At 40.7% G+C, this 67,557-nt stretch overlaps 1 protein-coding gene across 1 annotated transcript; it reads left to right on the top strand.

The window, feature by feature from the left end:
* The first annotated feature begins 24,373 nt into the window (after positions 1-24,373).
* On the top strand, positions 24,374-59,869 carry LOC138847796 (vomeronasal type-2 receptor 116-like). The gene is made up of 6 exons (XM_070067601.1): positions 24,374-24,534; positions 27,799-28,090; positions 29,877-30,683; positions 41,751-42,011; positions 43,419-43,542; positions 58,901-59,869. Exons 1-6 carry the CDS (start codon positions 24,374-24,376, stop codon positions 59,812-59,814), a joined length of 2,559 nt encoding a protein of 852 aa, XP_069923702.1. The 3' UTR covers positions 59,815-59,869.
* The last annotated feature ends 7,688 nt before the right edge of the window (positions 59,870-67,557 follow it).

A 67,557-nucleotide genomic window follows, 5' to 3' on the forward strand; every position in this document is an offset into this window, starting at 1 on the left:
CGGACAGAAGATCAACAAGGAAACAGCAGATTTAATTGACACTATTGCCCAAATGGATCTAACAGATATCTACAGAACTTTCAACCCTACATCTACAGACTTCACATTCTTCTCAGCAGCGCATGGAACCTTCTCTAGGATTGATCACATACTAGGACATAAAGCAAATCTCAGCAAATTTAAAAGAATTAGAATCATACCATGCAGCTTCTCAGACCACAGCGGGATGAAGCTGGAAATTAGCAACTCAGGAAACCCCAGAAAGTATGCAAACACATGGAGACTGAACAACATGCTCCTGAATGAACACTGGGTCATTCAAGAAATCAAAAGAGAAATCAAAAACTTTCTGGAAGTAAATGAAGACAACAACACAACATATCAAAACTTATGGGATACAGCAAAAGCAGTATTGAGAGGCAAATTTATAGCAATAGGTGCCTATATCAAGAAATTGGAAAGGTACCAAATAAATGAGCTTTCAGTGCACCTCAAGGACCTAGAAAAACTGCAGCAAACCAAACCCAAATCTAGTAGGAGAAGAGAAATAATTAAAACCAGAGAAGAAATTAACAGGATTGAATCCAAAAAAACATTACAAAAAATCAGCCAAGCGAGAAGCTGGTTTTTTGAAAAAATAAACAAAATTGACACCCCATTGGCCCAACTAACTAAAAAAAGAAGAGAAAAGACCCAAATCAATAAAATCAGAGATGAAAAAGGAAACGTAACAACAGACACCACAGAAATAAAAAGAATCATCAGAAATTACTACAAGGACCTGTATGCCAGCAAACAGGAAAACCTATCAGAAATGGATAGATTCCTGGACACATGCAATCTACCAAAATTGAACCATGAAGACATCGAAAACCTAAATAGACCCATAACTGAAACAGAAATTGAAACAGTAATAAAGGCCCTCCCAACAAAGAAAAGCCCAGGACCAGATGGATTCACTGCTGAATTCTACCAGACATTTAAAGAAGAACTAATCCCATTTCTTCTCAAACTATTCAGAACAATCGAAGAAGAGGGAATCCTCCCAAATTCTTTCTATGAAGCCAGCATCACCTTAATCCCTAAGCCAGAGAAAGATGCAGCACTGAAAGAAAATTACAGACCAATATCCCTGATGAACATAGATGCAAAAATCCTCAATAAAATTCTGGCCAATAGAATACAACAACACATCAGGAAAATCATCCACCCAGACCAAGTGGGATTCATCCCTGGTATGCAGGGATGGTTCAACATTCGCAAATCAATCAATGTGATTCACCACATTAACAGACTGCAGAAGAAAAACCATATGATTATCTCAATTGATGCCGAGAAAGCATTTGATAAAATTCAACACCCTTTCATGATGAAAACTCTAAGCAAATTGGGTATAGAAGGAACATTCCTCAATATAATCAAAGCAATTTATAAAAAACCCACAGCCAGCATCCTACTGAATGGGGAAAAGTTGGAAGCATTTCCACTGAAATCTGGCACCAGGCAGGGATGCCCACTCTCACCACTGCTATTTAACATAGTTCTGGAAGTTTTAGCCAGAGCCATCAGACAAGAAAAAGAAATCAAAGGAATACAAATCAAGAAGGAAGAAGTCAAACTATCCCTCTTTGCAGACGATATGATTCTGTACTTAGAGGATCCAAAGAACTCTACTAAGAGACTATTGGAACTCATAGAGGAGTTTGGCAAAGTGGCAGGATATAAAATCAATGCACAAAAATCAACAGCCTTTGTATACACAAGCAATGCCATGACTGAGAAAGAGCTGCTAAGGTCAATCCCATTCACAATAGCTACAAAAACAATCAAATACCTTGGAATAAACTTAACCAAGGACGTTAAAGATCTCTACGATGAAAATTACAAAACCTTAAAGAAAGAAATAGAAGAGGATACCAAAAAATGGAAAAATCTTCCATGCTCATGGATTGGAAGAATCAACATCATCAAAATGTCCATTCTCCCAAAAGCAATTTATAGATTCAATGCAATCCCAATCAAGATACCAAAGACATTCTTCGCAGATCTAGAAAAAATGATGCTGAAATTCATATGGAGGCACAAGAGACCTCGAATAGCTAAAGCAATCTTGTACAACAAAAACAAAGCCGGAGGCATCACAATACCAGACTTCAGGACATACTACAGGGCAGTTGTAATCAAAACAGCATGGTACTGGTACAGAAACAGATGGATAGACCAATGGAACAGAATTGAAACACCAGAAATCAACCCAAACATCTACAGCCAACTTATATTTGATCAAGGATCTAAAACTAATCCCTGGAGCAAGGACAGTCTATTCAATAAATGGTGCTGGGAAAACTGGATTTCCACGTGCAGAATCATGAAGCAAGACCCCTACCTTACACCTTACACAAAAATCCACTCAACGTGGATTAAAGACCTAAATCTTCGTCCTGACACCATTAAGTTATTAGAGAACATTGGAGAAACCCTTCAAGATATTGGCACAGGCAAAGAATTTCTGGAAAAGACCCGGGAGGCACAGACAGTCAAAGCCAAAATCAACTATTGGGATTGCATCAAATTGAGAAGTTTCTGTACTGCAAAAGAAACAGTCAGGAGAGTGAAGAGACAACCGACAGAATGGGAAAAAATTTTTTATATTGGGCCGGCGCCGTGGCTCAATAGGCTAATCCTCCACCTTGCGGCGCCGGCACACCGGGTTCTAGTCCCGGCTGGGGCGCCGGATTCTGTCCCGGTTGCCCCTCTTCCAGGCCAGCTCTCTGCTATGGCCAGGGAGTGCAGTGGAGGATGGCCCAGGTGCTTGGGCCCTGCACCCCATGGGAGACCAGGAAAAGCACCTGGCTCCTGGCTCCTGCCATCGGATCAGCGCGGTGCGCCGGCTGCAGCGGCGGCCATTGGAGGGTGAACCAACGGCAAAAGGAAGACCTTTCTCTCTGTCTCTCTCTCTCACTGTCCACTCTGCCTGTCAAAAAAAAATGTTTTTTATATTTATATTTTATTTTATTTAATGAACATAAATTTCCAAAGTACAGTTTATGGATTACAATAGCTTCTCCCCCATAACTTCCCTCCCACCCACTTGAGAGAGATTTTCTATCCTGCCCAGTAAGGATTTATGTAGCTCAAGCATTTGTTTTTGAGAATTTCTAAATGTTTTTATGATAAATTTTTTGAAACCCATATCTTGCATCCCTTCTATCTCATCATCTTCATAATCTTGAATTGGAGTGTCATGTTCATTTGGGGGCACCATAATGTCTTCATTGTTCTTGTTTCCTCAGTTTCTGTGTTTGTTGGTTGGCATTGTGGAGATACTCTTTGGTTTCTTCGTTTTTTTTTCCTTGCTGTGGTGGCTTTTCTCGTTATACTTTGACTCTAGATTAAGCAGACTGTCTGCTTTTTGTGGATCTTTGGAGGCCTGTGATGGGTGTGGCCAAAGAGCTCTGTTCAGTTCTTCAGGGTTAAGGGTGTATCAAAGGTGACACACCCAGGTTTGGTGTGGTAAATCTTTCTTCCTCTCTCTCTCTCTCTCTCTCTCTCTCTTTCACTTTTTATCCAGAAGAGAAGTAATTCCTCACAGCTGAGCTATTCTCCTTGAAGGCAGTCAGTGTCTGAGCACTGGCCCCAGCTGGTATAACAATCATCTGCTTTGTCCCAAGAACCACACAAAGAATCTGTGCAGTCCTCAGTGTAAGCTCAGATTCCCCTGCAATCTCCCACTGGGTTGCCAAGGTTACCAAGTTTGTGCATCTCCCACTGAGTTCTCACATCTCAGGCACTCCATGAGTTCTCTCACACACCCTCAGTTCATAAGCTCCACACATTCACTAGATTGTAACCTCCTGTTATTTCTCCCCACCAGAGTCAGGTTTTTTGTTTGGCTGAGGGTAGTTGCAGCCCTGAAGTTGGGCAGCTGTTACATATGTCCAAAATGGCACCTGCTGTTTGTTTTGCTCACCTTTGTAAAGTTATTGGAGAGAGAGAATCGTGTCCATACCGGTCTCCCCCTTTTTTTCCCTCTGTAGTTAGCCTGGTGAACTTCCCCCAAGGGACTTCAAGCCTCGTACCCTCTAGGCTCTTCCTGCTGCTTTCCCCCCAGTGTCCCAGGCTACTGAGGTTTTGCCTTACCTTCCTTTCAAGTGCTGGTGCATAGACTAGGCTGCTGGGTACCCGAGTCATGGGCGCCTATGCCCTCCACATAGGTCCACCGTGTCCCACTAGTTCCAGACATGTTTCCTTTGCAGTTTTTTCCCCTAACTCTTCCTTGAAACTACAGTATCTCCACTTTTATTAAACTATCTTTTCCCGGACTATCAGTGCGCTCCCTACCTCTTCCACCATCTTTGAGCACCTCCAAGAAATATTTTTTCATAATGCTATGTTCTTAATTTGGGTGTTGGTTATGAGTGTGTTCAAATGAACAGAACTCATTTATCTGTAGATTTATGTGCAATTCTTAGCATATATAGCATTTTAAAATGCTTTTATCATGTCCCATAGCAAGAAGTGTATTTTAAAATGTTCCATATCAAATCCTCCTCACACAGATAACAATTACAGATATATCTATGCCCAGTGTGTTGTGAAAGAATCCACTTTCCGTTGTACCTGATCATGCTAATTTCAACATGAAAACATGGTCATGTGTTACTGCAGTAAAAATACCTGAGGATACGAACAGATGTTCAATAAATGTCCTGTTCTGGTAGATGTTACCTGCCATGGAAGAATCCTAGGTTGAGCTGCATCTGCTGGAGATCCCTTTTCTATTTGCTCTGAAAGCATCTTATGGAGGGCATGGGCCACTGCATACACAGCATTGTAGATGAAATAGCTGGAGTCAGATATGGTCAGCATGTCAATGTGTCCTGGGAAAAACTCAAAGGAAGCATTTGGTGGGCAGACTCCAATTGTTCCACAAAATGACCCATGTGGTAATCAGTGAAAAGCATGAAGCCATGGTTGACTGAGGAAGAAACCTTCTGGGTAGTGGGAAGGGTCCACTGTCTTGACAAAATGGTTGAGGCCAGGGATTTCTTCCTTGTGGTGTGAAAATGAGAAGCCTCCATGAAAAGAGTGCAGCATGTTGTGTGTCTCCTTCACAACAATCTCCCACTGTGCAGCCAAGATCCATACCTTCCCCAGGGTTAAATAGAATTCACTTAGAAATTCCATGATATGGAGGCTCCATACATCACCATATAGAATGCGCACATTTGCTGATGAAATTCAAAGCCCTGCTGGGGAGGATATTTCCGTTTCTTCATACTTTGACTTAGTGTCTGGGAGCTTTATTATATTGGCCATGCAGTCACCTTTGTTTATCATCTCGGTTTCAATATCCTGTAGGAACTGCTCTCCTTTCATATCATTAGATACGTAGATCACCACCCAAATCCAGCCAAAATGTAGCAGCAAGGAGAGCATTCCACAGTCCAGAGAGCTGTCACTGGTGGCCCTCTGATAGAGTGATGGTAACTTTTTTCTATCACTTAGCATGGGATCAAAAGGACCATATGTGATCTGAATGGAAAGAAAACCACCATGATCTGACTTTTGTGGGATATGAGTTTTCTGTTTTGACAAGTGAGAATGAAAAGTGATTTCCAGAGTGGACATGACTAAGTTCTATCATCTAGGTTCAGAGAAGACCAAGCTTCAATGCCTATTGCTTTAGGAGGAGAAGTGTAAATCTTTATTCATAGAATGAAAGTATGTAAGATATCCAAGTATCTTCATTTCCAGTTGTGGGGAGAAGGCGGCATGGATTTTGGATGCAGCATCACCAGGACATTGGTCTTCCCACCTCTCACCCCATATCACATGTGGAGAACAGCTCCCACTGCAACTGGTATTAGATGTTACCTCAGGGACAAACAACTGTTTCATGTGTTGATCTCTTAATACTTTGAATTTCATTTGTTTTCAGAGCATAACCTAAATTGTTTTGAAGAATACAATCACCTACCATCTCTGAGTTTTTTTTTTTAACTTTTATTTAATGAATATAGATTTCCAAAGTACGGCTTATGGATTACAATGGCTTCCCCCCCATACTGTCCCTCCCACCCACAACACTCCCCTTTCCCACTCCCTCTCCCCTTCCATTCACATCAAGATTCATTTTTGGCCGGCGCCGCGGCTCACTAGGCTAATCCTCCGCCTAGCGGCGCCGGCACACCGGGTTCTAGTCCCGGTTGGGGCGCCGGATTCTGTCCCGGTTGCCCCTCTTCCAGGCCAGCCCTCTGCTATGGCCAGGGAGTGCAGTGGAGGATGGCCCAGGTGCTTGGGCCCTGCACCCCATGGGAGACCAGGAAAAGCACCTGGCTCCTGGCTCCTGCCATCGGATCAGCGCGGTGCGCCGGCCGCAGCGCGCCGGCCGTGGCGGCCATTGGAGGGTGAACCAACGGCAAAGGAAGACCTTTCTCTCTGTCTCTCTCTCTCACTGTACACTCTGCCTGTCAAAAATAAAAAAAAAAGATTCATTTTTGATTCTCTTTATCTACAGAAGATCAGCTTAGTATACCTTAAGTAAGGATTTCAACAGTTTGCTCCCACACAGAAACATAAAGTGAAAAATAATAAATGATTTTTTAAATGATGATGAAATCAGATCAGACCTATTGTCATGTTTCATCCCAGTGAGAGTCAAGTTGGGAATTGATAATTTCTTTTTTTTTCTTTTTTTTTTTTACAGAAGATCAGTTTAGTGTACATTAAGTAAAGATTTCAATTGTTTGCACCCCCATAGAAACACAAAGTGAAATATACTGTTTGAGTACTCGTTATAGCATTAAATCTCAATGTACAGCACATTAAGGGCAGAGATCCTACATGAGGAGTAAGTGCACAGTGACTCCTGTTGTTGACTTAACAAATTGACACTCCTGTTTATGGCATCAGTAATCTTCCTATGCTCCAGTCATGAGATTCCAAGGCTATGGAAGCCTTTTGAGTTCTCCGACTCTTATCTTGTTTTAGACAAGTTCATAGTCAAAGTGGAAGTTCTCTCCTCCCTTCAGAGAAAGGTACCTCCTTCTTTGAAGACCTGTTCTTTCCACTGGGATCTCACTCACAGAGATCTTTCATTTAGGTCTTTTTTTTTTTTTTTGCCTGAGTGTCTTGGCTTTCCATGCCTGAAATACTCTCATGGGCTTTTCAGCCAGATCGGAATGCCTTTAGGGCTGATTCTGAGGCCAGAGTGCTACAGAGTGCTATTTAGGACATCTGCCATTCTATGAGTCTGCTGAGTATCTCGCTTCCCATGTTGGACCACTCTCCCCTTTTTTATTTTATCAGTTAATATGAGCAGGTACTAGACTTGTTTATGTGCTCCCTTTGACTCTTAGTCCTTTCATTATGATCAATTGTGAACTGAAATTGATCACTTGGAATAGTGAGATGGCATTGGTACATGCCACCTTGATGGGATTGGATTGGAGTCCCCTGGTATGTTTCTAACTCTACCATTTGGGGCAAGTCAGCTTGAGCATGTCCCAAATTGTACATCTCTTCCCTCTCTTATTCCCACTCTTATGTTTAACAGGGATCACATTTCAGTTAAATTTCAACACTTAAGAATAACTGTGTGATAATTACAGAATTAAACCAGTCATATTAAGTAGAACAGACAAAAAAACTACTAAGAGGGATAATGTATTAAGTTGTTCATTAACAGTCAGGGCTATGCTGATCAAGTCACCATTTCTCATAGTGTCCATTTCACTTCAACAGGTTTCCTTTTTGGTGTTCAGTCAGTTGTCACCGATCAGGGAGAACATATGGTATTTGTCCCTTTGGGACTGGCTTATTTCACTCAGCATGATGTGTTCCAGATTCCTCCATTTTGTTGCAACTGACTGGATTTCGTTGTTTCTTACTGTGGTATAGTATTCTGCAGAGCACATATCCCATAATTTCTTTATCCAGTCTACCGTTGATGGGCATTTAGGTTGGTTCCAGGTCTTGGCTATTGTGAATTGTGCTGCAATGAACATTAGGGTGCAGACAGCTTTTTTGTTTGCCAATTTCATTTCCTTTGGGTAAATTCCAAGGAGTGGGATGGCTGGGTCGAACGGTAGGGTTATATTCAGGTTTCTGAGGAATCTCCAGACTGATTTCCATAGTGGCTTGGCCAGTTTGCATTCCCACCAACAGTGGGTTAGTGTCCCTTTTTCCCCACATCCTCGCCAGCATCTGTTGTTGGTAGATTTGTGTATGTGAGCCATTCTAACCGGGGTGAGGTGAAACCTCATTGTGGTTTTGATTTGCATTTCCCTGATGTCTAGTGATCTTGAACATTTTTTCATGTGCCTGTTGGCCATTTGGATTTCCTCTTTTGAACGATGTCTATTGAGGTCCTTTGCCCATCTCTTAAGTGGGTTGTTGGTTTTGTTTTTGTTGAGTTTCTTGATTTCTTTGTAGATTCTGGTTATTAATCCTTTATCTGTTGCATAGTTTGCGAATATTTTTTCCCATTCCGTTGGTTGTCTCTTCACTCTCCTGACTGTTTCTTTTGCAGTACAGAAACTTCTCAATTTTATGCAATCCCTATAGTTGATAGTTGATTTTGGCTTTGACTGCCTGTGCCTCCCGGGTCTTTTCCAGAAACTCTTTGCCTGTGCCAATATCTTGAAGGGTTTCTCCAATGTTCTCTAATAACTTGATGGTGTCAGGTCGTAGATTTAGGTCTTTAATCCATGTTGAGTGGATTTTTGTGTAAGGTGTAAGGAAGGAGTCTTGCTTCATGCTTCTGCATGTGGAAATCCAGTTTTCCTAGCAGCATTTATTGAATAGACTGTCCTTGCTCCAGGAATTGGTTTTAGATCCTTGATCAAATGTGAGTTGGCTGTAGATGTTTGGGTTGATTTCTGGTGTTTCAATTCTGTTCCATTGGTCTATCCATCTATTTCTGTACCAGTACCATGCTGTTTTGATAACAATTGCCCTGTAGTATGTCCTGAAATCTGGTATTGTGATGCCTCCAGCTTTGTTTTTGTTGTACAAGATTGCTTTAGCTATTCGAGGTCTCTTGTGCCTCCATATGAATTTCAGCATCATTTTTTCTAGATCTGAGAAGAATGTCTTTGGTATCCTGATTGGAATTGCATTGAACCTATAAATTGCTTTTGGGAGAATGGACATTTTGATGATGTTGATTCTTCCAATCCATGAGCATGGAAGATTTTTCCATTTTTTGGTATCCTCTTCTATTTCTTTCTTTAAGATTTTGTAATTCTAAATAAAGGGGAGAGTGATCCAACATGGGAAGTGAGATACTCAGCAGACTCATAGAATGGCGGATGTCCTAAATAGCACTCTGGCCTCAGAATCAGCCCTAAAGGCACTCGGATCTGGCTGAAAAGCCCATGAGAGTATTTCAGGCATGGAAAGCCAAGGCACTCTGGCAAAAAGATCTCTGTGAGTGAGATCCCAGTGGAAAGAACAGGTCTTCAAAGAGGGAGGTGCCTTTCTCTGAAGGGAGGAGAGAACCTCCACTTTGACTATGACCTTGTCTAAACAAGATAAGAGTCGGAGAACTCAAGGGGCTTCCATAGCCTTGGAAACTCATGACTGGTGCATAGGGAGATTATTGATGCCATAAACAGGAGTGTCAATTTGTAAAGTCAACAACAGGAGTCACTGTGCACTTACTCCTCATGTAGGATCTCTGTCCTTAATGTGCTGTACACTGAGGCTTAATGCTGTAACGAGTACTCAAACAGTATATTTCACTTTGTGTTTCTATGGGGGTGCAACGATTGAAATCTTTACTTAATGTACACTAAACTGATCTTCTGTAAAAAAAAAAAAAAGAAATTATCAATTCCCAACTTGACTCTCACTGGGATTAAACATGACAATAGGTCTGATCTGATTTCATCATCATTTAAAAAAAATCATCTATTATTTTTCACTTTATGTTTCTGTGTGGGAGCAAACTGTTGAAATCCTTACTTAAGGTATACTAAGCTGATCTTCTGTATTAAGATAATCAAAAATGAATCTTGATGTGAATGGAAGGGGAGAGGGAGTGGGAAAGGGGAGGGTTGTGGGTGGGAGGGACGGTATGGGGGGGAAAGCCATTGTAACCCATGAATCATACTTTGGAAATTTATATTCATTAAATAAAAGATAAAAAAAAAGATTTTGTAATTCCCATCATAGAGATCTTTAACATCCTTGGTTAAGTTTATTCCAAGGTATTTGATTGTTTTTGTAGCTATTGTGAATGGGATTGATCTTATCAGTTCTTTCTCTGCCGTGGCATTGCTTGTGTATACAAAGGCTGTTGATTTTTGTGCATTGATTTTATATCCTGCTACTTTGCCAAACTCCTCTGTGGGTTCCAATAATCTCTTAGTAGAGTTCTTTGGATCCTCTAAGTAAAGAATCATATCGTCTGCAAAGAGGGATAGTTTGACTTCTTCCTTCTCAATTTGTATTACATTTATTTCTTTTTCTTGTCTGATGGCTCTGGCTAAAACTTCCAGAACTATGTTAAATAGCAGTGGTGAGAGTGGGTATCCCTGTCTGGTGCCCGATCTCAGTGGAAATGCTTCCAACTTTTCCCCATTCAATAGGATGCTGGCTGTGGGCTTTTCATAAATTGCTTTGATTATATTGAGGAATGTTCCTTCTATACCCAATTTGCTTAGAGTTTTCATCATGAAAGGGTGTTGAATCTTATCGAATGCTTTCTCTGCATCTATTGAGATAATCATATGAGTTAGATAGTGAGAGAGAGAGACAGAGAGAAATGTCTTCCTTTCGTTTGTTCACCCCCCAAATGGCTGCTATGGCCAGCGTGCTGCACTGATCTGAAGCCAGCAACCAGGTGCTTCCTGCTGGTCTCCCATGCGGGTGCAGAGCCCAAGCACTTGGACCATCCTCCACCATCCTTCACTGCCTTCCCTGGCTACAGCAGAGAGCAGGGCTGGAAGAGGAGCAACGAGGACAAGCTGGTGCCCCAACTGAGACTAGAACCAGAGTACTGGTGCTGCAGGAAGAGTATTAAGCTAGTGAGCGGTGGCACAGGCCTTCTTGTTTTTTTTTTTTTTACAGGCAGAGCGGATAGCAGGAGAGAGAGAGAGAGAGAGAGAGAGAGAGAGAGAGAGAGAGAAAGGTCTTCCTTTGCCGTTGGTTCACCCTCCAATGGCCGCCATGGCTGGCGCACTGCGGCCAGTGCATCACGCCATTCCAAAGCTGGGAGCCAGGTGCTTCTCCTGGTCTCCCATGTGGGTGCATGTCCCAAGTACTTGGGCCATCCTCCACTGCACTCCTGGGCCATAGCAGAGAGCTGGCCTGGAAGAGGGGCAACTGGGACAGAATCTGGCACCCCAACCGGGACTAGAACCCAGTGTGATGGTGCTGCAAGGTGGAGGATTAGCTTATTCAGCCACAGCACCGGCTCTTTCTTGTTTTTGTTTCCTTGGTTTCTGTATTTGTTGTTTGGCTTTTTAGAGTTATTCTTCATTTCTTCTTCTTTTTTTTTCTTGTTGTGGTGGCTTTTCTCATTTTAGTATGACTCTAGATTAAGTGGACTGTCTACTTTTGTTGAATTTCTAGAGGCTTGTGTTGGGTGCGGCTAGAATGCTGTATTCAATTCTTCAGGGTTAAGGGTGTGCCAGTGGTGATGCACCCAGGTTTGGTATGGTAAATCTTCTCTCTCTCTCTCTCTCTCTCTCTCTCTCTCTCTCTCTCTCTCTCTCTTTCTCTCTCTTTTCTGAAGGGAAATAATTCTGCTCAGCTGAGGTCTTTTCCTTAATGCAATTAGTGCCTGAGCGCTAGCCCCAGTGGGTAGTTTATTCATCTGCTCTGTCTCAAGGACCACACATAGGATCTGTGCAGTCCTCAGTGTAAGCTCAGATTCCCCTGCAATGTTTCCCACTGGGTTGCCAAGGTTTCCAAGTTTTTGGCATCTCCCACTGAGAATACTCACGTCTCAGGCACACTGTAAGTTCTCCCACACCCCGTGCTTTTTTTTTTTCACAGTCCCAGTTCATAAGCTCCACACATTCACTAGGTCTTTTTTTACAGATTTAGACAGAGAGAGAGAGAGAGAGAGAGAGAGAGAAAGAAAGGTCTTCCTTTCCAATGGTTCACCCCCAAAATGGCCACTAAGGTTGGCGTGCTGTGCCGATCTGAAGCCAGGAGCCATTTTCCTCCTCCTTGTCTCCTATGCAGGTGCAGGGCCCAAGCACTAGGGCCATCCTCCCCTGCCTTCCTGGGCCACAGCAGAGAGCTTAACTGGAAGAGGAACAACAGGGACAAAATCCAGAGCTGCAACTGGGACTAGAACCTGGGGCACCAGCGTCACAAGTTGGTGATCAGCCAAGTGTGCCAGAGTGCCAGCCACATTCACTAGGTCTTAACCTCGTGTTATTTCTCCCCACCAGAGTCAGGTTTTTCTGCTTGGCTGAGGGCAGTAACAACCCTGAGTTGATGCAGCTGTTATGTATGTCCAAAATGGCGCCTGCTGTATTTTGTTTTACCCCACCTTTATAAGGTGAGTGGAGAGAGAGAATTGTGTCCATACTGGTCCCTTTTCTTTCCTTTCCTTTCCTTTCCTTTCCTTTCCTTTCCTTTCCTTTCCTTTCCTTTCCTTTCCTTTCCTTTCCTTTCCTTTCCTTTCCTTTTCTCTTTCTCTCCTCTAGTTAGGCTGGTGAACTTTTCCCCATGGGGCTTCAAGCCTCGTTCCCTCTAAGCTCTTCCTTTCGCTTTTCCACCAGTGTCTAAGGCTACTGCGGTTTTGCCTCACTTCCCTTTCCAGCACTGGTGTGTAGACTTGGCAGCTGGGATCTTGAACTGTGGGCATCTGTGCCCTCTATGTATGTCCACCATGTCCCACTAGTTCCACAAGAGTTTCCTCTGAAGTTTATTCCCTAACTCTCCCCTGAGACTACAGTATCTCCACTTCTATTAAACTATCTTTTCCCGGATTATCAGTGCACACCCTCCCTATTCCGCCATCTTGGAGCTCCTCCCAAAATTGTTTTACTAAACATAGTTGGTTCTCAAAAACTTATCAACGGTTAAGTTTTTAAATTAAACAATTTTTAACTTATTTTTGTTTTTATAAAGAGAACAAATGTTATATATACACATTTTAAAAAAGATTATTTATTTGAAAAGAGGAGTTACAGAGAGGCAGAGGCAGAGAGAGAGAGAGATCCATCTGCTGGTTCACTCCCCAGATGGTCACAATCGCTGGAGCTGAGCTGATATGAAGGCAAGAGCCAGGAGCTTCTTCCAAGTCTTCCATGTGGGACAAGAGTGCTGGATTGGAAATGGAGCAGTTGGGACTCAAACTGGCACCCATTTGGGATGCCAGCACTGCAGGCAATGGCTATACCCACTATGCCACAATGCTGACCCCCACATATGTGGTTTTAAGAGATAATGGGGGCCCGGTGCTGTGGCCATTGGATTACTTGGGGAATGAACCAGCAGAATGGAAGAACTCTCTCTTTCTCTGACAGTACCTCTTTCTGTAATTCTTTCAAATCGATAAAAAGAATTCTTTAAAAAAAGAGCTTAATGATGCTTCCCACTCTACCCTCCCTCCCAGCCTCCTTCTCCTTGAAAGGCAGAGTGATACAGAGTGATGGAGAGACAGGGAGAATAAGAGATCTTTTATCTGCTGGATCACTCCCCAAATGGCAGCAGTGGCTGAGGATGGGTTAGGCTAAAGGCTGATATCTGGAACTCTGGTTCTCCCACATGGTGGCATGGGCCCAAGTACTTGGGTCATCTTCTACCGCCTTCCCAGGTTATTAGTAAGAAGGTGAATGATATAAGAGCAGCTGTGACACAAACCATTGCTCCGATATGGGATGCTGTTATGTCAGATGGTGGCTTAAGTGGCTGTACCACAAATCCAGGTCCAATAAGGAATGGTTCAACAAATGTTGAAAGTATGAATGGATTGAAACAGCTAACAAAAATAGGGACTAATTCTAAGGGAAGAAAAAAATGAATTTTTAATGAGAAAAATAGAACATTAAATCTTTGAGAAACAACATGCGATAATTATTTTTAAATCCATGAACTCATATTTTTGGTTAAGGTATTTAGAAAAAGTTGAGGATGTTTAAGTATTAAAGCTGAAATGATAATTGTTTATTACTGAGATAAACATGTAAGAAAACTGAATGAACAGCTTAATATCTATGACAATAAATTAGAAGTCATGAATCAAATGCTTATTTTTTCCAGGAAAACATGATTGAACACTACTACTTTCCTAAGATTTGATATATTCGAGAATTGTCGCTCCCCCTCTTCGTGGAGGAACGACACAGGACCCTGCGCTGTTCTTTCGTCTGCTCGGCCCTCCCCGGGTTTGCTGCTGGTTCTTCCCGGGTTGGCTATTATCCCTTCCACCTCCGTGGAAGGGCGGTTCCCCCTGGCCACATTCCCCACTTCCGCAGGGGAGCGGCACACCGCCGGCCAGTTCTCTCGGGGGCTGCACGGGTTCCCTTAGATGTTCCCCATAGATGTTCCTGGTGCATGCCGTCTCTCTCCTCCTTTATAGTCCTCCTCCGCCAATCCCAACTCAGCTGCCCACATGCTGAGTACGCTGCTCTCCTCCAATCAGTAGCAAGTCCTACAGTTTATTGGTTGAACTGGAGGCAGCTGTGCAGAAGCTGTTTACTTCTCTCCCAGCGCCATATTGTGGGAGAGCAGATGCATAGAATAAGTCTTAATTCCAGCAACTCAGTCCAGTCCGGTTTGCTCCCCACAAGAATAAATTGTGCAAACGGTCCACACCAAATGCCTCAGGTAGCTGAAGAGGCTTAACTTTTGTTTGGCTAGCTGAATAAACCTTAACTTTGATTATTCAAATTCTGCTTAGCAGAAAAATGAGAGTCCATGGTGGAAGCATCAAGATTTTCTAAGTACTCATGGAGGTTAATGCGTATACTCCTAATTCGTGTCCCTGGAGGATATCTTGCTATCTCATCAATTCATTGATGTGTCATGCATTTATAGGACCTTAGAAAAGACAAATCAATCTGGTTAACAGCTGTATCACTCAGCATAATGTCACCTCACCCCACTCACCCTGCAAACCTCTCTCAGTGATTTGGACACTGTTACATAACAGTGAAAGAAGAGCTGTTCCAAGATCTTCCACTACGCTGGTAACCTCAGTCACCCCAGCTTCATGAGCAAGTGCAGGAGGACCACTGAATGACAGCCTGGGTCTGACAGTACTTCAGGATATTGTTAAGGAGCTAGCTCCCTAAATTACATGATCTGACTCCTCTCTCAAATGCTGCTCCTGTCTTTAGGTAGTTGCAGAAGAACTTCTGATAATTTCTGGTGTTTCATTTTGCCATCCTCAGGATCAGTGGATCCGTGAGAACCTCCATCTATTCCCTAGTCTGTCCTTGGGTTTCCAAATCTATAGTGCCTTGTCCAGTGATAAGTTCCCCTTGTGGAATACTCTGTATCGGTGGTCTGGAAAGCATTGAGTTATCGTCAACTACAGCTGCCAGGCACAAGACAAATCTGTTACCATAATAGCTGGAACCACAGTAGCATTTTCTGCTGAAATAGGAACCCATTTGGATCTCTTCAAAAGCCCACAGGTAAATGTGTTGTGAATTCTGGAGAAATTTTTGATTCTACCCAAAACCATTCTCTCATATCTGATGAGAGGGAAGTATGGATGTAGACTACACAATTTCCATGGTTTGAAACATATCCCAAGGAATTTTCCTGGGTTGTGAGATTTTTGATAGTGGTCATGAGAAGGAAGATGTAATCAGCACTGGATGTGCAGAACCTCCCACAATATTCCTGTCTAGAGCCAGTGTGTACTTCCCCTAAACACTGAGAATGTTGGCTGCTGACTGTTCACATCTCTGTATGAAAGTAGTGTCCATAATAGAGGGACTATCCTGTAGCAGGAAATGTCTACCTGAGGAGTCATTCAGTGGCTATTGACTCTCAGATGTGGGTACAGAAATACCTGGATAGCTTCTTTCCATTTGGGGCCACATTGAGGTTCATCCCATTTTGGGAGATCCCAAAGAAGTGTTTGGGGCTCAGTCACAGATTGGAATCCATCTACTCCTCTGCCTAATCCTGCCTTACATCCAAGCGATCATATCTCTTTACAGCTCTCTCAGTGAATTTTCCACAGAGTGACAGAGAGATGTGGTTGGGTGAGGGAGAGGGCTTCCATCTGATGGTTCACTCCCCAATTGCCTGAAATAGCTAGTACTGCACTGATGGGACACCAGGAGCCAGGAGCTTCTCCTGGGTCTCCAAAGCAGGAGCCCAAAGACTTGGGCCATCTTCTGTTGCTTTCCCAGGCCATAGCAGAGAGCTGGATCAGAAGTTGGGCAGCCAGGACTAAAACCAGTGCCCACATGGGATTCCGGTATGCAGGTGGTGGCTTTACCCACTATGCCACAGTGCCAGCAACTGAATTCTTTTTTTAAGCATTTATTTATTTATTTGAAAGTTAGAGTTACACAGAGATGGAGAGGAAGAGAGGGAGAGGGAGAGGGGCAGGGGGAGGGGGAGGCAGAGTGAGAGAGGGAGAGGGAGAGGGAGAGGGAGAGGGAGAGGGAGAGGGAGAGGGAGAGGGAGAGGGAGAGGGAGAGGGAGAGGGAGGTCTTCCATCCACTGGTTCACTCTAAAACTGGCTGCAATGATCAGAGCTGAGATGATCTGAAGCCAGGATCCAGAGCTTCCTCCAGGTTTCCCACACAGGTGCAGGGGCCCAAGCACTTGGGCCATCTTCTACTGCTTTCCTGGGTCAGAACAGAGAGCTGGATCAGAAGTGGAACAGCTGGGACTTGGAACTGGTGCCCATAAGGGATTCTGGCACTGCAGGTGGTGGCTTTAACTGCTATGCTATAGCGCTGCCCCCCACCCACACCAACCAGTGTTTTAATATAATCAGTCTAATCAGGATAGGGTTAATCTTTCCACTTGCAAGCCTTCACAAGGACTGAATGGATATCTCGAAGACTGAGTAGAAATCCTGTGATGAGCTTGATGTCTGGCTTACCAGAGATCAAGTAGTGTTTTATGATAGTTGTATAGGATATCCTGCTATGTCCTCCTCATGATAAAGTCAAGCCATCAAGTAAGTTTCCCAGAGCTGTGCTGACATCTGAGATACCCTGTGATCAGACAGACAACCAGCTTCCTCACCTTTCTTAGCAGCCCAACTCCTTTGCAGCCTCCTTAAAGACCTCAGAACCTCCTTACTGTGCAGGATGGTAGTTCTTGAGACTCAGAAGTCTACTACCTCCTAATCTGTTGATAGGTTAAACTGTGCCTTTCTTTTACCCACAAACCTTGTCCTCATCATTTTGATATACCACCAGGAACAAGGACCTAGTTTTCAGTAATGCCACTACTTCAAATCCTCTGTTAAAAGACCAAGTTTTCAGTAATGCCACTATTTTAAATCCTGTTAAAAGTTCTTGAAGGAGGGAGCCAAGATGGCGGAATAGTGAGGGCGCGCACCGATAGTCCGGGAAAATTTAGTGTAATAAAAGCGGAGTTACGGTAGCCTCAGAAAAAAGATCAGGAAAAAATTGCAGAGGAAACTCTTCTGGAGCTATTCGCTGTGACTCAAAGGACCTACTGGGAGAGCAGGGTCGCCCACCACATGGTAGCCTAACCACGGGAGCCGCAGAGTCTGAGCGCCAGTGCGGGAAGGGGAGTCTATGTGACAAAGACACCAGCGGGGAGAGGAGGGACGCCCAGGGCTCCGAGTCCACACATTGGCCCTGGAAGCGGAGGTGAGCTCAGTAACTGGAGATATTGGCGGGGAAACGGCATACAGAATTTTAGAGAGACGCGGGTTTTGAAGCTGGAAAGTCCAACAGACTGACTATAGGAGAGAAGGAAAAATAAATAAATAAATAAATAAATAAATAAATAAAAAGGTGGGGGCATACTGGTACAGACAAGACACAAAGAGCTGGGATATACATAATAAAAGGGGAGAGTTAAGGCTACAATTCAGTAGCCTAGGCAACCCAGTGGGAGTCCGCAGGAGAAACCTAGCCTGCACAGATTCTTTGGGTAGAACCAAGGATCGGAAGCTACATACCATCCATTCTGCTCAGCCTTGCAGTATTACTTAACTCCTGAACAAAAAATAAAATAAAATAAAATAAAATAAATAAATAAGTGAATAAATAAATAAATAGAGATTTACCACACATAACCTGAGGGTGCAACCTTTGCACACCTGTAACCCTGAAGAACCAAGCAGAGCTCTCAGGCCACACCCATCTCAAGCCTCCAAGCCTCCTCCAACAGCAGGCAGTCCACTTAACACGGACATAGTATAATAATAATAATAAAAAACCTCACAGTGAGGGAAACAGAATTAACCATGCAAACAATAAACACAGAAATCAAGGGAACAAGATCAACCATGACATTATGATGCCTCCAAATAAACAAAACACCCCAAGCCAAGATTATGAAGATGATGAGATAGAAGAAATGCAAGATACGGATTTCAAAAAATTTATGATAAGAACATTTAGAAGTTTTCAAAAGCAAATCCTTGAACTACAGAAATCCTTATTGGACAGGATTGAAAATCTCTTTCGTGAAAATGAAATTTTAAGAAAGAATCAAAATGAAACACAGAAACTAGTAGAGCAGGAAAGTGTGATAGTGAAGAGAAATCAAAATGAAATGAAGGCCTCAATAGATCAAATGACAAACACATTAGAGAGCCTTAAAAACAGAATGGGTGAAGCAGAAGAGAGAATATCGGACTTAGAAGACAGAGAACAGGAAAACATACAGTCAAACCAAAGAAAAGAAGAGGAAATTAGAAAACTAAAAAATATTGTTGGGAATCTACAGGTTATAATTAAAAAACCCAACATTCGGGTTCTAGGAGTTCCTGAAGGCATGGAGAGAGAGAAAGGATTAGAAGGCCTTTTTAGTGAGATACTAGCAGAGAACTTTCCGGGTCTGGAGAAAGACAGAGACATCCTAGTACAGGAAGCTCATAGAACCCCCAATAAACATGACCAAAAGAGATCCTCACCACGACACGTTGTAATTAAACTCACCACAGTGAAACATAAAGAAAAGATCCTAAAATGTGCAAGAGAGAAACGTCAGATTACTCTCAGAGGATCTCCAATCAGACACACAGCAGACTTCTCATCAGAAACACTACAGGCTAGGAGGGAATGGCAAGACATAGCACAGGTGCTAAGAGAGAAAAATTGCCAGCCCAGAATATTATATCATGCTAAGCTCTCATTTGTGAATGAAGGTGAAATCAAGACCTTTCACAGCAAACAGAAGTTGAAAGACTTTGTGGCCACTCGTCCGGCCCTGCAAAAGATACTTAAAGATGTGCTACACTCAGAAACACAGAAACACGGCCATCAATATGAAAGAAGGGAAAGGAATAAAAACCACCAGTAAAAGAGCATGGGAAGCTCAAAGCATATACTAGAAAATATCTCTTGGAAAATGGCAGGGCAAAGTCACTATGTATCAATAGTCACATTAAACGTGAATGGCGTGAACTGTCCAGTTAAAAGACAGACTGGCTGACTGGATTAAGGAACAACACCCAACTATTTGTTGCCTACAAGAAACACATCTCTCTAACAAAGATGCCTGCAGACTGAAAGTGAAAGGTTGGAAAAAGATATTCCATGCCAACAAAAACAAAAAAAAAGCAGGTGTAGCCATCTTAATATCAGACAAAATAAACTTTAATACAAAAATTGTTAAGAGAGACAAAGAGGGGCACTATATAATGATTAAGGGTTCAATTCAACAGGCAGATACAACTATTATAAATGTATATGCACCTAATTACAGGGCACCGGTCTATTTAAAAGATATGTTAAGGGACTTAAAGGGAGACTTAGATTCCAATACAATAGTACTGGGGGACTTCAATACTCCACTCTCAGAAATAGACAGATCAATAGGAAAGAAGATCAACAAGGAAACAGTAGATTTAATCGACACTGTAGCCCAAATGGATCTAACAGATATTGACAGAACTTTCAATCCTACATCTAAAGACTTTACATTCTTCTCAGCAGTGCATGGAACCTTCTCTAGGATTGATCACATACTAGGCCATAAAGCAAGTCTCAGCAAATTTAAAAGAATTAGAATCATACTCTGCAGCTTCTCAGACCACAGTGGAATGAAGCTGGAAATTAGCAACTCAGGAAACCCCAGAAAGTATGTAAACACATGGAGACTGAACAAATGCTCCTGAATGAACACTGGGTCATTCAAGAAATCAAAAGATAAATCAGACACTTTCTGGAAGTAAATGAGGATAACAACACAACATATCAAAACTTATGGGATACCTCAAAAGCAGTATTGAGAGGCAAGTTTATAGCAATAGGGGCTTATATCAAGAAATTGGAAAGGTACCAAATAAATGAGCTTTCAGCGCACCTCAAGGACCTAGAAAAACTGCAGCAAACCAGACCCAAATCTAGTAGGAGAAGAGAAATAATGAAAATCAGAGAAGAAATTAACAGGATTGAATAAAAAAAATTATAAAAAATCAGCCAAGCGAAGAGCTGGTTTTTTGAAAAAATAAACAAAATTGACACCCCATTGGCCCAATTAACTAAAAAAAGAAGAGAAAAGACCCAAATCAATAAAATCAGAGATGAAAAAGGAAACATAACAACAGACTCCCCAGAAATAAAAAGAATCATCAGAAATTACTACAAGGACTTGTATGCCAGCAAACAAGAAAATCTATCAGAAATGGATAGATTCCTCCCTTTGACTCTTAGTCCTTTCATTATGATCAATTGTGAAATGAAATTGAACACTTGGACTAGTGAGATGGCATTGGTACATGCCACCTTGATGGGATTGAATTGGAGTCCCCTGGTATGTTTCCAACTCTACCATTCTACCATATCTACTGAATATGACTGGTTTAATTCTGTAATTAATACACAGTTATTCTTAAGTGTTGAAATTTAACTGAAATGTGATCCCTGTTAAACATAAGAGTGGGAATAAGAGTGGGAAGAGATGTACAATTTGGGACATGCTCAAGCTGACTTGCCCCAAATGGTAGAGTTAGAAACATATGAGGGGACTCCAATTTAATCCCATCAAGGTAGCATGTACCAATGCCATCTCACTAGTCCAAGTGATCAATTTCAGTTCACAATTGATCATAATGAAAGGACTAAGAGTCAAAGGGAGCACATAAACAAGTCCAGTACCTGCTAATACTAACCGATAGAATAAATAAAGGGGAGAGTGATCGAACATGGGAAGCGAGATACTCAGCAGACTCATAGAATGGCGGATGTTCTAAACAGCACTCTGGCCTCAGAATCAGCCCTAAAGGCATTCCCATCTGACTGAAAAGCCCATGAGAGTATTTCAGGCATGGAAAGCCAAGACACTCAGGCAAAAAAAAAAAAAAAAAAAAAAAAAAAAAACCTAAATGAAAGATCTCTGTGAGTGTGATCCCAGTGGAAAGAACAGGGCCATCAAAGAAGGAGGTACCTTTCTCTGAAGGGAGGAGAGAACCTCCACTTTGACTATGACCTTGTCTAAACAAGATAAGAGTCGGAGAACTCAAAAGGCTTCCATAGCCTTGGAAACTCATGACTGGAGCATGGGGAGATCACTGAGGCCATAGACAGGAGTGTCAATTTGTAAAGTCAACAACAGGAGTCACTGTGCACTTACTCCTCATGTAGGATCTCTGTCCTTAGCGTGCTGTACATTGAGACTTAATGCTATAACAAGTACTCAAGCAGTATATTTCACTTTGTGTTTCTATGGGGGTGCAAACTGTTGAAAGCTTTAGTTAATGTCTACTAAACTGATCTTCTGTAAAAAAAAAAAAAGAAGAAGAAGAAATTATCAATTCCCAACTTGACTCTCACTGGGATTAAACATGACAATAGGTCTGATCTGATTTCATCATCATTTAAAAAATCATCTATTATTTTTCACTTTATATTTCTGTGTGGGAGCAAACTGTTGAAATCTTTACTTAATGTATGCTAAACTGCTCTTCTGTAGATAAAGAGAATTGAAAATGAATCTTGATGTGAATGGAAGGGGAGAGGGAGTGGGAGAGGGGAGGGTTGTGGGTGGGAGGGACGTTATGGGGGGAAGCCATTGTAATCCATAAGCTGTACTTTGGAAATTCATATTCATTAAATAAATGTTAAAAAAAGTTCTTGAAGGAAATCTAGAAAATGTGATATCTTTTCACACCTAATTATTCCTATACCTTCCTGACCTAATGAACATTTGTTCCCTCTGACTTTTGTTGCATGGCACCGTTATTCCATCAGTTACTTATACTTCAGGTGTTTATTGAGTAAGCACTTTTTGTTCCACTTCATGAGCAGGTGAGTGAGTCTTGTGGAATGGAGATCTGGTCTATTGTTGAAGGCCATGGGGCTGCCACTGCATTTCTCACAGTGAAGAATAACAATCATCAAGGGCACAAGCATGATGAAGAAGCTATAGATAGGGGCCAGCACTTCAGTGCAGTGCGTAAAGCTGCCGGTGGCATCCCATATGGGTGTTGGTTTGAGTCCTGGCTGCTCCACTTCCAATCCAGCTCTCTGCAGTAGAAGATGGCCCAAGAGCTTGGGCCCCTGAACTCACATTGGAGATCCAGAAGAAGCTCCTGGCTCCAGGCTTTGGATTGGCACAGCTTCAACTATTGTGGCCAGTTGGGGAGTGAACCAGCGGATGGAAGACTTGTCTCTCTGCCTCTGCTTTTCTTTCTGTGTTACTCTAACTTCCAAATAAAGAAAAAAATCTTAAAGAAAGAAGCTAGATAGTAACTGAGGAAGGAAGTGAAATATCTGTAAACTGAAAACTGTAAAATCTTGAGATAAATTTTAGAACACAGAAATAAATAGAAAGAAATCCCATGTTCATGGCCTGGAAGGACTAATCGTGTTAAAATGTACATAATACTGAAAGCCATAAAGTGATGTAGTGCAATCCTTACAAAATTCTTATGTCATTTTTCACAGAAGTAGAAAAGAACCAAGGTTGCCAGGCTGGGAGTTTAGAGACCCAGGGAGATATTGGTCAAAGGAATCAGAATTTCAGTTAGGCAAGACCAGTGAGTTCAAGTGCTGTCTTGCACGTCGTCATAGGAAAACAGGGACACCATTTTGTCCACTTGCAAAGTGCTTAGTCAGTAGACTTTAAGTGCAGTCAACATATACAGATGAGAAGCATGTGAAGTAAAATACACAGTAAAGACTTGAATGGAGCTAACTGCAATGTATATAGATATCAAATTGAATCATTTCCTTGGAAGCAAAATCAATGAAATTTAAAGTAATCCATTGAAAACATGCAAGGAAATTCTGTTGAGAATGTTTTCTCTGAAAAGTGAGGGAAAATATGTGTGATGAGGAAGTCAGTGTTTGGAGCAGAGCATAGTTCCTTTCATTTGTCACATGGAAACCATGTAATGCTGACGGGGCTTCCAGAATTTTGAATGGGGAGAGCATCAGTGAAGTGGGAAACTGGATTAATAGTGTGCAGGTGTACATATGGGAGTGAACTTGTACCCTTTTCTGGATATGCCTACACATTTACAATCACAAAGCCCATTTTTTCCCAGCAGAGTTCTGTAGACTTGAGAGTAATATTAGTTAGACACAGCAATGAAGAGACTGGGTGGGGAGCACAGAGTCATCAGTGATGAATATCAGCCCTTGACTTCTATCCTGCAGATATGTGGAATGATGCAACTGGATGTTTTGTTGATCCCAGCACCAACTCTTTCAGAACTAGCCAAACACACCAAGAAGGGCACTGGACTAACAGCCATTTGTGCACTGCCCAGTCATTCAGTGGTCCCCAGTGCCTTGTTGGGCCATGATGAAATCACACAAGGAGGAAAGGAATGAGAGTCCAAAACATGTTTTTCAAATGTGTTTTCCCCCAGAATGGAGGGTGACAGGTGCAGGGCCCCAGGGCAGGGTGATCCCTTGAGTTTCTGTATGAGACACAGTGAAGCAATGAAAAGGCCGAGCTCCAAGTGCTGTGCTGATCACAGGGACACTAAGGGCAATGTCTCACTGAGTGTCTCACTTCCTTAGAAATGACTGCCTGTAGTTGCTAGATGTGCCCCTTTCTGACTCACTAGATTGGCACACAGCAATACTGGGAATCAGCTGCGCCCTGCACAGGGAGCAATTCTCTACAGGTTTTTGAGCCAGCCACCACCTGCCAACTCCTTGTTCCCTTCTCTCAACTGACATTTTGGGCTTCATCTCTGCATTGTGATAACCCTGGCAAGATGTTGTCTATGAGCCTTCTGTGCCTACTCCTGCACACTATACACACTTCACAGGGCATGACTTACAGCCAATGCCGTCATTACTTTAAGCCAAGTATCAACCAAGATGGAGACCTGATCCTGGGTGGATTTTTCCCTCTCTACTACCCAGAACCAGAAACTGAAAAGCTCCAGATGTCTTTTATATATCCTCCCAAGCATAGAACTGTTGTGTCTTGGTAAGTTCAAGATTGTATGCATGTATTAAGTGTGGTTATGATTGAATGTGAGTGTATATTACTGTGTTTAATCCTTTCTGAGAATTCTGGAAGGTATGCAAAAAGTGGCAGAAATTCCAATAAAGAAGGGCACAGATTCCTTCCTTTCTTGTTCCTTCCATGTCTTCCTGTTCATTTTTCTATTTGCTTCTTAGTTCTTCAAGGACAGAGCAGTGACATTAATATCTATGTGCCCAATCCATTTTCTTGGATATCTCAGAAGCAGCCCTGGGCATCTTGGAATGAGTCATAATGTGGGGACTCCAGATCCCATCCTACCTGCTTGCATGGAGTGAGCACAGGTGTCCTGAGACACTGAGACCCTGGTCTGGGGTCAGTGTTAGGATTAAGGGGTCACTCTGAGTGTCAGTGCTGACAAGAGCATAGTCAAAATGCAACCGAGAGTGAGTCCATGTGTGTCTGAGATGTGCCACCATAACAGACGGTGTCTAACCACATGTCAATAACTGAGCCCCAACAGACTGCAGGCATCAAGTCCCTGAAAGTCATAAGGAGAAAGGGGTTTATCTTCTCCAATTCTGTCACTTGGATCCTGAAGGTTCTTCTCCAGGAACCACACAGAAACCACATTAATTCTGGGCTTGACACACCTGAGCAGCATGTGTTTTAGTAACTGTTAACATTAATGTATGGTGAGGATTAGAAACAGACATCCTGTCTCTGCACCCTTGGTGGTGGTGGCAGTGGAGTGTGCTTCTGACTCACTGCAGAGAACCATATGCTCATGTGTTCAGAAGAGGGTGAGGCGGAGAGATGTTGGTTTAAATGGTGTGTGTTGGTGCTTGTCAGTGCCTTTTGGAATTTAATGCTTATCAGTTCAGCAGGTTGCCAAGCACTGGGGGCAACTGATAATGTGGCTGGTGACCTTTGAGGCACAGTGTTAGTGTGTGCTCTCTCCTAGTCTGTGTTTTCACAGTGTTCTGTCCCTTCTCAATGTTTCATTGATTTTGTCTGTTCTTAATTTGTATATTCTTAGCCAAGATGCCTAATGGGACATTTATGGTAAACATTTTAAGCATGTGAATCTTCTGGTTGTGTGGCAGCTACGGATTGTACTCTATCTGATATAGGGAGATAGGATGTGATTATCTGAAGGTGAGTTAATCTCTCATCTCATGGATGCTGTGTGGGAGACAGGGAGGACCTGCCTTGTGGTAATCTTAGGGTGAAAGCTTTAGATCATGCCATGGAGATGAGGTTAGGCTTTTCTCTCTGCCTTCTCTTCCCCAGGTAGAAAAGTGTCTGGCCACTCTATTTTGTGCAGACCTGCCAGCCCTCTTGTGCTTGTCACAGTCTAAAATTGGATATGCTTCAATCCCCTTGATGGGCTCAGATGATTGATGCTTTCTGGAGTTTGACTTCAAGCTCCAGCTTCAATACAGGGAAATAACTTCCCTACAGCTGATGGAAGATATGTTGTTATTTGCCTGACTGATGGGAATTATTTTATGTGCATATCCCATACTTGTTTGCCCAGTATTTGGCCTTTGACTTGGCATTCATTTTGTGTGACTGTAATACTCTAATGATAATTTTTATTTAATAAACTGTATATTTTTCTGAGATGATAGGATGCATCATTGAATAATGAGATAAAGTTTTTATCAAGATTCTTTAAAATAGTTCCCAAATCATTGCTGATAAAACTGCAGATGTTCATCACCCGCTTACAAATCCCCACACTCCTTTTCAGTGTCTCCACATCCTTCATTCTTTCTCTCCTGCATACCACTCATTTGTCTTGTGTCTGTAAGGATCAGCCTGTTATGGACACTTCATGTGAATTGATTCATATCCTTTGTGGTCTTTTGTGATGACATCTTGCAGTGCACCATGTTTTCCTGTTTTATCCATGCTGTGGCTTGCAGCAATATTTAGTATACTTTTCTCAACATTGTCTTCAGGGACAAAAGAATTAAGCTAGCCAACTTTAAGCTGATAGCAAGTGCTATAAATATCCTGGGGTGAATGCGTTATGCCCTTTGAAATGAAATATTATACTACAAAGGCCAATGTATAAAAGAAAAAAGTTTATTCAATGGTTTTAATGTATCAGTTAAATAAATAGAGCTAAGCTATGGACACATGCCAGGAACACAATTTATTTCTCAGGTCAACTTCATTGTTAACAAGAAAGTCCTCTGTATGATCTGAAAACCTCATGGGATTATATGTGTATAGAATGGTGATTTTTACCTATCAGATACAATTAAATTTCAAACTCCACATATAAGAATAACATGTACAACACTGTGTGACATAATAGAGAAATACCTTTCAACTATAAGCAAAGCACTGCCAATTACAAACTGTATGAATATATATTGTAATATTGAGGAAAAGGACAAATTCTTAGTTATGCCCCAAATAGAAACATATCCAAGTACAAAGGACTAAAGGAATGACTGGATAAATATATTGAGTCCCGTGTAACTTATTACCAGAAAGGAATTTTCTTAGCATTCAAATTATGGAAGAAATGTAAGAAATTAGAAAAATCCAGAATTCCAAAGGAATGCATAGTGAGATAACAGAACATATACCCTTTTAGGTACATGAAACAGGAAAGCTCTTCTTAAATTCTAAGAAATCAAATTTTCACTTAAGTTATTTAGAAAAATGGAGAGAATATGCAAATATAAAATATGAAATGATAATTCAATACAGAGAAAAATGAAAAGCAAGTGAACATCTCCAATTATCCAACAGAGTTTATGAATAAATTCTTATGTTTGAAAGAAAACAAGAAGTTAAAGCTGACTTGAACAGAGTGAAATATTGTATTAGGAAATTATAGCAAGGACAGGGGTCAAATGGCTCAGATGGACCTAGCTGAAGAGGAGAATGTTCTAAAATTTGGGACAACTGATGAGTCAGGTGGTATTCAGCCTACTCCAGAAATTACTGAAAACAGAAATGCTTGCTCCTGGGTGTTGTCCTTAAGTTGGGACACATCAAGGCTTTCCTAAAGGGTTCCTGAAGGTGAGTGTGAGAACAGACATGGTTGATTTCAGAGGAGTTCAAGGGCCATTCCACAATCTTCTAGAGCACTTGGAACTTCACTCACACCTCCTCCTTTTGCTAGAGCTGAGGCACCACTGAGTGGAAGCCTGAGTCTGATCATTGCTGCCTCAGGGCATGGCATTGTTGTTGCTCTGAATTCCGTAGTCTCACCCTTCTCCCTGATGCTGCTCCTCTCTTTAGGTGGCTGTGGAAGAACTACCAATATGTGCTGGCCTTCCGCTTTGCCATCCAGGAGATCAATAAAAACCCCCAGCTACTCCCCAACCTGACCCTCGGTTTCAAATTCTACAATGCCTTTGCCAGTGAACAGTACACCTTATTGAGCATAGTGTATTGGTTGTTTGGGGCCACTATGCCTTTACCTAACTACACCTGCCATACACAAGGCAGACATGTTGCCATCATTGCTGGAACCACATCAGCATTGTCTGTTGAATTTGGAACGCTTTTGGAGCTCTACAAAACCCCACAGGTAATGAGTTGTGAATCTGGAGAACAATAGTTGAATCTCCTCCAACACTATTCTCTCACCTCTGAAGAAAGGGAAATGGGGCATCTCCCTGTGGTCTAAGACTGACCCCATGGGAATTCCTGGGGTGATTAATAGTGGAGGGAGAAGAAACAAAAGGAAGTAGCAGGGAATGCTGAGAGCCTCCCCCAGATGACTGTCTAGGGCCTGTGTATCCATCCCCCACCAGCTGGAGACATTGGCAAATACAGCTCCATACTGCATCAGACATGTCCACAGCACACAGAGGTATCCTGTCCTAGTGCAGCACTGTCTCGGGAGGGATCCAGAGACCAAGCAATATTAGATGTCAAGATATAAAGACTTGCACATATGGTTTCTGTTTGGGCAAATCTGATGGCTATGTGAGTTCAAAGATTTCCAAGGCGGTTTTTAAGATGATTGATTTATTTGAAAGCATTAGGGATTGGGAAAGTTACACCCCCCACCCCCCAACATGGAGAGGGAGAGAGAGAGCGGAAGGGAGAGAGAGAATGGGAGAGAGAGAGCTTCTATTCACAGGTTTACTCCATAAATGCCCACAATAGCCATATATGAGTCAGGCAGAAGCCAGGAGCTAGGAACTGAATGCAGATCTCCCACTTAAGTGGCTATGGTCAAGCACTTGTGTCATGTTCTGCTGCCTTTTCAGGCATGTTTGCAGGAAGGTGGATAAGAAGTGGTGTAGCCAAGCCTTGAACTGGATGGAGTTCTGAAATGGGATGCTGGTGTTACAAGTTGGAACTTAACTCATCTGACCCAAACTGGCTACACCCAGAATGTTGAGGCTCAATTCAAGTTAGACTGGAATTCACCTAATCCCTGTGCCCAATCATCCTTTTTTCACAGGCACACAAATCGATTTCTTTGCAGCATTCCTAGTGATAATTGTGCTTACTAGTCCTCATGTCTTGCTGTTTTTATTTGAGGGCCAGAGAAATACACACATAGACACACACACACACACACACACACACACAACAGATGGACAGAATTCCCATCTGCTGGTTCACTCACCAATACCTCCCATGATGTTGGACTTAATCTGCCACAGCAGAAGCATAGAGCCAGGAATGAAACCCCATATGAATGTAATAAATTAAATTACTTGAGCTATAATTATTGTCTCCCAGAGTCTGCACTAGCAACTTAGAGATACTTCACCAGGGACCTGCTACACAAGCAAAAATCAGGACGTGTATCTGCCAAACATGGGCCACCTGGTGATCAGAGGATTCTGGTTTGGAAAAATTATTTTGCCCCAAATCAAAGAGGGTTGGTGATTGTATCCTTGGAGACAACGCAGGATTCCTGTGGTAATCAGTGCACTCCAGATACAAAGAGATCAACACAGTAGAGATTTCTGTCTCAGAGTTATCTACAATGGTGGCTGCTGGAGGAGGTGGCTCTGCTCCACCAGTCATCCTGGGAAAGGATGGGGAAAGACCACTGGCTGGGTGAAGTAGCATCCAAAGTTCCTTCTTCTCAGTCCCCACTGCAGCACAGGAAGAGCATACAGAAACTGACAGATTTTCTTTAAGTGTACATTTATTAACCTAAAGCAATGGACATGTGAAGCATGGTCTTCTCTGTGGCCAAGATAGCAGGATTTGTCCATTCCTGCCATGCACTTTGTCTTTACTCAGTAGCATACTGCAGAAGGAATCCCTTGTTTAGAATTTTTTTCACTCACTTCCGAGAAACAACCCAAATCCCACAAAAGTTTGATCGTGTTTTTCTTTGCTTTTAGCTCACCTATGGCCCTTTTGATCCCATGCTAAATGATAAGGACCAGTTTCCCTCACTCTATCAGATGGCCAGCAGTGACAGCTCTTTGGGCCATGGAATGATCTCCTTGTTGCTGCATTTTGGCTGGACTTGGGTGGCGCTCTTTGTGTCTGATGACATGAAGGGAGAGCAGTTCCTTCAGTACTTTGAGGCAGCGATGCTCAAGAAAGGAATCTGTGTGGCCTTTACAGTGAAGCTCCCTGTCACAAAGAAGTTGTATGCGGATAGTGATCTCACTTTCATGAGTAGCATCAGAGTTTCATCTGCAAATGTGCATATACTCTATGGTGATGTAAGAGGTCTCATCAGTGTGGACATTTCAGTGCAGTCATTTTTAACCATGGGGAAGGTGTGGATCATGACATCAAAGTGGGATCTTGTCATTTCTGAGACAAACCACATGCTGCACTCTTTGCATGGAGGCTTCTCCTTTTCACCCCACAAGGAAGAAATCCCTGGCCTCAAACTTTTTGTCAAGACGGCAAAGCCTTCTCACTACCCAGAAGACTTTTACTTCAGTAAATTATGGCTTTTCCATCTGGACTGCTCACTTGCAGGATCATTTTGTGGACATATTGGAACCTGTTCACCAAATACTTCCTTAGAGTTTCTTCCAGGACACATTGACTTGCTGACCATATCTGACTCCAGCTATTTAGTCTACAATGCTGTCTACACAGTGGCCCATGTCCTCCATAAAATGATTTTGGAGAAAGTAGAAATGAGATCCTTAGCAGAAGCATCCCAGCCCATGATTCTTCCCTGGCAGGTAAACCTCCCCTGGAACAGAACAGACACTGCCCACTTGATGGAATCTAGAGATGTTTTATTAAGGTACAACATCATGACCCTGCTCTCATTTCAAGGTCAACAGGATTGCAATGGATGATTTTTTAAAATTATTTCTTTATTTGAGAGGTAGAGTTACAATAAGAGGGAGAGACAGAGAGAAAGGCCTTCCATCTGCTGGTTCCCTTTCCAAATAACTGCAATGGCTGCAGCTGGGCTGATCGAAGCCAGGTGCCTGGATCTTCTTCTGGGTCTCCCACATGGGTTCAGGGGCCCAAGCACTTGGACCTGGAAGCTGGGATCTTTCCATTGGTTACAGCTATATCTGTGATTGTTGACTTTGGCTGGAGTTTTCAGTCATTGCCGATTTTGAATGTATACTATTAGAAATTGTATCAGAAAATAGTGTCTTTTTACTTTGCATAACTAAGACTTTCAAATTTTATTTATTTATTTAAAGGGCACAGATTTCATGTATTTATATGTCAATGTAAGAAAAATAACAACACTTCCCACCCTTTCTCCCTCACTCCCACCCTTCATCCTCCTTCTTTTATATTTCTTTTAATTTTTGTGATAACATACTTTCAGCTTACTTTATAATCATATGCTTAAACCTCTACTAAAGAAGGAATTTAACCAGTAGTAAGTAGATCACTTTCTCAGGAGTATAGTCTATGTGGGCTATAAATAAGAATCAAATCTCAGGATACCTATGTCACTCATTTATGTTTATATTTAAAAATGCATACAAACAATAAGTAAAATGAACATATAATTAGATCTGTACTATTAAGTTTAGTCTCTGAAAATATTTTAGTGAATAATTCTCATCTTTATCAGAACCCATTATTTTAAAAGAAATTTTATTTATGTTATATAGGTTTCATGTATTTTATGTATACAATTTAGGAACATAGTGATAATTCCCCTCCTAGCCTCTCTCCTGCTCACACTCCAACTCATCCCCCTCCTCCCTCTCCAATTCCAACTCTTAATTTTTGCAAAGATCTATTTCCAGTTTATTAATGATCGTATGGTTAACCCTACACTAAGTAAAAGAGTTCAACAAATAGTGTGAAGGAAAAACCTCTCTCTTCTTCAGCAGAAGAGACAAGGGTTGTAAACCATTATTAAATCTCAAAATGTTTGTTTCACTCCAATACATTATATTTCAGGTACTGTAATAGTTACCTTGGTTCAGAGAAAATATGGTATCTATCTTTTTGGGACTGGCTTATTTCACTAAGTATAATGGTTTCCAGTTGCACCATTGCAAAAGGCAGGATTTCATTTTTTTCAGCTGAGTAGTATGCCATAGTGTATATATGCCATAATTCCTTTATCCAGTCGACAGTTGATGGATGTCTGGGGTGAATCCATATCTTAGCTATTGAAAATTGTGCTGTAATGAACATGAGGGTACAGATAACTCCTTCAGGTGCTGATTTCTTTTGGTTTGGGTAAATTCCCAGGAGTGGGATGGCTGGATCATATGGTAGGTCTGTATTCAGGTTTTTTTTTTATGTTTTCATAATGATTTTATTTTTTGAAGGTTTTTATTTAATGAATACAAATTTCCATATGTACAGCTTTTGGGGATATAGTATTTCTTCCCCCCATTCCCACCCTTCCACCCCCACTGCAATCCTACCTCCCACTCCCTCTCCCATCCCATTTTCCATTAAGATTCATTTTTGATTGACTTTATATACAGAAGTCCAACTACTGAAATGTGAATGAGCAATTTTATCATATCTGTTAGGTGCTTCACAAAAGTAATTCTATCAGTTAACAGCTGTTGAGTAAAAAACCACACCAGAACTTAATGACAGTATAATTATTTGTTTTTTTTTTTTCTACTGGGTATGAGTCATCCATACCGTTCTACTGTTACAAAGCATCCTTGTCCAATCTTGGTGGGCTTATTCATGGATCTTCAGTTAAGTGATGTGTCAGTTTAGGGTTAGGTAACTCAAGAGTGCATCATCTCAGATGGGTTAGCTATGCTCCACGAGGTCATTTGTTTACCAGCAGGATAACCTGGGCTTATTCTGATGACATAGGAGAGCTATAAATGCATTAATCCCAATCACACAAAAAGTTAAGGGAAATACACATTTGCTTTACAAGCTACTATGTATGTTACACTTGCTAAAATCCTATGGTCTAAACAAGTCATGTATATTGTCAAAATGAAAGGCCAAAATTATAGTTATACAGAAGATATTAACAGATGACATTAATGTAATACTACTACTCTATCAACAGAGGATTAACCTACCTACGTGGATAATTCCTGCACATATACAGATATGACATAATCTATGTAAAGATCACCTCATAGTATACTCTGATTTGATATTTTAAAAACTTTTACAGTATCATAAGTGATGACCTCAATACTGTGTGAAGCAGAAGTTTAAAGATATAGGAAGAGGGGGACAGCTCTATGGTACAGTGGGTAGAGCCACCGCCTGCAGTGCCAGCATCCCATATGGGCACTGTTTGGGTAAATTCCCAGGAGTGGGATGGCTGGATCATATGGTAGGTCTGTATTCAGGTTTTTTTTAATAGAAAGCTTTTATTTAATAAATATAAATTTTCAAAGTACAACTTCTGTGGTTCTTCCCCCCATACCCACCCTCCTACAATCCCAAACAATCCCAAACAATCCCACCACTTACTAGTGCTCCCATCCCATTCTTCATTGATTTATTTTTAATTATCTTTATATACAGAAGATCAACTCTGTACTAAAAGTAAAGATTTCAACAGTTTGCACCCACACAAACACACAGAGGATAAAGTACTGTTTGAAGACTAGTTTTACTGTTAATTCTCATAGTACAATACATTAAGGACAGAGACCCTACATGGGGAACAAGTGTAGAGTGATTCCTGTTGTTGATTTAACAATTGACAGTCTTATTTATGATGTCAGTGATCAACCGAGGCTCTTGTCATGAGCTACCAAGGCTGTGGATGCTTCTTGAGTTTAGACAAGGCCATAGTCAAAGTGGAAATTCTCTTCTCCCTTCAGAGAAAGTTACCTGCTCTTTTGATGGCCTCCTTTCCACCGGGATCTCAGTCACAAAGATCTTTCATGAAAGGTATATTTTTGCCACAGTGACTTGGATTTCCATGCCTGAAATGCTCTCCTGATGAGCTTTCTAGACAGATCTGAATGCCTAAAGGGCTGATTCTGAGGCCAGAGTGCTGTTTAGGGCATTTGCCATTCTATGAGTCTGCTATGTGGCCTGCTTTCCATGTTGAATCGTTCTCTCCCTGTTAATTCCATGAATTGTTATTAGCAGACATTTTTCTTTGGCACTTAATCCTATCTTTATGATCATTTATGAACTTAAACTGATCACTTTAACTAATAAGGTGGCATTGGTACCTGCCAACTTAGAGAGATTTGGAGTCCCATGGGAAGTTTTTAGCTTTACCCTTAGGGATAACTCCAAGGAACGTGTGCTGAACTGTCCATCTCCCCCCTCTATATTCCCACTCCTATTTTAAAGAGGGATAAATTTTCAATTGGATTTAACCACCTAAGAATAAATGTGTGTTAAGTAAAGTGTTCAACCAATGGTATTAAGAAGAAAAAGAAAATACTAAAAAGAATAAAATAGAAAGCTGTTCCTTGACAGTCATGACAAGCGCTGATCAAGTCATTTCTTCTTATAGTGTCAGTTTCACTCCTACAGGTTTCCTTTTAGGTGCTCAGTTGGTTGTCACAGGTCAGGGAGAACCTATGATATTTATCCATTTGGGACTGGCTTATTTCACTCAGCATGATGTTTTCCAGATTCCTCCATTTTGTTGCAAATGACCAGATTTCACTTTTATTTATTTATTTTTTTGCCGCTGTTAGTATTCTATAGAGTATATATCCAATAATTTATTTATTTTTCTAGGTGCAAATTTTTTTTTATTTAGTAAATATAAATTTCCAAAGTACAGTTTATGGATTACAATGGCTTTCCCCCCAATAATTTCCCTCCCACTTGCACCCCTCCCATCTCCCGTTCCCTCTCCCATTCCATTCACATCAAGATTCATTTTTCAATTATCTTTATATACAGAAGATCGATTTAGTATATATTAAGTAAATATTTCATCAGTTTGCACCCACACAGAAACACAAAGTGTAAAATACTGTTTCAGTACTAGTTATAGCATTACTTCACATTGGACAACATATTAAGGGCAGATCCCACATGAGAAGTAAGTACACAGTGACTCCTGTTGTTGACTTAACAATTTGACACTCTTGTTTATGGCGTCAGTAATCTCCCCATGCTCCAGTCATGAATTTCCAAGGCTATGGAAGCCTTTTGAGTTCACAGGCTTCGATCTTGTTTAGACAAGGTCATAGTCAAAGTGGAAGTTCTCTCCTCCCTTCAGAGAAAGGTACCTCCTTCTTTGATGGCCTGTTCTTTTTACTGGGATATCACTCGCAGAGATCTTTGATTTAGGTTTTTTTTTTTTTCCAGAGTGTCTTGGCTTTCCATGCCTGAAATACTCTCATGGGCTCTTCAGCCATATCCAAATGCCTTAAGGGCTGATTCTGAGGCCAGAGTGCTACTTAGGACATCTGCCATTCTGAGTCTGCTGTGTATCCCACTTCCCATGAAGGATCGTTCTCTCCCTTTTTTATTCTATCAGTTAGTATTAGCAGACACTAGTCTTGTTTGTGTGATCCCTTTGACTCTTAGACCTATCAGTGTGATCAATTTTGAACTGAAATTGATCACTTGGACTAGTGAGATGGCATTGGTACATGCCACCTTGATGGGATTGAATTGGAATACCTGGTATATTTCTAACTCCACCATTTGGGGCAAGTCCGATTGAGCATGTCCCTACTTGTACATTTCCTCCCTCTCTTATTCCCACTCTTATATTTAACACGATCACTTTTCAGTTAAAATTTAAACACCTAAGAATAATTGTGTGTTAATTACAGAGTTCAACCAATAGTACTAGAGCAAAAAATACTAAAATGGATAAAGTATGACATTGTACCTCAACAGTCAGGACAGGAGCTGATCAAGTCACTGTTTCTCATAGTGTCCATTTCACTTCAACAGGTTTCCCCTTTGGTGCTGTTAGTTGTCACGGATCAGGGAGAACCTATGATATTTATCCATTTGGGAATGGCTTATTTCACTCAGCATGAGGTTTTCCAGATTCCTCCATTTTCTTTCAAATGACCGGATTTCACTTTTATTCTTTTTTTTAACTGCTGTTAGTATTCTATAGAGTAAATATCCAATAATTTCTTTAAGCATTCTTCCATTGATGGGCAACTAGGTTGATTCTAAGTCTTAGCTATTGTTAATTGAGCTGAGATAAACATTGAGCTCTTTTTTTTTGCCAATTTAAATTCCCTAGGGTAAATTTTGAGGAGTAGGATGGCTGGGTCATAGGGTAGGGCTATATTTAGAGAGAGAGAGAGAGAAAGAGAGAGAGAGAGAGAGGGTCTTACATCCAATGGTATGCTCTCCAGTTGGCCACAAGGGTAGAGCCGCACTGTTTTGAAGCCAGGAGCCAGGAGCTTCTTCCAGGTCTCCCACATGGGTGCAGAGGTCCAAGGACTTAGACCATCTTCTACTGCTTTCCCAGGCCATAGCAGAGAGCTGGATCAGAAGTGGAGGAGCTAGTCTCCAACTGGCACCCATATGGGTTGCTGGTGCTTTAGGCCAGGGCGTTAACCTGCCGTGCCACAGCCCCAACCCCCATAGTGACTTTTCCAGTTTGCATTCTCACCAAAAGTGCATTAGTGTGCCTTTTTCCTCATATCCTCACCAGCATCTGTTGTTCATTGATTTCTCTATGAAATCCATTCTAAACTGGATGAGGCGAAACCACATTGTGGTTTTGATTTGCGTTTCCCTGATGGCTAGTGATCCTGAACATTTTTTCATGTGTCTGTTGACCATTTTGATTTCCTCTTTTGAAGAACGTCTGTTTAGGCCCTTGGCCCATGTCTTAAGTGGGTTGTTTTATTGTGGTGGAGTTAGTTTATCTCTTTGTAGATTCTGGCTATTGATTCTTTATCAGTTGCATAGTTTGCAAACATTTTTTTTCCCATTCTGTTGGTTGCCTCTTCAGTTTCCCGACTTTTTTTTGCATTACATAAACTTCTCAATTTGATGTAATCCCAGTTGTTAATTTTGGCTTTGACTTCCTGTGCTTCTGGGGTCTTTTCCAAGAAGTCTTGGCCTGTGCCTACATCTTGCAGGTTTTCCCCAAAGTTCTCTAATAATTTGATGGTGTCAGGTCATAAATTTAGATCTTTAATCCATGTTGGAGGGATTTTTGTGTAAGGTGTAAAGTGTGGAAATTCAGTTTCCGCAGCACCATTTGTTGAATAAACTGTTCTTGCTCCAGGAATTGGTTTTAACTCCTTGATCAAAAATAAGTTGGGGGGCCGGTGCTGTGGCACAGTGGGTTAAAGCCCTATCCTGAAGCACTGGCATCTCATATGGGCACTGTTTCTAGTCTCAGCTGCTCCTCTTCTGATCCAGCACTCTGCTATGTCCTGGGAAAGCAGTAGAAGATGGCTCAAGTCTTTGGGCTTCTGCCTCTCTGTTGGAGATCTGGAAGAAGCTCCTTCTCCTGGCTCCGGATTGGCACTGCTCTAGCAGTTGCGGCCATCTGGGGCGTGAACCAGCAGATGGAAGACCTCTCTCTATTGTCTCTGACTCTCTCTGTAACTCTGCATTTCATATAAATTAAATAAATCTTAGAAAATAGAAGTTGGTTATAGATGTTTGGATTGATTTCAGGTGTTTCTGTTCTGTTCCATTGGTCTATCCATCTGTTTTTGTACCAGTACTAGGCAATTTTGATTATAACTGCCCTGTAGTATGTCTTGAATCTGTTATTGGGATGCCTCTAGCTCTGTTTTTGTTGTATAAGATTGCTTTGGCTATTCGAGGTCTCCTATGCCTCCATATGAATTTCAGCATTTCTTTTTTCCAAATCTGAGAACAACATCTTTGATATTTTGATTGGTATCACATTGAATCTATAAATTGATTTTGGAAGAATGGCCATTTTGATGATATTGATGATTCCAATCCACAACCATGTAAAATTTCTTCATTTTTTGGTATCTTCTTCTATTTCTTTCTTTAAAGTTTTATAATTCTCATCATCGCGTTCTTTGACATCCTTGGTTAAGGTTACTCCAAGATATTTGATTTTTTTTTTAGCTATTGTGAGTGGTATTGATCTTAGAATTTCTTTCTTAGCGGTGGCATTGCCTGTGTATACAAAGGCTATTGATTTTTGTACATTGATTTTATATCCTGGAACTTTGAGAAACTCTTCTATGAGTTCCAATAATCTCTTAGTAGAGTTCTTTGGATCCTCTAAATAAAGAATCATATCATCTGCAAAGAGGGATAGTTTGACTTCTTCCTTCCCAATTTGTATCCCCTTGATTTCTTTTCTTTTTTTGCCTAATGGCTCTGGTTAAAACTTCTAGTACTGTATGAAATAGCAATGATGAGAATGGGCATCCCTGTCTGGTACTGGATTTCAGTGGGAATTCTTGCAACTTTTCTCCACTGAGTAGAATGCTGGCCGTGTGTTTGTCATAAATTTCCTTTGTTGTGTTGAGGAGTGTTCCTCTATACACGGTTTACTTAGAGTTTTTCATCATGATAGGGTTTCGTATTTTTTCAAATGCTTTCTCTGCATCTATTGAGATAATCATATGGTTTTCTTCTGCAGGTTGTTAATGTGGTATATCACATTGTTTGATTTGTGAATGCTGAACCATCCCTACATACCAAAGATAAATCCCAGGTGGTCTGGGTGGATGATATTTCTGATGTGGTGTTGCATTCTATTGGCTAGAATCTTATTGAGGATTTTTGTGTCCATGTCCATCAGGGTAATTGTTCTGTAATTCTCTTTCAATGTTGCATCATGTTTAAGTTTAGGAATTAAGGTGATGCTGGCTTCATAGAAAGAATTTGGGAGGATCCCTCTGTTTCAATTGTTTTGAATAGCTTGAGAAGGATTGGAGTTGGTTCTTTACATTTCAGGTAGAATTCAGCAGTGAATGCATCTGGTCCTGGGCTTTTCTTTGTTGTGAGGGCCTTTATTACTGATTCAATTTCTGTCTTCATTATGTGTCTGTTTAGGTTTTCTATATCTTCATGGTTCAAGGTAGGTCTTAGGTGTCCAGGAATCTATCCATTTCTGCTAGATTTCCCAATTTGTTGGCATACAACTCTTTGAAGTAATTTCCGCTACCTCTTTGAATTTCTGTGGTGTCTGTTGTTAAATTTCCCTTTTTCATCTCTATTTTTATTGATTTCGGTCTTCTCTCTCCTTTTTTTGGTTAGTTGGGTCAATGGTTTGTCAATTTTGTTTATTTTTTTAAAAGTACCTCTTCGTATTGCCGATATTTGGTAATGTTTTTTAGATTCAAATTTGTTGATTTCTTCTCTAATTTTAATTACAGATTTTGTTGCTGGTGGATTTCTTAAGAGAGCCATTCTAACAGGAGTGAAGTGAAACCTCATTGTGGTTTTGATTGGCATTTCCCTGATGTCTAGTGATCCTGAGCATATTTTTAAGTGTCTGTTGGCAATTTGATTTTCCTCTTTTGAAAAATACCTATTCAAGTCCTTTGCCCATTTCTTTCTTAATGGGGTTGTATTTTTTGTTGTTGAATTTCTTAAGCTCTTTATAGATACTGCATGTTAACCCCTTATCAGTTGCATAGTTTGCAAATACTTTCTCCCATCTGTTGATAGCCTCTCCATTTTGCTGAGTGTTTCCTTTGTGGTGCAGTAGCTTTTCGGCTTGATGTAATCTCATTTGTTAATCTTGGCTTTGATTGCCTGTGCTTCTGGGGTCTTTTCAAGAGTCTTTGCCTATGCCGAAGTCTTGCAGAATTTCCCCAATGTTCTCTCGTAATTTGATGGTATTGGGTCATAGATTTAGGCCTTTGATCCATTTTGAGTGTGTTTTTGTGTACGTTGTAAGGTATGGGTCTAATTTTACACTTCTGTAAGTGGAGATCCAGTTTCCCCAGCACAATTTGTTGAGGAGATTGTGCCTTCTTCAGGGATTTATTTTAGTTCCTTTGTCAAATATAAGTTGGTTGTGGATGCATGGATCGATTTCTGGAGTTAAGAGCCCATTACATTTATTCTCTTCTGTTTGTTGACTTACTTTTTCAGGGATTTCTATTGAACTTCATCTGATATGTTACGCAGGACAAAGTGCTTCAAGAATTCGAATGCAAGTCATGAGAAAACAAAGATAAACAAATGGGTCAAATTTTTTGAAATTATGCAAAAACCAGAATATATGGCCATATTGGATAGTAGTTATTACATTTGTATTTCTGTATACACTGTGGCCTATGTGCTTAGGAGATACATTTTTTGAAAGTAGAAATGAGTTCTACATAATATCCTAGAGAAGGTTCCATGCACTGCTGAGAAGAATGTAAAATCTTCAGCTGTAGGCTTGAAAGTTCTGTATATATCTGTTAGATCCATTTGGGCTATAGTGTCATTTAAATCTACTGTATCCTGGTTGATCTTCTGTCCTGTTGCTGTGTCTATTTCTGAGAGTGGAGTATTGAATTCCCCAAGTACTATTGTATTGGGGTCTAAGACTCCCTTTAAGATGACTCTGAGAAATAGAGTGTGTTACAAAATCTGCAAGAATGAAGGAGCAGAAATTGTGGTCATATTTCTTATGTACGAGACTACTGAGGATGCATGTTAGCACAGGATATGCCTTCTGGGTTACAGATGGTTTTGCCTGGATTTTCATCACAGCTTGTTTGAATCTACTCTTTCCCCATATATAGAATATATTTAGGAAGTTCTGTTTGCATGTGAAAAGTACAAATAGATGAATAAATTTGTTGAACAAATAGGTGTGTTATGTAGAAGACAAATATGTATCTGTAAAAATTAACATCAGAAAGTTCACTTCATAATCTATCTTCTATTTTACTTATAGGAGTGTTTTATTTTTTATTTTACTTTTTATTTTTTTGACAGGCAGAGTGGAAAGTGAGAGAGAGAGAGAGAGAGAGAGAGAGAGAGAGAAAGGTGTGCTGGCGCTACAAGGTGGAGGATTAGCCTATTGAGCCACGGCGCCGGCTGAGTGTTTTATTTTTATTTGTGATTAGATTCACACTTTAGAAAAGTAAACAGAATTATGAAGAATTCTTCCACAGAAATAACTATGGATTATTTGGAAATCTTCTGAAAATTATTTAAGAATTAATTGATAGCTATTTAAATATAAAAACTTAGTTTTATCCTGCAGCAGGTGTGTTGTACCCAGAATGTCAAGGGTTAACATATACTATCAGTAACCTCAGGACCATCAGTATATTTTAAATTTTGTTTTTGGCCATACAGTCCTACCTGCAATGTCAAAGATAACCACACTTACCATAAAAAGTGACCCAAAATATTTAGAGAAAAGACACTCATGTATTATTTCAAACTCTGTTAAGATATAAATACATATATCTATGTATCGTTGCATATATAGAGGACATGCACACATTTTTATAAATATGGATCTCAGTGCTAAGAGGGGTCTTGAGTCAGTTCATGGAAAATGTATATGATGAAATTAACATGCATAGATATCTGATTTTTCAATCAAAATAACTGATATTTCATTCTATTTTTGAACCTTATGAAGGCCCTGTGTATGCACATATCTGTGACATATCACAACTGTCAAGGTATTTAAAAGACCAACCATGTTGTACTCAATTGGTTATATTAGGGTTAGTTTCCATAAAGCCCCACCTAAACCTTCTGGCTGCAGCAGAGCCTTGCAATAGTTCCCCTCTGAACCCCACAAACTACAATTTTTCTGACTGGATACAACCATTCTACTTTTATATTTGGGGGGCGGGGAACAAATGTTCGCTTCACTAGAAGTTGTTGACCATCCAAAGAATTAAACCTGGAACATAGAGAGGAGGGTAGAAAATGCTTGTTCAGTGCATATACATCTCCCTCTAATTTGAAAGGTCTCCCTGTTTCCACTTATTCCTGTTCTCCAGCTTCATCCAATCCTGAGGAAAATCCAGTTTACAAACCGTGCTGGAGATGATGTGTCTTTCCATGAAACAAGACACCATGTGGTACATTATGATATTCAGAACATTGTAAATTTTCCTGCTGGATTTCGGTTGCTGGTTAAAATTGGAGAATTTTCCTCTAAGAGTCCACATGACCAAGATTTGCTGATCAATGAAGACATTATAGAATGGCCTGTTGGATTCAAAAAGGTGCAGTTTTCTTTTTATATTGGATAACTACTACAGAGAGATCTGAGTAGAGATCTGAGTAGAGCCTTGGGAGATTAAGTGTGAAGTGACCATGTGATTCCCATTTCCCATCTTGGCACTTAACTGATGGTGTTCCTTACACATATCCTGAGCTAACACCTATCAGAAGAGCATGAGTGCATAGCCTTACCTTTTCAGTTTTGTCATAATTATTGGTGTAGCAGTTGAGTTAAAACTAGACAAAGTTAATGAATAGAGGCAGAGACCCAGGTATAGATATATAGATCTTTAATATATCTCTGTATATAATCTCAACTTTTTAATCTCATAAGTCACAGTCTTTCTTTTTTTAATTTTTTAAAATTTTTTATTTGAATGGCAGAGTTAGAGAGGAGAGAAGTGGGGGGAGATCTCTTCTGTCTGCTGGTTTATTCCCCAAATGGACAACAGGCAGGGCTGGGCAGGTCCAAAGTCAAGAGCCAGGGACCTCTTCTGGGTCACTCATGTGGGTCAGGGGTCCAAACACTTGGTCCATTCTCTGCTGCTTTCCAAGGCATGTTAGCAGGGAGGTGGATTGGAAGTGGAGCAGCTGGGATTAGAAATGGTGCCCATATGGGATGCTAGTGCAGCAGGAGGTGATTTAATCTGCTACACAAGACTGGCCCCCCTTGTTTTATTTTATATATATATATATATATATATATATATATATAAACAGGCAGAGTGGACAGTGAGAGAGAGACAGAGAAAGGTCTTCCTTTGCCGTTGGTTCATCCTCCAATGGCCACTGTGGCCAGTGCACTGGGCTGATCCGAAGGCAGGAGCCAGGTGCTTCTCCTGGTCTCCCATGGGGTGCAGGGCCCAAGCACTTGGGCCATCCTCCACTGCACTCCCTGGCCACAGCAGAGAGCTGGCCTGGAAGAGGGGCAACCGGGACAGAATCCGGCACCCCAACCAGGACTAGAACCCAGTGTGCCAGCTCCGTTATGTGGAGGATTAGCCTATTCAGCCACAGCGCCAGCCCTGCCCTTGTTATATTTTCATGCATGATAAGTAGAAGTACATAATGGGTTGACTTATTCATCTTCTTGCAGTTACTATTCCCATATTCCTTTACCACATAGAATAATGCATTTTAAAGATTTTAGATAAAGTGAGTTGATACGTATGACAATGCCCAAGGGATCTAACTGATATTATATGAAATAAAACTGATAAGGTATTTTTGTAATACTTGATAAAGAAACGATGAGGTGGGAGTGATGATCATAGAAACCTGCATTAAATGTCATAGTCATGGCCTTCAGTTGAAGGTCAGTGTTATGCTGTAAGGAGGGAAGTATTGACACCCATTATAATGGCTGATAATATGGAAAACCATGATCAATGCTTTTCTTTTTCCTTCAGACTCCCCAATCTGTGTGTAGCCAGAGCTGTGGTCCAGGATTTCGGAAAATGTCACAGGAAGGAAGACCTGTCTGTTGCTATACTTGTGTTTTTTGTCCAGAGAGAGATGTTTCCAATCAGACAGGTAGAAAATACAAAATTTCAGATTGACAGCTTTACTGTCCTAATTATTTCTCAATAAAAAAGAAACCAAAGAGATTTGCAGTGATTTCATACTGCACCGTTGTTCTCAATTCCTGCTTATTCAAATTCATTAAGTATATCCATGCATGATTATTACTGCTACTTCTTTATGTGTAAGCTGTTGTCTTGTGATATTCCTTCTAAAATATATCTGAAAGTGCTAGATAAGACAGTATTCTTCTCTGATTTGCAGGTAGAACACATTATATTCTTCTTTTTTAATTTTTTGACATGCAGAGTGGACAGTGAGAGAGAGAGAGACAGAGAGAAAGGTCTTCCTTTGCTGCTGGTTCACTCTCCAATGGCCGCACCGTGCTGATCCGAAGGCAGGAGCCAGGTGCTTCTCCTGGTCTCCCATGCAGGTGCAGGGCCCAAGCACTTGGGCCATCCTCCACTGCACTCCCTGGCCACAGCAGAGAGCTGGCCTGGAAGAGGGGCAACCAGGACAGAATCCGGCACCCCGACCGGGACTAGAACCTGGTGTGCCAGTGCCGCAAGGCAGAGGATTAGCCTAGTGAGCCATGGCGCCGGCCGAACACATTATGTTCTAAGACATATAAGATGTGTAATCACCTAGGCTTCCTGTTGGTGTCTAGAAGTCTTGAACGAATACATGTTTATACACACATGATAAGCACAAAGCTATTGCAAATATTTCATTATATAATTATTGCATTCCTTTTTTAACTTTTATTTAATGAATATAAATTTCCAAAGTACAGCTTATGGATTACAATGGCTTCCCCCCCATAACTTCCCTCTGAAGTGCAACCCCCTTTCCCTCTCCCTAGCCCCTTCTGTTCACATCAAGATTCATTTTCAATTCTCTTTATATACAGAAGATCAGTTTAGCATACCTTAAGTAAAGATTTCAACAGTTTGCACCCATGTAGAAACACAAAGTGTAAAATAGTGTTTGAATACTAGTTATAGCATTAAATCACAATGTACAGCACATTAAGGACAGAGATCCTACATGAGGAGTATGTGCACAGTGACACCCTTGCTTATGGCATCAGTAATCACCCTAGGCTCTTGTCATGAGTTGCCAAGGCTATGGAAGCCTTTTGAGTTCACCAACTCTGATCATATTTAGACAAGGTCATAGTGAAAGTGAAAGTTCTCTCCTCCCTTCAGAGAAAGGTACCTCCTTCTTTGATGACCTGTTCTTTCCACTTGGATCTCACTCACAGAGATATTTGATTTAGTTTTTTTTTTCTTTTTTTTTTTTGCCAGAGTGTTTTGGCTTTCATGGCTGTAATACTCTCATGGGCTTTTCAGCCAGATCACATGCCTTAATGGCTGATTCTCAGGCCAGAGTGCTGTTTTGGACATCTGCCATTCTATGGGTCTGCTGTGTATCTCACTTCCCATATTGGATAGTTCTCTCCCTTTTTTATTCTATCAGCTAGTATTAGCAGACACTAGTCTTGTTTATGTGCTCCCTTTGTACTTAGTCCTATCATTATGATCAATTGTGAACAGAACAGAAATTGAACACCTGGACTAGCGAGATGGCATTGATACCTGCCACCTTGATGGGATTGCATTGGAATCCCCTGGTATGTTTCTAACTCTACCGTTTGCGGTAAGTCAGCTTGAGCATGTCCCGAATTACACATCTCTTCCCTCTCTTATTCCCACTCTTATATTTAACAGTGATCACTTTTCAGTTAAGTTTCAACACTTGAAAATAACTGTGTATTGATTACCGTATTCAACCAAAAGTATTAAGTAGAACAAACAGAAAAAAACTAAGAGGGATAACGTATTAAGTTGTTCATCAACAGTCAGGGCAAGGGCTGACCAAGTCACCATTTCTCATAGTGTTCATTTCACTTCAACAAGTTTCCCCTTTGGTGCTCAGTTAGTTTTTCGCCGATCAGGGAGAACATATAGTATTTCTCTCTTTGGGACTGGCTTAAACACTAGGCATGATGTTTTCCAAATTCCTCCATCTTGCTGCAAATGACCGGGTTTCGTTGTTTTTGACTGCTGTCTAGTATTCTATAGAGTACATGTCCCATAACTTTTTTAAACTTTTATTTAATGAATATAAATTTCCAAAGTACGGCTTATGGATTACAATGGCTTCCCCCCCATAACGTCCCTCCCACCCGCAACCCTCCCATCTCCCACTCCCTCTCCCCTTCCATTCACATCAAGATTCATTTTCGATTCTCTTTATCTACAGAAGAGCAGTTTAGCATACATTAAGTAAAGATTTCAACAGTTTGCTCCCACACAGAATCATAAAGTGAAAAATAATAGATGATTTTTTAAATGATGATGAAATCAGATCAGACCTATTGCCATGTTTAATCCCAGTGAGAGTCAAGTTGGGAATTGATAATTTCTTCTTCTTCTTATTTTTTTTTTACAGACGATCAGTTTAGTATACATTAAGTAAAGCTTTCAACAGTTTGCATCCCCATAGAAACACAAAGTGAAATATACTGTTTGAGTACTTGTTATAGCATTAAGTCTCAATGTACAACACGCTAAGGACCGAGATCCTACATGAGGAGTAAGTGCACAGTGACTCCTGTTGTTGACTTTACAAATTGACACTCCTGTCTATGGCATCAGTAATATCCCCATGCTCCAGTCATGAGTTTCCAAGGCTATGGAAGCCCCTTGAGTTCTCTGACTCTTATCTTGTTTTTAGTCAAGGTCATAGTCAAAGTGGAGGTTCTCTCCTCCCTTCAGAGAAAGGTACCTCCTTCTTTGAAGACCTGTTCTTTCCACTGGGATCTCACTCCCAGAGATCTTTCATTTAGGTGATTTAGGTGTTTTTTTTTTTTTTTTTTTTTTTTTTTTTTTTTTTTTTTTTTTTGCCAGAGTGTCTTGGCTTTTCATGCCTGAAATACTCTCATGGGCTTTTCAGCCAGATGGGAATTCCTTTAGGGCTGATTCTGAGGCCAGAGTGCTGTTTAGTACATCCGCCATTCTATGAGTCTGCTGAGTTATCTTGCTTCCCTTGTTGGATCACTCTCCCCTTTATTCTATCGGTTAGTATTAGCAGGTACTGGACTTGTTTATGTGCTCCCTTTGACTCGTAGTCCTTTCATTATGATCAATTGTGAACTGAAATTGATCACTTGGACTAGTGAGATGGCATTGGTACATGCCACCTTGATGGGATTGATTTGGAGTCCCCTCGTATGTTTCTAACTCTACCGTTTGAGGTAATTCAGCTTGAGCATGTCCCAAATTGTACATCTCTTCCCTCTCTTATTCCCACTCTTATGTTTAACAGGGATCACATTTCAGTTAATTTTCAACACTTAAGAATAACTGTGTATTAATTACAGAATTAAACCAGTAGTATTAAGAAGAACAGAGAAAAAATACTAAGAGGGATAACATATTAAGTTGTTCATTAACATTCTGGGCTATGCTGATCAAGTCACCGTTTTTCATAGTGTCCATTTCACTACAACAGGTTTCCTTTTTGGTGTTCAGTCAGTTGTCACCGATCAGGGAGAACATATGGTATTTGTCCCTTTGGGACTGGCTTAGTCACTCAGCATGATGTGTTCCAGATTCCTACATTTTGTTGCAACTGACTGGATTTCGTTGTTTCTTACTGCGGTATAGTATTCTAAAGAGTACATATCCCATAATTTCTTTATCCAGTCTACCGTTGATGGGCATTTAGGTTGGTTCCAGGTCTTGGCTATTGTGAATTGAGCTGCAATAAACATTAATGTGCAGACAGCTTTTTTGTTTGCCAATTTCATTTCCTTTGGGTAAATTCCAAGGAGTGGGATGGCTGGGTCGAACGGTAGGGTTATATTCAGGTTTCTGAGGAATCTCCAGACTGATTTCCATAGTGGCTTGACCAGTTTGCATTCCCACCAACAGTGGGTTAGTGTCCCTTTTTCCCCACATCCTCGCCAGCATCTGTTGTTGGTAGATTTCTGTATGTGAGCCATTCTCACTGGGGTGAGGTGAAACCTCATTGTGCTTTTGATTTGCATTTCCCTGATTGCTAGTGACCTTGAACATTTTTTCATGTGCCTGTTGGCCATTTGCATTTCCTCTTTTGAAAAATGTCTATTGAAGTCCTTGGCCCATCTCTTAAGTGGGTTGTTGGTTTTGTTTTTGTGGAGTTTCTTGATTTTTTTGTAGATTCTGGATATCAACCCTTTATCTTTGTATAGTTTGCAAATATGTTTTCCCATTCTGTCGGTTGCCTCTTCACTTTTGTGACTGTTTCTTTTGCAGTACAGAAACTTCTCAATTTGATGCAATACCAACAGTCAATTTTGGTTTTGACTGCCTGTGCTTCTGGGGTATTTTCCAAGATCTTTGCCAGTATGTATATCTTGCAGGGTTTTTCCAATGCTCTCTAGTAATTTCATGGTGTTGGGTCATAGATTTAAGTCTTTAATCCATGTTGCGTGAATTTTTGTGTAAGGTGAAAGGTAGGGGTCTTGCTGCATGATTCTGAATGTGGAAATCCGGTTTTCCTAGCACCATTTATTGAATAGACTGTCCTTGCTCCAGGAATTGGTTTTGGATCCTTGATCAAATATGAGTTGGCTGTAGATGTTTGGATTGATTTCTGGTGTTTCTATTCTGTTCCATTGGTCTATCCATCTGTTTCTGTACCAGTACCATGCTGTTTTGATAACAACTGCCCTGTAGTATGTCCTGAAATCTGGTATTGTGATGCCTCCAGCTTTGTTTTTGTTGTACAAGATTGCTTTAGCTATTCGAGTTCTCTTGTGCCTCCATATGAATTTCAGCATCATTTTTTCCAGATCTGAGACGAAGGTCTTCTGTATCTTGATTGGGATTGCATTGAATCTGTAAATTGCTTTTGGGAGAATGGACATGTTGATGATACTGATTCTTCCAATCCATGAGCATAGAAGAGTTTTTCATTTTTTGGTATCCTCTTCTATTTCTTTCTTTAAGGTTTTGTAATTTTCATCGTAGAGGTCTTTAACGTCCTTGGTTAAGTTTATACCAATGTATTTGATTTTTTTTGTAGCTATTGTGAATGGGATTGATCTTAGAAGTTCTTTTTCATCCGTGGTATTGCCTGTGTATACAAAGGCTGTTGATTTTTGTGCATTGGTTTTCTATCCTGCCACTTTGCCAAACTCTTCTATGAGTTCCAATAGTCTCTTAGTAGAGTTCTTTGGGTCCCCTAAATAAAGAATCATATTATCTGCAAAGAGGGATAGTTTGAGTTCTTCCTTCCCAATTTCTATTCCTTTAATTTCTTTTTCTTGCGTAATAGCTCTGGCTAGAACTTCCAGAACTATATTGAATAGCAGTGGTGAGAGTGGGCATCCCTGTCTGGTGCCAGATCTCAGTGGAAATGCTTACAACTTTTCCCCATACAATAGGACGTTGGCTGTGGGTTTTTCATAGATTGCTTTGATTGTATTGAGGAATGTTCCTTCCATACCCAGTTTGCTTAGAATTTTCATCATGAACAGGTGTTGTATTTTATCAAATGCTTTCTCTGCATCTATCGAGATAATCATATGGTTTTTCTTCTGCAGTCTGTTAATGTGGTGTATCACATTGATTGATTTGCGACTGTTGAATCATCCCTGCATACCAGGGATAAGTCCCACTTGGTCTGGGTGGATGATCTTTCTGATGTGTTGTTGCATTCTATTGGCCAGAATTTTATTGAGGATTTTTGCATCTATGTTCATCAGGGATATTGTTCTGCAATTCTCTTTCAATGCTGCATCTTTTTCTGGCTTAGGAATTAAGGTGATGCTGGCTTCATAGAAAGAATTTGGGAGGATTCCCTCTTTTTCAATTATTCTGAATAGTTTGAGAAGAATTGGAGTTAGTTCTTCTTTAAATGTCTGGTAGAATTCAGCAGTGAATCCGTCTGGTCCTGGGCTTTTCTTTGTTGGGAGGGCCTTTATTACTGTATCAATTTCTGTCTCAGTTATAGGTGTGTTTAGGTTTTCTATGTCTTCCTGGTTCAATTTAGGTAGGTTGCATGTGTCTAGGAATCTATCTATTTCTGATAGGTTTCCCTGTTTGCTGGCATACAGGTCCTTGTAGTAATTTCTGATGATTCTTTTTATTTCTGTGGTGTCTGTTGTTACATTTCCTTTTTCATCTCTGATTTTATTGATTTGGGTTTTCTCTTCTGTTTTTAGTTATTTGGGCCAATGGGGTGTCAATTTTGTTTATTTTTTCAAAAAACTGATCCTCTCTTGTCTGATTTTTTGTAATTTTTTTTGGATTCAATCCTGTTGATTTCTTCTCTGATTTTAATTATTGCTCTTGTCCTACTAGATTTGGGTCTGGTTTGCTGCAGATTTTCTAGATCCTTGAGATGCAGTGAAATCTCATTTATTTGGTACCTTTCCAATTTCTTGATGTAGGCAGCTATTGCTATAAATTTCCTCTTAACACTGCTTTTGCTGTATCCCATAAGTTTTGGTATGTTGTGCTGTTATCCTCATTTACTTCCAGAAAAGTTTTGATTTCTCTTTTAATTTCTTCTAGGACCCAGTGTTCATTCAGGAGCATGTTGTTCAATCTCCATGTGTTTGCGTATGCTCTGGGGATTCCTGAGTTGCTAATTTCCTACTTCATTCCACTGTGGTCTGAGAAGCTGCATGGCATGACTCTAATTCTTTTGAATTTGCTGAGACTTGCTTTATGGCCTAGTATGTGGTCAATGCTAGAGAAGGTTCCATGTACTGCTGAGAAGAATGTAAATGCTTTCTGTGTAGGATGAAAAGTTCTGTGGATATCTGTTAGATCCATTTGGGCTATAATGTCATTTAAAACTACTGTCCTCTTGTTGATCTTCTGTCCTGTTGATCTGTCTGTTTCTGAGAGTGGAGTATTGAAGTCCCTCAGTACTTTTTTGGGGTGTAAGTCTCCCTTTAAGTCCCTCAACAAATCTTTTAAATAAACCGGTGCCCTGTAATTAGGTGGATATACATTGATAATCGTTATATCTTCCTGTTGAATTGATCCCTTAATCATTATATAGTGCCCCTCTTTGTCTCTCTTGAGAGTTTTTGTGTTAAAGTTTATGTTGTCCAATATTTTTTTTTTATCTTTTATTTAATGAATATAAATTTCCAAAGTACGTCTCATGGGTTACAATGGCTTTCCCCCCCATACCGTCCCTCCCACCCACCACCCTCCCCTTTCCCACTCCCTCTCCCCTTCCATTCACATCAAGATTCATTTTCGATTATCTTAGTATACAGAAGATCAGCTTAGTATACCTTAAGTAAGGATTTCAACAGTTTGTTCCCACACAGAAACATAAAGTGAAAAATAATAGATGATTTTTTTTAAATGATGATGAAATCAGATCAGACCTATTGTCATGTTTAATCCCAGTGAGAGTCAAGTTGGGAATTGATAGTTTCTTTTCTTTTCTTTTTTTCTTTTTTAACAGAAGATCAGTTTAGTGTACATTAAGTAAAGATTTCAGTCGTTTGCACCCCCATAGAAACACAAAGTGAAATATACTGTTTGAGTACTCGTTATAGCATTAAGCCTCAGTGTACAGCACATTAAGGACAGAGATCCTACATGAGGAGTAAGTGCACAGTGACTCCTGTTGTTGACTTTACAAATTGACACTCCTGTTTATGGCATCAGTAATCTCCCTATGCACCAGTCATGAGTTTCCAAGGCTATGGAAGCCCCTTGAGTTCTCCGACTCTTATCTTGTTTAGACAAGGTCATAGTCAAAGTGAGGTTCTCTCCTCCCTTCAGAGAAAGGCACCTCCCTCTTTGAAGACCTGTTCTTTCCACTGGGATCTCACTCACAGAGATCTTTTTGCCAGAGTGTCTTGGCTTTCCATGCCTGAAATACTCTCATGGGCTTTTCAGCCAGATCCGAGTGCCTTTAGGGCTGATTCTGAGGCCAGAGTGCTATTTAGGACATCTGCCATTCTATGAGTCTGCTGAGTATCTCACTTCCCATGTTGGATCACTCTCCCCTTTATTTATTCTATCGGTTAGTGTTAGCAGATACTAGACTTGTTTATGTGCTCCCTTTGACTCTTAGTCCTTTCATTATGATCAATTGTGAACTGAAATTGATCACTTGGAATAGTGAGATGGCATTGACACATGCCACCTTGATGGGATTGAATTGGAATCCCCTAGTATGTTTCCAACTCTACCAATTGGGGCAAGTCAGCCCGAGCATGCCCCAAATTATACATCTCTTCCCTCTCTTATTCCCACTTTTATGTTTAACAGGGATCACATTTCAGTTAATTTTCAACACTTAAGAATAACTGTGTGATAATTACAGAATTAAACCAGTCATATTAAGTAGAACAGACAAAAAAAAATACTATGAGGGATAATGTATTAAGTTGCCCATTAGCAGTCAGGGCTATGCTGATCAAGTCACCATTTCTCATAGTGTCCATTTCACTTCAGGAGGTTTCCTTTTTGGTGTTGAGTCAGTTGTCACCGATCAGGGAGAACATATGGTATTTGTCCCTTTGGGACTGGCTTACTTCACTCAGCATGATGTGTTCCAGATTCCTCCATTTTGTTGCAAATGACTGGATTTCGTTGTTTCTTACTGCGGTATAGTATTCTAAAGAATACATATCCCCTAATTTCTTTATCCAGTCTACCATTGTTGGGCATTTAGGTTGGTTCCAGGTCTTGGCTATTGTGAATTGTGCTGCAATAAACATTAGGGTGCAGACCGCTTTTTTCTTTATCAATTTAAACTCCTTTGGGTAAATTCCAAGGAGTGGGATGGCTGGGTCAAACGGTAGGGTTATATTCAGGTTTCTGAGGAATCTCCAGACTGACTTCCATAGTGGCTTGACCAGTTTGCATTCCCACCAACAGTGGGTTAGTGTCCCTTTTTCCCCACATCCTCGCCAGCATCTGTTGTTGGTAGATTTCTGTATGTGAGCCATTCTAACTGGGGTGAGGTGAAACCTCATTGTGCTTTTGATTTGCATTTCCCTGATTGCTAGTGACCTTGAACATTTTTTCATGTGCCTGTTGGCCATTTGCATTTCCTCTTTTGAAAAATGTCTATTGAAGTCCTTGGCCCATCTCTTAAGTGGGTTGTTGGTTTTGTTTTTGTGGAGTTTCTTGATCTCTTTGTAGATTCTGGTTATTAACCCTTTATCTGTTGCATAGTTTGCAAATATTTTTTCCCATTCTGTCGGTTGTCTCTTCACTCTCCTGACTGTTTCTTTTGCAGTAAAGAAACTTCTCAATTTGATGCAATCCCAATAGTTGATTTTGGCTTTGACTGTCTGTGCCTCCCGGGTCTTTTCCAGAAATTCTTTGCCTGTGCCAATATCTTGAAGGGTTTCTCCAATGTTCTCTAATAATTTAATGGTGTCAGGACGTAGATTTAGGTCTTTAATCCACGTTGAGTGGATTTTTGTGTAAGGTGTAAGGTAGGGGTCTTGTTTCATGCTTCTGCACGTGGAAATCCAGTTTTCCCAGCACCATTTATTGAATAGACTGTCCTTGCTCCAGGAATTAGTTTTAGATCCTTGATCAAATATAAGTTGGCTGTAGATGTTTGGGTTGATTTCTGGTGTTTCAATTCTGTTCCATTGGTCTATCCATCTGTTTCTGTACCAGTACCATGCTGTTTTGATTACAACTGCCCTGTAGTATGTCCTGAAGTCTGGTATTGTGATGCCTCCAGCTTTGTTTTTGTTGTACAAGATTGCTTTAGCTATTCGAGGTCTCTTGTGCCTCCATATGAATTTCTTTTTTTTTTTATCTTTTATTTAATGAATATAAATTTCCAAAGTACGTCTCATGGGTTACAATGGCTTTCCCCCCCATACCGTCCCTCCCACCCACCACCCTCCCCTTTCCCACTCCCTCTCCCCTTCCCTTCACATCAAGATTCATTTTCGATTATCTTAGTATACAGAAGATCAGCTTAGTATACCTTAAGTAAGGATTTCAACAGTTTGTTCCCACACAGAAACATAAAGTGAAAAATAATAGATGATTTTTTTTAAATGATGATGAAATCAGATCAGACCTATTGTCATGTGTAATCCCAGTGAGAGTCAAGTTGGGAATTGATAGTTTCTTTTCTTTTTTTTTTTTTTTAACGGTAGGGTTATATTCAGGTTTCTGCTGGTCAAGCCCCTATGGAAATCAGTCTGGAGATTCCTCAGAAACCTGAAGATAACCCTACCGTTCGCCCCAGCCATCCCACTCCTTGGAATTTACCCAAAGGAATTTAAATTGGCAAACAAAAAAGCTGTCTGCACCCTAATGTTTATTGCAGCACAATTCACAATAGCCAAGACCTGGAACCAACCTAAATGCCCATCAATGGTAGACTGGATAAAGAAATTATGGGATATGTATTCTTTAGAGTACTATACCGCAGTAAGAAACAACGAAATCCAGTCATTTGCAACAAAATGGAGGAATCTGGAACACATCATGCTGAGTGAAGTAAGCAAGTCCCAAAGGGACAAATACCATATGTTCTCCCTGATCGGTGACAACTGACTGAACACCAAAAAGGAAACCTCCTGAAGTGAAATGGACACTATGAGAAATGGTGACTTGATCAGCATAGCTCTGACTGCTAATGGACAACTTAATACATTATCCCTCATAGTATTTTTTTTGTCTGTTCTACGTAATATGACTGGTTTAATTCTGTAATTACCACACAGTTATTCTTTTTGTTTTTTTTTTTTTTTTTTTTTTTTTTTTTAAAACTTTTATTTAATATAAATTTCCAAAGTACAGCTTCTGGATTACAGTGGATTTCCCCCCCCTCAACTTCCCTCCCACCCACAACCCTCCCATCTCCCACTCCCTCTCCCATCCCATTCACATCAAGATTCATTTTCAATTATCTTTATATACAGAAGACCAATTTAGTATATACTAAGTGAATATTTCAACAGTTTGCACCCACACAGAAACAGAGTGTAAAGTACTTTTGAGTACTAGTTACAGCATTACTTCACATTAAACAACACATTAAGGACAGAGATCCTACATGAGGAGTAAGTACACAGTGACTCCTGTTGTTGACTTAACAAACTGACACTCTTGTTTAAGGCGTCAGCAATCTCCCCAGGCTCTAGTCATGAGTTGCCAAGGCCATGGAAGCCCCCTGAGCTCTCCGACTTTGATCTTATTTTGACAAGGCCATAGTCAAAGTGGAAGTTCTCTCCTCCCTTCAGAGAAAGGTACCTCCTTCTTTGATGGCCCATTCTTTCTTCTGGGATCTCACTTGCTGAGATCTTTCATTTAGGTTTTTTATTGTTTGTTTGTGTGTTTTGCCAGAGTGTCTTGGCTTTCCATGCCTGAAATACTCTCATGGGCTTTTTAGCCAGATCTGAATGCCTTAAGGGCTGATTCTGAGGCCAGAGTGCTGTTTAGGACATCTGCCATTCTATGAGTCTGCTGTGTATCCCACTTCCCATGTTGGATCATTCTCTCCTTTTTAATTCTATCAATTAGTATTAGCAGACACTAGTCTTGTTTATGTGATCCCTTTGACTCTTAGTCCTATCATTATGATCTATTGTGACCTGAAACTGATCACTTGGACTAGTGAGGTGGCATTGGTACATGCCACCTTGATGGGAGTGAATTGGAATCCCCTGGCACGTTTCTAACTCTACCATTTGGGGCAAGTCCGATTGAGCATGTCCCAAATTGTACATCTCCTCCCTTTCTTATTCCCACTCTTATATTTAACAGAGATCACTTTCAGTTAACTTTAAACACCTAAGAATAATTGTGTTTTAATTACAGAGTTCAACCATGTGCATTGATTTTATATCCTACTACTTTGCCAAACTCTTCTATGAGTTCCAATAGTCTCTTAGTAGAGTTCTTTGGATCCCCTAAATAAAGAATCATATCATCTGCAAAGAGGGATATTTTGACTTCTTCCTTCATAGCCCTGACTGCTAATGGACAACTTAATACATTATCACTCATAGTATTTTTTTTTGTCTGTTCTACTTAATATGACTGGTTTAATTCTGTAATTATCACACAGTTATTCTTAAGTGTTGAAAATTAACTGAAATGTGATCCCTGTTAAACATAAGAGTGGGAATAAGAGAGGGAAGAGATGTATAATTTGGGACATGCTCGGGCTGACTTGCCCCAATTGGTAGAGTTGGAAACATACCAGGGGATTCCAATTCAATCCCATCAAGGTGGCATGTGCCAATGCCATCTCACTACTCCAAGTGATCAATTTCAGTTCACAATTGATCATAATGAAAGGACTAAGAGTCAAGGGGAGCACATAAACAAGTCTAGTATCTGCTAACAGCAACCGATAGAATAAATAAAGGGGAGAGTAATCCAACATGGGAAGTGAGATACTCAGCAGACTCATAGAATGGCGGATGTCCTAAATAGCACTCTGGCCTCAGAATCAGCCCTAAAGGCACTCGGATCTGGCTGAAAAGCCCATGAGAGTATTTCAGGCATGGAAAGCCAAGACACTCTGGCAAAAAGATCTCTGTGAGTGAGATCCCAGTGGAAAGAACAGGTCTTCAAAGAGGGAGGTGCCTTTCTCTGAAGGGAGGAGAGAACCTCCACTTTGACTATGACCGTGTCTAAACAAGATAAGAGTCGGAGAACTCAAGGGGCTTCCATAGCCTTGGAAACTCATAACTGGTGCATAGGGAGATTACTGATGCCATAAACAGGAGTGTCAATTGGTAAAGTCAACAACAGGAGTCACTGTGCACTTACTCCTCATGTAGGATCTCAGTCCTTAACGTGCTGTACACTGAGGCTTAATGCTATAACGAGTACTCAAACAGTATATTTCACTTTGTGTTTCTATGGGGGTGCAAACGATTGAAATCTTTACTTAATGTACACTAAACTGATCTTCTGTAAAAAAAAAAAAAAGAAAGAAATTATCAATTCCCAACTTGACTCTCACTGGGATTAAACATGACAATAGGTCTGATCTGATTTCATCATCATTTAAAAAAAATCATCTATTATTTTTCACTTTATGTTTCTGTGTGGGAGCAAACTGTTGAAATACTTACTTAAGGTATACTAAGCTGATCTTCTGTATATTAAGATAATCGAAAATGAATCTTGATGTGAATGGAAGGGGAGAGGGAGTGGGAAAGGGGAGGGTTGTTGGTGGGAGGGACAGTATGGGGGGGGAAGCCATTGTAACCCATGAGTCGTACTTTGGAAATTTATATTCATTAAATAAAAGATAAAAAAAATAAAAATAAAAAAAAATAAAATAAAAAATATTCAAGGTTTACTGGAAAAAAAATTTTATATTGTTAGTCATTAGAAAGGTAAAGAAACAATGACTTAACTTATCCATAATGGGTTTGGGAATACCCACTAATGTATAAAAAAGTATGAAAAATGAATGAACATACACTTGAAGCCCATTGTGCAGCAGCATTTGCTTGTGTGCCCTCAGAATGTCTCTGAGATCACACCTGTTGAATATATGAAGAATGAGTATCTCCAGATAAAAATTGCCAGGGAGAATTATTTTAAAATATTTCTGAATATTTTATGATTGAATGAGTACCACCTGCAAAAATTGTATAATACCTTTATGATAAAGGTAGCCAAATCAATACCATTTTCTGTATTTAACTGAAATGTCATTGAAGCAGAGAAATACCCATTCATTGACCTCTATTTAGGACTTCTTTCTTGTGTAATGGCACAAGAGTTTTTTCATGAGGGACAATGTGGTGTGCAGAGCTCAAAGTATTCCATTCCTTCCATGAGGCAGAAGGGTAACAAGCCCTTATTTCAGGTGAAATTGGAAAGTTTCAAAAACCTAATTTCTCCTTGAAAATTTTGTTGAAAATATCAATTATACCCAAATGACTTATAATAAAGTCAAACACCTCCATAAAATCCAAATGTTTTAGATTTGATAAAATATATTTCAACCTTTGCATTGAATAACTGATAAAAATTGTCCCAGAGATATGAAAATATAAAACAAGGAAAGACTTTTTACCAGATATCAAATAGTATACAATGAAGAAATGCTAGATATTGATTGTTGTAAGGATTTCATAGGCATTTTGCATTTTTATTTCTCTGCAAGAGAAGGAAAGCTCTAAAGCTGATTATCCTAGGCAAATGTTCTAAGCCATGATGATGCAGGATTGAGCATGAGAAAGACTGGAGACAGCAGGGGGAGGAATTCAGAAGAATGCAAATGGACATCACTGTGCCACAGGATGAGCCACCCTAACCACTCATTTGCTAAAGATGCCATTTGAAATAGTTTGTTCCCATTTGTAGATGAGAATTCTCCCTGGGTCAGGAATGTAGAAACTTGCTCTGGTGTGGCCTCATATTTTTAAGAAAACTTTTATTTAATAAATACAAATTTTGAAAGTACAATTTTTGGATTATAGCGGTTCCCCCCCATAACTACCACCCCATGCACAAACAATCCCATCTCCTACTCTTCCATCCCATTTTTCATTGATTCATTTTTAATTATCTTTATATGCAGAAGATCAGTTTAGTATAAACTAACTAAAGATTTCAACAGATTGCACCCACGCAGACACACAAATTATAAAGTACTGCTTGAAGACTAATTTTACCATTAATTATCATAGTACAACACATTAGGACAGAGATCCTACATGGGGAGTAAGTGCACAGTGACTCCTGTTGTTGATTTAATAATTGACACTCTTATTTATAATGTCAGTGATCAACCGAGGCTCTTGTCATGAGCAGCCAAGGCTATGGAAGCCTCTTGAGTTCACAAACTCCGACCTTATTTAGACAAGGTCGTAGTCATAATGGAAAGGCCTCCCTTCAGAGAAAGATACCTGCTTTGATGGCCTGTTCTTTCTGCTGGGATCTCACTCACAGAGATATTTCATTTAGGTCATTTTTTACCACAGTGTCTTGGCTTTCGATGCCTGAGAAACTCTCATGGGCTTTTTATTCAGATTGGAATGCCTTAAGGAATGAATCTGAGGCAAGAGTGCTGTTTATGGCATTTGCCATTCTTTGAGTCTGCTGTGTATCCCACTTCTAATGTTGGATCATTCTCTCCTGTTTAATGCTATCAATTATTATTCGCAGACAATGGTCTTATTTATGTGTCTCCTTTGATATTTAATCCTATTTTTATAATCAATTATGAATTAACTGATCACTTTAACTGGTCAGATGGCATGGTTATCTGGGTGTGGCCTCATATTACATCAGAGTATTTTATACTCAAAGTGGCATTGCAAAGTAACCATTTTTCCCAACAGGGAAAATTTCAGAATTTCAGCAATGGAAACTCAGCCTTTCTTCTTCCACAGATGCAGAACAGTGTATCCAGTGTGCAGAGCATGAGTATCCAAACATGGAGAGAAGTCACTGCCTCCCCAAGCTAATGACCTTCTTAGCCTTTGAGGATGCCCTGGGGATGGCTCTGGTTTGCATGGCTCTGTGCTTCTCTGTAACCACAGCTGCAGTTTTGGGAGTCTTTGTGAAGCACCGAGACACTCCCATCGTCAAGGCCAATAACCGGTCTCTCAGCTACATCCTACTCATCGCCCTCCTCCTGTGCTTCCTGTGCTCCTTACTCTTCATTGGCCGTCCCAACACAGCCACCTGCCTCCTCCGACAAATAACATTTGGTCTTGTGTTCACAGTGGCTATTTCTGCTGTGCTGGCCAAGACCATCACTGTGATTCTGGCTTTCAAGGTTATGAAACCTGGAAGAACAATGAGGCGATTGCTTGTATCCGGAGCTTCTAACTTCATCATTCCCATCTGTTCCTTGATCCAACTAGCTCTATGTGGCATCTGGTTGGGAATCTCTCCTCCATTTATTGAGTTAGATGCATATTCTGAGCATGGCCACATCATCCTGGTGTGCAACAAGGGCTCAGTCACTGCCTTCTACTGTGTCCTGGGCTACCTGGGCTCCTTGGCCCTAGCGAGCTTCACTGTAGCTTTCCTAGCCAGGAATCTGCCTGATACATTCAATGAAGCCAAGTTCCTGACGTTCAGTATGCTGGTGTTCTGCAGTGTCTGGGTGACCTTCCTGCCTGTCTACCACAGCACCAAGGGGAAGGTCATGGTGGCCGTGGAGGTCTTTTCCATCTTGGCCTCCAGTGCAGGACTTCTGGGATGCATTTTTGCCCCCAAGTGCTACATTATTCTTATAAGGCCTGAAAAGAATTCTCTGAAAGGCTTAAAGAAAAGAGCAAGTTCTAAGGGATTCTAATATTTTTCTGCTTGTTTTGTTGTCACATTTTCAGAGTTTGGTGCCAAAAACCAAACTGATATAACATTCCGTATATATAAAATAACTAAAATCAACTTTTCCTTTGAAAATAACTTCTAGGTAGGACACTTAGCCTAGCAGATTACATGGGATCAGTTTCTGGCTCTGACACTTGGCCTGTACTTTTGACTCTTGGGGACCCTGGAAGGAAGTGGTGATGGATTATGGAACTTGGTTCTGTCCACACATATGAGAATCCTGGTTTGACTCCCTATTTTGGGTCTAGCCACAGCCTAAGTATAGGCATTTGGGGTGTAGAAGCATGAGGAATAGAATGAGAGGTGTCTATGCCTCAGTAGTCACTAATGTTCTGGCAGCCAATATCATACTGAATGGAGAGAAGCTGACAGCATTTCCCCTCAGATCTTGAACACGATAGGCATGTCTACTTTCAACATTCTTATTCAGTACATAACTTGAAGTGTTGGCAGGAGCAATTAGGGAGGAGGAAGAAATAAAGGGCATCAAAATTGGAAAGGAAGGGGCCAGCACTGTGGCATAGCAGGTAAAGCCACCCCCTGCAGTACTGGCATTCCCATATGGCACTGGTTTGAGATCTGGCTGCTCCTCTTCCTATCCAGCTCTCTGCTATGGCCTGGGAAAGCAGTGGAAGATGGCCTAAGTTGTTGGGCCCCTACACCCATGTGGGAGACCTGGAAGAATCTCCTGGCTCCTGGCTTCAGATTGGTGTAGCTCTGGTCATTGATGCCATTTGGGGAGTGAACCAGCGGGTGGAAGATCTTTCTCTTTCTGACTCTCCTTCTTTCTTTGTGTGACTCTGACTTTAAAATAAATAAATAAATCTTGGGTCCGGTGCTGTGGTTCACTAGGTTAACATCCTGGCCTGAAGTGCTAGCATCCCATATGGGCACCTGTTTGAGTCCCAGCTATTCTACTTCCTATCCAGCTCTCTGCTATGGAATGGAAAAGCAGAAGTCCTTGGGCCCCTGCACCCACATGGGAGACCCAGAAGAAGATCCTGGCTCCTGGCTTCATATAGGCACAACTCTGGCCATTGTGCCAACTGGGGAGTGAACCATTGAGTGGAAGACCCCCTCACCCCCCACCTCTCCTCTCTCTTTGTAACTCTAACTTTCAAATAAATTAAATACATCTTTAAAATAAATAAATAAATAAATGAATCTTTAAAAAAATTGGAAAGGAGGAGGTCAAACCATCTGTTTGCAAATGACATGACATTGTACATGGAAAATCCTAATGCTCCACCAGAAAGCTGTAGAACTGATAAACCAATTCAGTAAAATTGCATGTTACAAATAAACACCAAAACGCCCATGGGCTCTTTAACACCCTAATGATGAACTCATCGATAAAGAAATCAAGAAAGAAATCTCATTCATAATATCCACAAAACAATCCAATACTTTGGAATAAATTTAACCAAAGAAATGCAAGATCTCTACAATGAAAGTTATGAAACATTGATGAAAGAAATCATCAAGGACACAAAAATATAGAAAGATAATTCCTTGTTCATGAAATCAGTATCTTTAAAATATCTATAGTAACTAAATAAATCTACACATTCTGTACAAAACCTGCCAAAGTACTAAGGGCATTCTTCACAGAGGTAGAAAGAGCAATCTTAAAATTCATATCGAGGAAGAGATTGATGGCGGAATAGTGAGGGCGCGCACCGATAGCCCGGGAAAATTTAGTTTAATAAAAGGTGAGTTACGGTAGCCTCAGAAAAAAGAACCAGGAAAATATTGCAGAGGAAACTCTTCTGGATCAAGTAGCCGTGAATCGGAGGACCTACTGGGAGAACAAGGTCGCCCACCGCACGGAAGCCGAGCCGCGGGACCGAGCCGCCCAAGTCGCAGGGTCTGCGCGCCAGTTCTCGAAGGAGAGTGCGTGCCACACAGACAACAGCGGGGAGACTTGGGACGTCCAGGGCTCCGAGTCCACACATTGGCGCTGGAAGGGGAGCGGACCTGCGTGGAGAGCATGGGAGCCCACAGTTCGGGACACCAGCGGCAGACTCAACACACCAGTGCTGGAACGCGAGGTGAGCTGAACCTCAATAGCCCGAGACACCGGCAGGCAAGCGGAGAGAGGAGACTAGAGGGAACGACCCCCGGGGGGGGGGGGAAACTTCACCAGGCTAACTGGAAGAGAGAGAGAGGAAAAAAAAAGGTGACTGGTACGGACACGGGTTTCTCTCTCTCCACTCACCTCTCAAGGGCGAGCAAGACAAAGAGCAGGTGCCATCTTGGACATACGTCATAAGCAGAGTGACCTCAGGTCTGCACCGGCCCTGAGCCTAGCAGAAAAACCTGACTCTGGGCGGGGCAAATTAACAGGAGATTAGGACCTAGTAAATTTGTGGTGCTACTGAACTGAGACTGTGAAAAAAGAGACGGTGGGGGAGAGAACTCACGAAATTCACGTGAGCACTCTCCAGAGATGCTACAATTCCGTAACTTTGGCAACCCAGTGGGAGACTGAAGGAGAATTTGAGCCCACTCTGAGGGCCGAACAGATTTCCTGTGTGGTCCTTGGGAAAGAGCTTCTGATCTCTGGCTCCTGTGGGTATATCATTTGCCTGCGAACTACCTCCAACTTCGTTCAGCTGTGCAGAATAACTTCCCTTTTGAATCAAAAAAAAGAAACAGAGAGAGAGAGGTTTACCACGCCTAACCTGGGAGTGTCACCTTTGGCACACCAAACAGAGCTCTCAGGCCACACCCATCTCAAGCCCTAAGGCTCCATCAAAAACAGATAGTCCACTTAATCTAGAGTCATAGTATAACAAGAAAAAGCACCACAGTGAAGAAACCAAATATCTCCAATATGACAAATAACAAACGCAAAAACCAAGGTAAAAAAAACAAGGAAGTCACCATGAAGCCCTCAAATGAAAAAGACACCCCAATTCAAGATTATGAGGATGATGACATAGAAGAAATGCAAGAAGCAGATCTCAAAAATTGATAAGAACATTAAGAAGTTCTCAAAAACAAATTCTTGAACTACAGAAATCCTTAATGGACAAGATAGAAAATCTCTCTCGTGAAAATGAAATATTAAGGAGGAATCAAAATGAAACGAAACAACTAGTACAACAGGAAACTGGGATAGTGACTGATAGTGATTGCCCAACTAACTAAAAAAAGAAGAGAAAAGACCCAAATCAATAAAATCAAACTTGAAAAAGGAAATGTAACAACAAACACCACAGAAATAAAAAGAATCATCAGAAATTACTACAAGGACTTGTATTCCAGCAAACAGGGAAACCTATCAGAAATAGATAGATTCCTAGACACATGCAACCTACCTAAATTGAACCAGGAAGACATAGAAAACCTAAACAGACCCATAACTGAGACAGAAATTGAAACAGTAATAAAGGCCCTCCCAACAAAGAAAAGCCCAGGACCAGATGGATTCACTGCTGAATTCTACCAGACGTTTAAAGAAGAACTAACTCCAATTCTTCTCAAACTATTCAGAACAATCAAAAAAGATGGAATCCTCCCAAATTCTTTCAATGAAACCAGCATCACCTTAATTCCTAAGCCGGAAAAAGATGCAGCACTGAAAGAGAATTACAGACCAATATCCCTGATGAACATAGATGCAAAAATCCTCAATAAAATTCTCGCCAATAGAATGCAACAACACATCAGAAAGATCATCCACCCAGACCAAGTGGGATTTATCCCTGGTATGCAGGGATGGTTTAATGTGCACAAGACAATCAATGTGATACACCACATTAACAGACTGCAGAAGAAAAACCATATGATTATCTCAATAGAAGCCGAGAAAGCATTTGATAACATGCAACACCCGTTCATGATGAAAACTCTAAGCAAACTGGGTAGAGAAGGAACATTCCTCAATATAATCAAAGCATTCTATGAAAAACCCACAGCCAACATCCTATTGAATGGGGAAAAGTTGGAAGCATTTCCACTGAGATCTGGAACCAGACAGGGATGTCCACTCTCACCACTGCTATTCAATATAGTTCTGGAGGTTCTAGCCAGAGCTATTAGGCAAGAAAAAGAAATTAAAGGGATACAAATTGGGAAGGAAGAACTCAAACTATCCCTCTTTGCAGATGACATGATTCTTTATTTAGGGGACCCAAAGAACTCTACTAAGAGACTATTGGAACTCATAGAAGAGTTTGGCAAAGTAGCAGGGTATAAAATCAATGCACAAAAATCAACAGCCTTTGTATACACAGACAATGCCATGGCTGAGGAAGAACTTGTAAGATCAATCCCATTCACAATAGCTACAAAACAATCAAATACCTTGGAATAAACTTAACCAAGGACGTTAAAGATCTCTACGATGAAAATTACAAAACCTTAAAGAAAGAAATAGAAGAGGATACCAAGAAATGGAAAAATCTTCCATGCTCATGGATTGGAAGAATCAATATCATCAAAATGTCCATTCTCCCAAAAGCAATTTATAAATTCAATGCAATACCAATCAAGATACCGAAGACCTTCTTCTCAGATCTGGAAAAATTGGTGCTGAAATTTATATGGAGGCACAAGAGACCTCGAATAGCTAAAGCAATCTTGTACAACAAAAACTAAGCCGGAGGCATCACAATACCAGATTTCAGGACATACTACAGGGCAGTTGTAATCAAAACAGCATGGTACTGATACAGAAACAGATGGATAGACCAATGGAAAAGAATTGAAACACCAGAAATCAACCCAAACATCTACAGCCAACTTATATTTGATCAAGGATCTAAAACGAATTCCTGGAGCAAGGACAGTCTATTCAATAAATGGTGCTGGGAAAACTGGATTTCCACGTGCAGAAGCATGAAACAAGACCCCTACCTTACACCTTACACAAAAAAACACTCAACATGGATTAAAGACCTAAATCTACTACCTGACACCATCAAGTTACTAGAGAACATTGCAGAAACCCTTCAAGATATTGGCACAGGCAAAGAGTTTCTGGAAAAGACCCGGGAGGCACGGGCAGTCAAAGCCAAAATTAACTATTGGGATTGCATCAAATTTAGAAGTTTCTGTACTGCAAAAGAAACAGTCAGGAGAGTGAAGAGACAACCGACAGAATGGGAAAACATATTTGCAAACTATGCAACAGATAAAGGGTTAATAACCAGAATCTACAAAGAAATCAAGAAACTCCACAAAAACAAAACCAACAACCCAATTAAGAGATGGGCCAAGGACCTCAATAGACATTTTTCAAAAGAGGAAATCCAAATGGCCAACAGGCACATGAAAAAATGTTCAAGGTCATTAGCAATCAGGGAAATGCAAATCAAAAGCACAATGAGGTTTCACCTCACCCCGGTTAGAATGGCTCACATTCAGAAATCTACCAACAACAGATGCTGGCGAGGATGTGGGGAAAAAGGGACACTAACCCACTGTTGGTGGGAATGCAAACTGGTCAAGCCACTATGGAAGTCAGTCTGGAGATTCCTCAGAAACCTGAAGATTACCCTACCGTTCGACCCAGCCATCCCACTCCTTGGAATTTACCCAAAGGAATTTAAATTGGCAAACAAAAAAGCGGTCTGCACACTAATGTTTATTGCAGCTCAATTCACAATAGCTACGACCTGGAACCAACCTAAATGCCCATCAACGGTAGACTGGATAAAGAAATTATGGGACATGTACTCTTTAGAATACTATACCGCAGTAAGAAACAACGAAATCCAGTCATTTGCAACAAAATGGAGGAATCTGGAACACATCATGCTGAGTGAAATAAGCCAATCCCAAAGGGAAAATTACCATATGTTCTCCCTGATCAGTGACAACTGACTGAACACCAAAAAGGAAACCTCCTGAAGTGAAATGGACACTATGGGATACGGTGACTTGATCAGCATAGCCCTGACTGTTAATAAACAACTTAATACATTATCCCTCTTAGTAGATTTTTTGTCTGTTCTACTTAATATGACTGGTTTAATTCTGTAATTAATACACAGTTATTCTTAAGTGTTAAAAATTAACTGAAATGTGATCCCTGTTAAACATAAGAGTGGGAATAAGAGAGGGAAGAGATGTATAATTTGGGACATGCTCAAGCTGACTTGCCCCAAATGGTAGAGTTAAAAACATACCAGGGGATTCCAATTCAATCCCATCAAGGTGGCATGTACCAATGCCATCTCACTAGCCCAAGTGATCAATTTCAGTTCACATTGATCATAATGAAAGGACTAAGAGTCAAAGGGAGCACATAAACAAGTCTAGTACCTGCTAACACTCACCGATGGAATAAATAAAGGGGAGAGTGATCCAACATGGGAAGTGAGATACTCAGCAGACTCATAGAATGGCAGATGTCCTAAATAGCACTCTGGCCTCAGAATCAGCCCTAAAGGCATTCGGATCTGGCTGAAAAGCCCATGACAGTATTTCAGGCATGGAAAGCCAAGACACTCTGGCAAAAGATCTCTGTGAGTGAGATCTCAGTGGAAAGAACAGGTCTTCAAAGAAGGAGGTACCTTTCTCTGAAGGGAGGAGAGAACCTCCACTTTGACTATGAGCTTGTCTAAACAAGATAAGAATCGGAGAACTCAGAGGGCTTCCATAGCCTTGGAAACTCATGACTGGAGCATAGGGAGACTACTGATGGCATAGACAGGAGTGTCAATTTGTAAAGTCAACAACAGGAGTCACTGTGCACTTACTCCTCATGTAGGATCTCTGTCCTTAATGTGCTGTGTATTGAGATTTAATGCTATCACGAGTACTCAAACAATATATTTCACTTTGTGTTTCTATGGGGGTGCAAACCGTTGAAATCTTTACTTAATGTATACTAAACTGATCCTCTGTAAAAAAAAAAAAAAGAAATTCTCAACTCCCAACTTGACTCTCACTGGGATTAAACATGTCAATAGGTCTGATCTGATTTCATCATCATTTAAAAAAATCATCTATTATTTTACACTTTATGTTTCTGTGTGGGAGCAAACTGTTAAAATCCTTACTTAATGTATACTAAGCTAATCTTCTGTATATTAAGATAATTGAAAATGAATCTTGATGTGAATGGAAGGGGAGAGGGAGTGGGAAAGGGGAGGGTAGTGGGTGGGAGGGACGGTATGTGGGGGAAGCCATTGTAATCCATAAATCGTACTTTGGAAATTTATATTCATTAAATAAAAGTAATAAAAATCATATCAAATCACAAAAGATACAGAATAGCCAAAATGATCTTGAGGAAAAAAAAATCAAGTTGGAGGCTTCACAATAGTTGATTTTGAAGCATATTACAAAGATACAGTACAGCACACTAAGGACAGAGGTCCTACATGAGGAGTAAGTGCACAGTGACTCTTGTTGTTTACTTAACAAATTGACACTCTTGTTTATGGCATCAGTAATCACCCTAGGCTCTTGTCATGGGCTACCAAGGCTATGGAAGCCCCCTGAGTTCACTGACTCTGATCATATTTAGACAAGGCCATGGTCAAAGTGGAAGTTCTCTCTTCCCTTCATAGAAAGGTACCTCCTTCTTTGATGACCCATTCTTTCCACGGGGATCTCACTTGTAGAGATCTTCCATTTAGTTTTTTTTTCCTAGTGTCTTGGCTTTCCATGCCTGTAATACTCTCACGGGCTTTTCAGCCGGATCCGCATGCCTTTAGGTCTGATTCAGAGGCCAGAGTGACTGATCTTC

This window comes from Oryctolagus cuniculus (assembly GCF_964237555.1).
Source record: "Oryctolagus cuniculus chromosome 16 unlocalized genomic scaffold, mOryCun1.1 SUPER_16_unloc_1, whole genome shotgun sequence".
Classification (NCBI taxonomy): Eukaryota; Metazoa; Chordata; class Mammalia; order Lagomorpha; family Leporidae; genus Oryctolagus; species Oryctolagus cuniculus.

Bases quoted from the DNA above. Each gene is read 5' to 3' on its own strand.
- LOC138847796 (XM_070067601.1), top strand. From the start codon at position 24,374: ATGACTTACAGCCAATGCCGTCATTACTTTAAGCCAAGTATCAACCAA. The intron at 24,535-27,798 runs GTAAGTTCAAGA...TCCTCTCTTTAG, and splicing joins CATAGAACTGTTGTGTCTTG to GTGGCTGTGGAAGAACTACC. The intron at 28,091-29,876 runs GTAATGAGTTGT...CTTTGCTTTTAG, and splicing joins AGCTCTACAAAACCCCACAG to CTCACCTATGGCCCTTTTGA.